This window comes from Lactuca serriola, chromosome 4, assembly GCF_051521515.1.
Source record: "Lactuca serriola cultivar US96UC23 chromosome 4, Lser_US96UC23_V15, whole genome shotgun sequence".
In the NCBI taxonomy this organism is placed as follows: Eukaryota; Viridiplantae; Streptophyta; class Magnoliopsida; order Asterales; family Asteraceae; genus Lactuca; species Lactuca serriola.
In genome coordinates this window covers 193,729,458-193,801,546 of record NC_136411.1, presented here as the reverse complement: position 1 = coordinate 193,801,546, position 72,089 = coordinate 193,729,458, and the positions used below count along the sequence as shown (strand labels likewise).

At 37.9% G+C, this 72,089-nt stretch overlaps 1 long non-coding RNA gene across 1 annotated transcript; it reads right to left on the bottom strand.

Annotated features, from left to right (window-relative positions):
• Window positions 1-24,373: 24,373 nt before the first annotated feature.
• On the bottom strand, window positions 24,374-27,135 carry LOC145100489 (uncharacterized). Its single transcript, XR_013705078.1, has 3 exons — window positions 26,994-27,135; window positions 25,664-25,732; window positions 24,374-24,567 (listed from the first exon to the last, which is right to left on the bottom strand). It is a non-coding gene; the product is annotated as an uncharacterized LOC145100489 (long non-coding RNA).
• Between the last annotated feature and the right edge of the window lie 44,954 nt (window positions 27,136-72,089).

Here is a 72,089-nt window from a genome sequence, read left to right as displayed (position 1 = left end):
GTGGATGTATTCCGTAAAGTTGGCAACTTCATGGATATTTGAGGTCTCTTTTGGGTTTATTGATGCAAATCCAAAGTTTTAGTTGGGTTTTAGTTCATGCATGGAATTTTGAACGAATTTCCATCATTCTTGTGACCTAGCTTGGGGCAGACATACATTGGACATGCATGTCTACAAAGCAATGATTTTAATGACTTGTTGGGTGTAACAAATCCTTTTGGAAATTATGGATGTGGGAACACCCTCAAAAGTACAATACAAAATTTTTTGTTTTTAAAACAACCAAAACCATCAAAAGTATAACATTGTGGAAAATAGTTATCATAGTACAATCCAAAAGTCATTAACACTAATCACTTGTGGATATGATGTGTTCATGTTGGACCCTTCCCTTACGAACCAAAAGAACCTGAAAAACATTTAAACATAAATTGTAAGCACAAAGCTTAGTGAGTTTCCAAGAATACCACATACCATACAAGCAATGGGTCCCACCCAATGACTAAAACGAACCTCACCCTAACTCGCATGAGGGGCCCAACCCAATAAGCATAACGAGACTCACACTAACTTGTATAATGGGCCCCATCCAATAAGTTTAACAAGCTTCACCCTAACTTGCATAACGGGCCCCGCCCAACAAGTATAACGGGTCTCACTCTGACTCTCATAACGGTCCCTGCCTAACATACAAACATAAAAGTATCACAAAGACAACTAGCATCCTACAAACAAAATCCAGAGGGGCGACTTTGGTACCTTCGACCCACGAGTACAATGAAGAGACTCACCTCGAAACACAACTCTAAATCAATAGGTTCAAAAAATCCCAAAACTAAGCTAACCGCCACCTAGATATATGCAAGGAAGACCCTTAGTCTACCTTTCTAAAACTAGACATTTAACCAAAGTCAACAAATTAAAAGTCAACTCTCAAGGTCAACGGTCAAAGCTCAAAGTCAACAGTCAATCATTTAACCTTAGCGACTCGCCACGTCGTGGCCATCCTTGGCCATGTCGTGGCATCGGATCAGGACAAACTAATTGATCCAACCCTAGTCACCACAACATGGCGACCTGATGCTAAATCGTGGGCATTGGGTTCAAAACAGTTTATTGGGCTAAGTTGTTTCCTTTAGCTCCAAGGCTCAAATCTGGTCTGAAATATGGTCTAGAATTATAAAGTTTCCAACTTTATCCATTAAGACCACCCAAAAGGACAAAATCTCAAACCCTAGGTTACATAAGGCTTAAAATGGAAAAGACTCAACCATTAAGAACTTAATCCGGATAGGTCCTTATCCAACTTCTTCAGAATGCTTCTAGGACCCCTAATGGTCCATAAAAGTCCAAACTTTGTGGACATGCATGTTCTTCTTCAAACTAGGTCAGAAAGGGGATAAATATTATTGGATTAGGTGTCTAAGCCCATAACTATTTTGGTATGTACTTGACCCGATTATGAGCATGGTCCTTTTGAGTTTCCTTCACCTTAGCAACTGATAGGATACATTATGGAGAAAGAGGATTAATTGTGATTTATTAATATATTATGTGAATAATATATTAAAAGAGAAATCATATGGTTTAATTAATATTGATCAAGAAGTAATTGAGAATTAGTTTTATGGTCAAAAGAGATTAATTAAATCAAGGGGACTGATATTGTAACTATAAGGTACTTACAAAGTTGGGCTTAGGATCCATAAGGAAGCAATGGACGAATTCTATATGGTAGTCCATATAGAAATCGTCCAAAGAGACTTCTAGAAGGATCCTTTAGGCTACTTAAGGACTAATTGCTCATCTATATAAGAAACCCTTGGGCATGCCAAAATCGACCACTAGAAACCCTAGAAGGATTCCATAGATGAATTTGAGCCTGTCCTCTCTCTCTCTCTCTCTCTCTCTTGTTCTTCCTTGTTGCTAGTGGTGTTTGTGACTCCATTAGAGGTGCAACATTTGAGGCACTAAGCTTTCAAAGGCCAAGAAGTTCTTGTTATTACTACATAACAAGTTGAGGTAATCGTTCTGACTTGTTTATTATGTATATTTCGAAATAAGCATGCTAGATTAGGGTTTATTGCTTTGGTATTCAATGTTGTATGTTAAAATTAGAAAAACCTAGATCAAAGCAATTAGGGTTGCATGTACACCATAGGAATGATGTTATGCTCATAACCCATCAGTGGTATCAGAGCCTACGTCGTTTTTCTAGGTTATTAGATGCAAAAGTGAACTGTCAAAGGATCAAAAAGTCGAATTTTTGTTGTCTACGAAGCCGACTCGGCGAGTCCATCAGTGGACTCGACGAGTTGCAGGAACTCAATGTCACACCCCCAAACTTGAATGGCGGAAACATTCGGGGGCGGAGAATGTCATGTACAGTATCATAACAAATGAATAGTAAAGAAAGTACACACAACCATCATATACATAATTGAAAAGTTTACATGATTGTAGTATTACATGTTTGCAAAAGTCAATTACAATATGATGTCCAAAAGATTAAACTAACGCCTGAGCGTGAGTCTTCAAAAGAGTTGCTAACCTGATTTAGCGATTTCATGAGAATACAAGTTATTTCAAAGAAAAAGTGTCAACATATAAGTTGGTGAGTTCATAAGTAGTGTTTTGATAAAATGTATGCCATTCGAAAGTTCACGTTCGTTTTCCAGAAAATCCGATATTATCTTATGAGTGTATGAAATGAGCATGAGTGTTTGTTGTATAAATTGTATGTATTTGAACCAGGAAAATCCTATATTTTCCTAAAAGTGAAATGCAGTCTCAAATGACTAAGACCGTAACCTGTAAGCAACTACGACATGCTCAAAATAATGATGTTGTAAATTGTTATTGTACATAATGAATGTATTTGAACCAGGAAAATCCTATATTTTCCTAAAAGTGAAACGCAGTCTCAAATGACCAAGACCGTGAATGTAATTAAATATGCCATACTTAAACTGGGAATGTATAGTTTTATTATTAAGTAAAACTAGTTGTGGAAGTGTTTATCCTGAATTTTGAAAATGCTGATAATACCCTATAATGTAGTTATTACCCCCGAGCATGATTGATTTATGTATTACTGTAACGCCCATGTTTCTGGGCTTGCCATTTTTAGCAATGTAATAGTCTAGGTTAACCTTTGTAACCCAATTTGAAATAATAAAAATGTATTATTTGTGAATTTGTGAATTATGTGATTTATGTGTTTATTTGTTTAATTATGTGATATAATTAAATTAAGAATCAAATAAGCGTCAAAATTAAAGTGTGAGATAAGCCCGATATCTTTGCATAAAGTTGTAGTGGTTGAAACAAGGATTCCGGAGATATAAGGAATGCCAAAATCCGAGTTATAACGAAGAAGTTATGACCTGTCGAAGTTTCGCGACAGAACCGGCACGACGCTGAGTGACGTAAAATATGAATTTAAGATACAGCAATATTTAGCCTTAGCGATCTAAATGAAAGTCGTAGATTTCGTTAAACCGAGAGCGTGCATAAAAGGAACGCCCAAATCTGACTTCGTATAAGGAAGTTATGATTTTTCTAAGTTTCGACTTAGCAGTTTGCAGCCCGAATACTCGATTTGAGATCGAGCGGTTTTTAGCCGAAACAATCTAAATGAGAATCGAAGATTTCGTTGTTAGTAGTGAAACAATGAAAAGATAGGCGAGAACGGACGTCGGACGAAGAAGTTATGATTTTATAACGAAGTTTTTCTGTCCCGGCCTCCTAAAAATAATTAACAAAAATAAATTCAAAATTAGCCGACGGAGTCTAAATGAATGTTGTAGAGTATCGTCTGATCTTCGCGTGGATATAAAGAACGTCGAAAATGGAGCTCGTATGCAAAAGTTACGCAACTTAGAAGTTCGACGAGTCAATTTCGCCCAGCGTAATTTGAGTACGCCCCGCGTACTCAGGCGGATGCAAGTTGCCTGACCAATACTTGAGTGCCACAGATCGACGCATGCAGTGACGTCAAAGTATGCCCCGCGTAACCAAGTTACGCCCCGCGTACTGAGTACGCCCTGAGTAATTTGAGGTTACGCCCCGCTTAATCCCAGACCCTCAACCTATAAATAGAACTCGAAATCAGCCATTTTCTCTTGTTCAAACTCTTCCCTCTCTCTAAGTTTTGCCTCGATTTGCATGCCAATCATATCCCGAAGCCCCGGTATTATTCCCGAGCCCCGAAGCAAGATCCGAAGCCCTGAGGATCCCGAAGAGCGTTATTCCCGAGCCGAAGCCCTGGCCGCGAGGAGCCCGGTTTTTGTGAAGATCTTCCAGATCTACAGAGAGACACTACTTCTGCAAGCCGTAGTGCTGCCCGATCGTCTTCTGATCAGGTGAGTGTATAGTCCCTTTTCAATACGCGATATTATACAAGTAATCGTTAAACGTATTTAAGAATACGGGATGTGAGTGTGAAGTTATTTTCATTCCAACGCAATATTATGAAGTATTTAATATAAAATACGTGCTACGTGTATATATTTTGTGGTTATATGTGTGAATGTATATTCACTCTCTTCTATCTCATAGATCTGATATATTCTCTATGAAATACGTGTTATGTGTGTATGCCTCATCTGTTATGTGGAATATGTATTGATTAAAGCATGCTATACAGGTTTTTAAACAGTGTATAAAAATGTATATTTTTATATACTAATATGTTGGGTAGAACATGGGTAGATAATTGGTGTGTAATAAACGGATGAGAGGCCTCGGTGTTATTGGTGTTATTCTAGTCATTCAGCAGAGTATGGATGACGACCACAGACTATTCTAGACTGTCCTGTGGAACACTAGCAGGCTCATTACCTATAGGTGTTGTGAACGACGTGTTCACCGGTGTACTCTATCCCCCACATGGTTGCCTTTAGGGCACTTATTGTTGAGGAAGCCCCTCTGCAGTAATGTCCGTCCCAATGAAAATCCTGAATTAGGTTCCTTATAATAAAAGTTATTTTAGGGACGTAAAGTGAGGATAACGGGAATGGGTAATCGGGTTTATTATGGATTGTTGAAATTAAATATAATTATTGTGGGTTGAAAACCCTATATGCTCACCAGGCTCCCAAGCCTGACCCACTCAGTTTATTTGTATTACAGGAAGTGGCGCAAGAGCTTAAGATGGGCGAATCCTCAAGTTGTTTTGTTTACAAGTCTGTATATGTATATATTTGTTGAACGACTTGTAATGTTATTGTTTATGCTTTATGATCTGTATCGGAACATGACATCCCGACTTTTGATTATGAAATGAAATCATATTTCTTTATGAAATGTTTTGATAAATATCTATTTTATCATGTTTTGTTTTTGGGAACAAATTCCGCATCTCTTTTAAAATCAAAAGGATTACTCTGAAAATGTTTAAAAAGCATAAATGAAATCGGTCTTTTCTGGCCGAGATTTTGGGGATGTCACAGTTGGTATCAGAGCATTACTTTAAGCGAAGTAGGAATTTGTAGGATTTCTAGACTTAAACTTAGTATGCTAAGTGGAGATTGTGAGATGTGTGTCTGATAAATTTTAGACACGAGCACTAGTTTATTTTAGGAAAGTTGCCTAAAATGCTTTTATGTGTTAAATGTTATATGTTGCCATATATGATATTGTTTGTTCGGATCTACGGTTTGTTGCCAACCGGATCTGAAGGTTTATGTGTTTAGGATTCTAAGCGTATCTATACGATATTAGAACTAGCATGTAATCGTTTGGAGTAATAAGGTGAAATTATTCGGTGTGTAGATCAAAAATGGTGAGAACAAGAAGCGGATTTGGAAATGCTGATGAAAACAGGAATCAACCGCCTGTAAATCAACAAGTACCTGTTGTAGCTGATGCACCTGAGCCGATAACAATGGCTGTTGTACAAATGATGATTCAAACGATGTTGGATCGTCAGATGGAAGAAACAAGACGCCTACTTAGGAAGAATCGTGAAGAACTGTCAATTCAAGCGGAAGAGCCTGAGGAGAATGGGGGGCAGTCCGAAGGAGAAAACTTTAGTGGGATCATTGGTCAAGACGAACAACCAGTGGTTAGACGCAATAACCAGTATGGAGGAAATGATGGTCGTGGGTGCAAGTATATGGATTTCATGGCATCCAAACCACCATGTCTATCCGGAAGCCCGACGCCGGTACAAGTTATGGACTGGGTCTCCGAAATGGAGACTATGTTTGAAAGTTACGAATGCAGCAACAGGCAGAAGACCGCTCTTGCGATCCCTCTGCTAAAATCTGGCGTGTTGAGTTGGTGGAAGCTGTTAGCTGACTCTATGCCCAAGAGAGAAGCAAACAAAATGTCTTGGGGAGACTTTGTGGAACAACTAAAACTGCAATACTGCTCCGAGCAGGACCTTCTGGAAATCAGTAATGAGTTTCAGAATTTGAAGAAAGGGAAATTGAGCGTTACTGAATACGCTGCAAGTTTCATAGAAAAGATGAAATTTATCCCATATTTGGTGCCTACAGAACTCTCTAAGGTCAACAAGTTTTCCCTTGGACTACCAGCGGACTATGGTCCAATGGTTAAGCAAGCAACCACATTGAAAGCCGCCATCTGGGCTGCTAGAAATGTTGAGACCCAGATCAGGGAAAAAGGTCTGGAAAGGTCAGAGGTTGGTGAAAAGAGGAAAATCGATCGATTTTCAGGGTCCAGCAAGAAAAGTAAATTCTCGAAGTCTAGTTCAAAGGGAACTGGAGGGAAGGTAGAGGCGAAATGGTGCGACAAGTGCAAGAAGAAGCATCATGGGAAGTGTGGCGGGGAAACCACATGCTACAAATGTGGAAAGCCCATGCCAACGACTGCACCTTCACCAAGAATGTTTGTTATGGTTGTGGTGAGGAGGGGCACATCTCAAGTGATTGTCCGAAAAAGAAGGAAGCAGCAAGACCCAACATTCCGCCAAAGCGAAAGGCGAGAGCATTCTAGATGACACTGGAAGCTGCTAAAGATGAAGCTGATGTCGCTTCAGGTACCTTTCTCGTTAACAAATTGCCTGCCCAAATTTTATTTGATTCTGGAGCCAACTACTCCTTTATATCGCATGAATTTGGTAGAAAACTAGCTTTGCCTGTTGATAGACTAGATAATGCCTTATTAGTCGAAGTTGCTAGTGGCAAGTTTGTACCTGTTAGCCATTGTACGAAAAACATCTTAATTGATCTGAATGGGAATAAGCTCCACGAGGAATTATTGCCTATTGAACTTAACGGTTTCGACATCGTTTTGGGAATGGATTGGCTTAGCGCCAATGATGCCGAAATTTTATGTAAGAAGAAAATAGTGAAAGTGAACCCGCCTGGAAAGGAATCGTTTATGGTGTACGGAGATAAACGCAGAGTAAGTTTTGGAATCATTTCTCTAATGAAAGCCAGAAAATGTTTAACCAAGGGGTGTACATCATACTTAGCATTCGTGATCGATGCTAAGAAGGAAAAGAAGGTGATGCAAAATATTCCTGTTGTGTGTGATTATCCGGAAGTATTTCCCGAAGATCTTCCTGGATTACCGCCCGATCGACAAGTAGAATTTCGTATCGACTTGTTGCCCGGAACAACGCCGATTGCAAAAGCACCTTATCGATTAGCACCGACGGAGATGAAGGAGCTAATGATGCAACTTCAGGAGTTATTGGACAAAGGTTTCATAAGACCTAGTTCATCACCCTGGGGAGCTCCGGTGTTATTCGTAAAGAAGAAAGATGGAAGCATGAGGATGTGCATTGATTACCGAGAGCTGAATAAGGCAACAATAAAGAATAGATAGCCGTTGCCGAGGATTGATGACCTATTCGATCAGCTACAAGGTTCAAGTTATTTTTCAAAGATCGACCTGAGGTCAGGATATCATCAGCTAAAGGTAAGAGAGCAGGATATAGAGAAGACTGCATTCAGAACGCGATATGGACACTATGAGTTCTTGGTTATGTCGTTTGGACTGACCAATGCCCGAGCAGCATTCATGGATTTAATGAACAGGGTTTGTAATCCGTTCCTTGATAAATCTGTGATAGTGTTCATTGATGACATTCTGATTTATTTGAAAAGCCAAGAGAAGCATGGCAGACACTTGCGAGAAGTGTTAGAAGTCTTGAAGAAGGAGAAGTTGTATGCAAAGTTCTCTAAGTGTGATTTTTGGATTCGAGAAGTCCAATTCTTGGGTCACGTGGTCAACCAAGAAGGGATAATGGTTGATCCAGCGAAGATCGAAGCTGTGATGAAGTGGGAACAACCGAAAAGTCCCACGGAGATCCGAAGCTTTTTAGGATTAGCCGGATATTACCGAAGGTTTATCCAAGGCTTTTTTTCGATCGCTAGTCCATTAACAGCTTTGACCCACAAAGGAGCTACTTATGCTTGGAGTGATAAGCATAAAGAAGCATTTGAGAAGCTAAAGAAGAAACTATGCGAGGCACCGATACTTTCTCTACCCGATAGGGTTGAAGACTTCGCTGTTTATAGCGATGCATCTGGGGTTGGATTGGGTTGTGTTTTGACCCAAAGGGATAAGGTGATCGCGTATGCATCTCGACAGCTGAGCATGAAAAGAACTACCCGACTCATGATTTGGAGTTGGAAGCGGTAGTTTTCGCACTGAAAATATGGAGGCATTACCTCTATGGCACGAAGTGCAAACTTTTCACTGATCATAAGAGTCTCCAATATCTTTTTGGTTAGAAAGAATTAAATATGAGGCAACGACGCTGGCTGGAATTACTTAAGGACTACGACTGTGAGATACTTTACCACCCCGGTAAGGCCAATGTTGTTGCTGATGCTCTCAGTCGGAAAGTCAATCTTGAAAGGAGAAGGCCAAGAGTGTTGAGAATTGAAGTTGTCTCGAATATTTTGGAAAGTATCAAGAAAGCTCAAAGCTAAGCTTCTGAGAAGAATGACCGAAAGGAGGAACGTTTGGGCAAAACGTTGGTGTTCGGTGTAAACAGTCACGGATTGAAGGTGTTCCAAGATCGGATTTGGATACCTAAGACAGGAGGAGTCAGAGATCTTCTGATGGAAGAAGCTCACAAAACCATGTACTCGATTCATCCCGGTAGCACAAAAATGTATAGGGACCTGAAACCCTATTATTGGTGGCCGACGATGAAGCTCGACATCGCAAAGTATGTGGCCGAGTGTGTGACTTGTGCATAGAGTCAAGGCACAACATCAGAAACCATACGGGAGTTTAGAACCTTTACCTGTGCCTATGGGTAAGTGGGAAGACATTGCTATGAATTTTGTCACTAAACTACCCAGAACAAAAAGTGGTCACGACATGATTTGGGTGGTCGTTGATCGATTCACTAAGAGTGCGCATTTCATAGCAGCCAACGAGAAATGGTCTATGGAAAAGCTTGCGAATTCTTATGTGAAGGAAATTGTGAGGCTTCACGGTGTTCCGCTAACGATTGTGTCGGATCGTGATAGTCGTTTCACCTCACGATTTTGGAAAAGTCTACAAGAGGAATTGGGTACCAAGTTGTGTTTAAGTACAGCTTACCATCCGCAGACTGATGGTCAGAGCGAACGGACGATACAAACACTTGAAGATATGTTGAGAGCATGTACCTGGGAATTCCTAGGTAATTGGGATGAACATTTACCTTTGGTAGAATTTTCCTATAATAATAGTTTTCACTCGAGCATAAAGATGGCACCTTATCAAGCATTGTATGGACAGAAGTGTCGTACGCCGTCTTGTTGGCTTGAGGCTGGGGAAAAGCAGTTTATGGGGCCGGAGATAGTCCATCAAACTGCTGAAAAGTTGAAAATAATTAGGGAAAGAATGTTAGCAGCTCAGGACCGTCAAAAGAGCTATGCTGACAAAAAGCGAAGACCGATGACTTTTGAAGTTGGAGATTCGGTTTTGCTTAAAGTCTCGCCGTGGAATGGACTTATAAGATTTGGTAAAAGGGGAAAGTTAAGTCCAAGGTTTATTGGACCGTTTAAAGTTCTTCAGAGAATTGGGAACCAAGCTTACAAGCTCGAACTACCAGAAGAACTGAATGGAATTCATAACACTTTTCATATGTGTTACTTGAGGAAGTTCACGGGAGAAGTTCCTGACATAATTCCACTTTCGGAGTTGAGGATCGATGAGAACAAAAGGTTGATTGAGGAACCGGAGGCAATCATTGACCGAAAGACTAATAAATTGCGACGTAAGATGGTTTAGTAAGTGCTTGTCCGATGGAAACACACGAATGAGTCAAATCTCACCTGGGAGACGGAGAGTGACATGATGAGTCGCTATCCGCATTTGTTTGCTGATGTGTGATTCCGGGGACAGAATCATTCTAAGGTGGGGAGAATTGTAACGCCCGTGTTTCTGGGCTTGCCATTTTTAGCAATGTAATAGTCTAGGTTAACCTTTGTAACCCAATTTGAAATAATAAAAATGTATTATTTGTGAATTTGTGAATTATGTGAGTTATGTGTTTATTTGCTTAATTATGTGATATAATTAAATTAAGAATAAAATAAGCGTCAAAATTAAAGTATGAGATAAGCTCGATATCTTTGCATAAAGTTGTAGTGGTTGAAACAAGGATTCCGGAGATATAAGGAATGCCAAAATCCGAGTTATAATGAAGAAGTTATGACCTGTCGAAGTTTTGCGACAGAACCGACACGACGCTGAGTGACGTAAAATATGAATTTAAGATAGAGCGATATTTAGCCTTAGCGATCTAGACGAAAGTCGTAGATTTCGTTAAACCGAGAGCATGCATAAAAGGAACGCCCAAATCTGACTTCGTATGAGGAAGTTATGATTTTTCTAAGTTTCGACTTAGCAGTATGCAGCCCGAATACTCGATTTGAGATCGAGCGGTTTTTATCCGAAACAATCTAAATGAGAATCGAAGATCTCGTTGTTAGTAGCGAAACGATGAAAAGATAGGCGAGAACGGACGTCGGACGAAGAAGTTATGATTTTATAACGATGTTTTTCTGTCCCGGCCTCCTAAAAATAATTAATAAAAATAAATTCAAAATTAGCCGACGAAGTCTAAATGAAAGTTGTAGAGTATGGTCTAACCTTCGCTTAGATATAAAGAACGTCGAAAACGGAGCTCGTATGCAAAAGTTACGCAATTTAGAAGTTCGACGAGTCAATTATGCCCAACGTAATTTGAGTACGCCCCGCGTACTCAGGCGGATGCAAGTTGCCTGACCAATACTCGAGTGCCATAGATCGACGCATGCAGTGACGTCAAAGTACGCCCTGCGTAACCAAGTTACGCCCCGCGTAACCAAGTTACGCCCCGCGTAACCAAGTTACGCCCCGCGTACTGAGTACGCCCTGCGTAATTTGAGATTACGCCCCGTGTAATCCTAGACCCTCAACCTATAAATAGAACTCGAAATCAGCCATTTTCTCTTGTTCAAACTCTTCCCTCTCTCTAAGTTTTGCCTCGATTTGCGTGCTAATCATATCCCGAAGCCCCGTTATTATTCCCGAGCCACGAATCAAGATCCGAAGCCCCGAGGATCCCGAAGAGCGTTATTCCCGAGCCGAAGCCCTGCCCGCGAGGAGCCCGGTTTTTGTGATGATATTCCAGATCTACGGAGAGACACTACTTCTGCAAGCCGTAGTGCTGCCCGATCGTCTTCCGATCAGGTGAGTGTATAGTCCTATTTCAATACGCAATATTATACAAGTAATCGTTAAACGTATTTAAGAATACGGAATGTGAGTGTGTAGTTATTTTTATTCCAATGCAATATTATGAAGTATTTAATATAAAATACGTGCTACGTGTATATATTTTGTGGTTATATGTGTGAATGTATATTCACTCTCTTCTATCTCATAGATCTGATATATTCTCTATGAAATACGTGTTATGTGTGTATGCCTCATCTGTTATGTGGAATATGTATTGATTAAAGCATGCTATACAGGTTTTTTTTAAATAGTGTATAAAAATGTATATTTTTATCTACTAATATGTTGGGTAGAACATGGGTAGATAATTGGTGTGTAATAAACAAATGAGAGGCCTCGGTGTTATTGGTGTTATTCTAGTCATTCAACAGAGTATGGATGACGACCACAGACTATTCTAGACTGTCCTTTGGAACACTAGCAGGCTCATTACCTGTAGGTGTTGTGAACGACGTGTTCACCGGTGTACTCTATCCCCCACATGGTTGCCTTTAGGGCACTTATTGTTGAGGAAGCCCCTTTGCAGTAATGTCCGTCCCGATGTAAATCCTGAATTAGGTTCCTTATAATAAAAGTTATTTTAGGGACGTAAAGTGAGGATAACGGGAATGGGTAATCGGGTTTATTATGGATTGTTGAAATTAAATATAATTATTGTGGGTTGAAAACCCTATATGCTCACCAGCTTCCAAGCCTGACCCACTCAGTTTATTTGTATTACAGGAAGTGGCGGAAGAGCTTAAGATGGGCGAATCATCAAGTTGTTTTGTTTACAAGTCTGTATATGTATATATTTGTTGAACGACTTGTAATGTTATTGTTTATGCTTTATGATCTGTATCGGAACATGACATCCCGACTTTTGATTATGAAATGAAATCATATTTCTTTATGAAATGTTTTGATAAATATCTATTTTATCATGTTTTGTTTTTGGGAACGAATTCTGCATCTCTTTTAAAATCAAAAGGATTTACTTTGAAAATGTTTAAAAAGCATAAATGAAATCGGTCTTTTCTGGCCGAGATTTTGGGGATGTCACAATTACTATGTGCATGAGTCATTGTTTCCGCTTGTTGTGAGTTCCTCATAACCATACTAGACGCAGTACCTAATGTTGACATTTGTCACTCTGGGGACTGTAGCTAACAGTCAGGGTGCGGACTCATCAGCCTCGTATAGATCTATACACACTTGTCACGCGCTCCCTCCAAGAGACTCTGGTTATAGGTGGGGACTTTCGTTTGGTACAAACAAAGCCATATGACATCACATGATAGCTAACAACAAGTTCACGAGTAATATGATGAAAAATCGTTTGTATGAAATGATTTCCTTTTCTACCATGTTACAAAGGCGTGATGATGAGTTGAGTTTTCTTGTAAAAGCGTCATGTTATAGTTGAAATAGTTACCCTTGATATGATGTAGTATTCAAATGTATAAATAAAACATATTTCTATTTATAAAACCTATTGTATCCAAAGAGGGTAAAGTTGTGTTGTGAGACGTTTTGCATGATAACAACTTCATATGATAGTTAAAATAATAGTACGAAACGTATAGCAAAAAGGTTGGTGTTTCACACAATTTTAACCATGTGTTTACTTGTATTTTACCCGTTAAAATTGTATAAAAGCATGCACAAAACATTTTAAAACGTAGTTATAGGGGTATGAACTCACTTGGTTGAAGAGGCGGGTTGAAAGAGATAAGGCAATAATCGAGCAGAACTTCGAAAGGAGAAAAAGGATTTTCTCGGGATTCTCGGGAATCTCGGGAGCGTAAAACTTCCTTCCGAACTTGGATATGAAAAACGGGATGTCGGGATGGCTTCGGGGGGTTAAACGCAGAGCTTCGGCACGAGAAAGAGAAGAAATGAGCAAATATGCCCGGAACCCTCGCACCCTTTATATAGGGTCTGAATCCTCAGATTATGCTGGGCGTAATCCGGATCAGACCGGTGACTCCCCCTCCTTCGGATAATATCAGATATTTATAATTTAATTTAATATTTTAATTATTTAATAAACTTCAAAAATTCATATCTTCCTCACACGAACTCCGTTTTCGACGTTCTTTATATCCACGCGTAGGTGAGACTACGCTCTACAATTTTCATTTAGACTCCGTCGGCTAATTTTTAATTTATTTTTATTATTTATTTTTAGTAGACCGGGACATGAAACCTCCGTTAAAAATCCATAACTTTTTTATCCGATGTCCATTTTTGTCAGACTATTTACTGTTGTAATACAATTGATGAGATATTCGATTCTCGTTTAGGTCATGTTGGCAAAAAGTCGCTCGATCTCTATTTCGACTTTTTAGCTATCTACTGCTACGTCCGAAACTTCGAAAAATCATAACTTCCTCATATGAAGTCAGCTTTGGGCGTTCTTTTTATGTATGTTCACGGTTTTGGGATATCTACTACTTTCATTTAGATACCTAAGGCTAAAAAGTATTTTATTGGAATTTCGTATTTTACGCTTAACAGTGTCTTACCGGTATTGTCGCGGATCTTCGATTGGTCATAACTTCTTCGTTATAACTCGGATTTTAGTGTTCTTTATATTTTTGTAAACCTTGTTATGATATCTACCACATGGTATAACCCAATTATAGTTTTATAAAAGCTAAATTTTGACCCTAATTTTGCTGGTGTTACATTATCCCCTCGTTAGAGAGAATTTCGTCCCGAAATTCGCATTTCGACTAGGACTTCAATTGTTAAGGGAAGATGTGTGTACTTCTGTTCCATTTGATCTTCTTGTTCTCTAGTGAATCCAGATTCTATTGTGGGTGTTTCATTGGACCTTCATTATCCCGTCTATTGTTTTGACCGGTATAGGTCGTGTGGATTTGGGTTTCTGTGTTCATCTAAATGTTAGAATTCTTCACTAGTAATACAAGTCAGCTTTGTGTTGAACTTCATAGCTGAATTTATACCTGGTCCATCTATCATCGCTTTGCGTATACCATTTGCATACACACTTTGTAGGGATAGGTTAACCGTAATCATTCCTAGCCTCCGAGTTTTAACTTGACTCGTCGTGCTTGTGCTATTGCTAAATAGTCTTTCGGTAATACTTCGGGAAGGTTGCGAAGGATATAGTACGCCTCACATGAGTGCTATGGGTTTTTGAAACTAGGAACAGTTTGGGAGTTGTGTCAGGTTTGTCGTTATAAATCGGCTAACCCTCTTAGTGTACCTACACTAGTGCCAATTTCACCAATCAAGGATATCTTTATATAGTGTGTAGACTAGAGTTAAACCCATGACCTTTCATTTCATATGATCCATGGGTTAAACACTCCATGGACTATCCATGAAAGCTTAGCCCTACCTAAATGAACTTGGCCCATCACACACATATATCTAAGAGTCCTTATTTAATTAGTTCATTTTGATCATTGAATTAATTCTAAATTAATTCTTGATAAATACTAATTAAATAATATGATTCCATATTAATATATTAGAACTTACAATATGTTAATATAATCATAAATATACTATTCTCAAAAGACTATCCATATAAATTGTGTCGTTGAAGTGCAACCCAAATGGACCATGCTGGGTCGGGTCAAGTACATACCAAATATAGTTATGGACTTAGACATTAATCCAACAAAATGTACTCGGAAGAAAAGTGGGGTCTGCAATAGCCTCCTCTTGGCCCATTGCGAATATCAGAATAGGAGATAAGGATTGTCTAGAGCTAAGGCACATAAGGTTGAACATCAAAGTTAAACTATCGTATGCATAAAATACTCCTATAGTATTCTAAATGTTATGTTTGATTCTAAAGTTTATAAGTTTGGTCAGTTTTAGACTTGTTGTCCACTGTAGCTATCCCCTGGCATACGCAGTTCGGCTCTTGGACAAATATAGTTGATCCGACTATATTTATCCCAGTCCCGATTACATATTTCAAGGCACACCTGTATGGCACAACTCGTCTATAATACTTCTATATAGTTTTCATTATGATACTGACCCTGTTATATAATGTATGCATGTATACTTTATAAAAATTTGATTTTAAAAGTATAACTCTCACTCAGAGTGTTTTTGCCCAGTTGTGTTTATAGTTTTATATCAAAAATGGTTTTGATATACTTAGTTCACTATAAACAATGCTCTGATACCAATCTGTCACACCCCCAAACCTAAACGGCGGCAACATTCGGGGGCGAAGGACGTCATGTACAGTATCATAACAAATGAATAGTAAAGAAAGTACACACAACCATCATATACATGATTGAGACGTTTACATGATTGTAGTATTACATGTTTGCAAAAGTCAATTACAATATGATGTCCAAAAGATTAAACTAACGCCTGAGCGTGAGTCTTCAAAAGCAGTTGCTAACCTGATTTAACGATTTCCTGAGAATACAAGTTATTTCAAAGAAAAAGTGTCAACATTTAAGTTGGTGAGTTCATAAGTAGTGTTTTGATAAAATGTATGCCATTCGAAAGTTCACTTTCGTTTTCCAGAAAATCCGATATTTTCTTATGAGTGTACGAAATGAGTATGAGTGTTTGTTGTATAAATTGTATGTATTTGAACCAGGAAAATCTTATATTTTCCTAAAAGTGAAATGCAGTCTCAAATGACCAAGACCGTAACCTGTAAGCAACTACGACATGCTCAAAAGAATGATGTTGTAAATCGTTATTGTAACCATACTAGACGCAGTACCTAATGTTGACATTTGTCACCCCGGGGACTGTAGCTTACAGTTAGGGTGCGGAGTCGTCAGCCTCGTATAAATCTATATACACTTGTCACGCTCACCCTCCAAGAGACTCTGGTTATAGGTGGGGACTTTCGTTTGGTACAAACAAAGCCATATGACATCACATGATAGCTAACAACAAGTTCACGAGTAATATGATGAAAAATCGTTTGTATGAAATGATTTCGTTTTCTACCGTGTTACAAAGGCATGATGATGAGTTGAGTTTTCTTGTAAAAGTGTCATGTTATAGTTGAAATGGTTACCCTTGATATGATGTAGTATGCAAATGTATAAATAAAACATATTTCTATTTATAAAACCTATTGTATCCAAAGAGGGTAAAGTTGTGTTGTGAGGTGTTTTGCATGATAACAACTTCATATGATAGTTAAAATAACAATGCAAAAAGTATAGCAAAAAGGTTGGTGTTTCACACGATTTTAATCATGTGTTTACTTGTATTTCACCCCTTAAAAGTGTATAAAAGCATTCACAAAACATTTTAAAACGTAGTTATAGGGGTATGAACTCAGTTGGTTAAAGAGGCGGGTTGAAGGAGATAAGGCACTAATCGAGCAGAACTTCGACAGGAGAAAGCGGATTTTCTCGGGATTCTCGGGAATCTTGGGAGCGCAAAACTTCCTTCCGAACTTGGATATGAAAACCGGGATGTCTGGATGGCTTCGGGGGGTTAAACGCAGAGCTTCGACACGAGAAAGAGAAGAAATGAGCAAATATGCCCGGAACCCTCGCACCCTTTATATAGGGTCTGAATCCTCAGATTACGCTGTGCGTACTGAGGCATTACGTTGGGCGTAATCCGGATCAGACCAGTGACTCCTCCTCCTTCGGATAATATCGGGTATTTATAATTGAATTTAATATTTTAATTATTTAATAAAGTTCAAAAATTCATATCTTCCTCATACGAACTCCGTTTTCGACGTTTTTCATATCTGCGCATAGGTGGGACTACCCTCTACAACTTTCGTTTAGACTCCGTCAGCTAATTTTGACTTTATTTTTATTATTTAATTTTAGTAGGCCGGGTCAGGAAAACTCCGTTAAAAATCCATAACTTTTTGATCTGATGTCCGTTTTTGTCATACTTTTTACCATTGTAATACTATTGATGATATCTTCGATTCTCGTTTAGGTCATGTTGGCAAAAAGTCGCTTGATCTCTATTTCGACTTTTTAGCTGTCTACTGCTACGTCCGAAACTTCGAAAAATCGTAACTTCCTCATATGAAGTCAGATTTGGGCGTTCTTTTTATGTATGTTCATGGTTTTGGGATATATACTACTTTCATTTAGATAGCTAAGGCTAAAAGTATTTTATTGGAATTTCGTATTTTACGCTTAACAGTGTCTTACCGGTATTGTCGCAGATTTTCGATTGGTCATAACTTCTTCGTTATAACTCGGATGTTAGTGTTCTTTATATTTTTGAAAACCTTGTTACGATATCTACCACATGGTATAACCCAATTATAGTTTTCTAAAAGCTAAATTTTGGACCCTAATTTTGCTGGTGTTACACTCGACGAGTTCCACAGTGGACTCAGCGAGTCCAGGGTGCTGTTGCCGGGATTTTCGATTTATTGAGTAGTTTTTGATGAGGATAATTACCAAAACTCGTTTTTTTATCGCCTAAAATCGATTTTTCATGAATGGTATGGTTATCCTTATCTAAATTAATGGATTTGGTTAAATATGGATAATATAGGATTATTATGATTCAAATATTTGACCTAGTATGGTTGAAAAGTTTCAGTTTACACCTTTTAGGTTTTATAGTTTAAAATTGAACTTAAAAGTTTTACTTTTTGAAATTTAAATAGTTAAACCCTAATATTTTGAAAGGTTTCAAAATTTGTCCTCAAGTTTTGGAATTTAAAATTTAATTAAAAATCATTAGTTTTGAAATATTAAATTCTAGAACCCTAGTATTTTGAATAGTAAAAATTTCATCCTTATGGTTTTATTAAATTAATTAAGTGTTTAATTAAAAGAGAGAATTAATAAATCCATAAAAATATGGTTTAAATTTGATTAAATTAAAAGTCTAATTTATAGTTTAAACCACCTAGTATTTTAAAAATATAAAATACACCCTTATACTATATAAAATTAAAAGTCTAATATATTATGTATGTAAAAGTAACCGTCAGTCTTACCGTTAGTAGGCCTTATTCACGAAGCTGGTCTATAAGGTGTGTTTAAGGAAGTGGCCTGTAAAATGACCGCCATTGGGTATCCACTCTTACCCACCGCAACCTTAACTAGTGGACGGTCGTTAGTTGAACGGGTAGGATAGGACACAACCTTCTATTATAAGTATAATGAAATACGAAGTAACTAAACACTTTTATAAATTCCCAAATCTTAGTTACTTTAGGAAAAATGTGGATTTGGTGTTAATCCATGAAATTGCACATTACACCGTGTTAGTCGTTAGTGGAGCGTGTGTGGTTAACCGGCACACTAATATGGGGCCAATGAAGGATGGCAATAGGTAGCTCATAGATTATCATAGATCAATGTAGTTTGTGTGGTTAACCGGCAAATTGATTAGGTGATAGACATCTTCGAGAGTACCAAGCTAATTTGCATGGTTATCCAGACCTTGTTTGTGATCCTCGATATCCCAGTCATAAACTTGAAGGGCATAATCGAGATGAAACATTCCATTGAAAAGTTCAATGAATCTCAAAAGATCTACGAGTTTCAATTCATCTAAAACCTAATTTTCAATGTTCGTTTTTCATGGTAGAAATTGGTAAATCGTCATTTACCTACCTTAAAATATTTTGCAGTTGGATTACGACATCCCTCTTCCGGGTTGTAGAATATTGTGTTGGGTCCTAGCCTTAATATTTCATTTGGGTGTTATATTAAGGATTGAATCAACTAACTTGAATCTCTCCCGTTTTGTAGATGTCAAAATCTAACAATTATGGTCTTCCTGAATCCTTTGGAAAAGTTTTCCACATGAAGATGATGTTTCACGATTGGATTATGGAAATGGAAATCATGCTTCACTTCCTCCACCTCCTCCAATAATTCTCCTTGACCCACGTGTTCAACGACTTGAAAAGTTCAAGGTCACTCAAGCCCAATTGGCTAGCAAACACGAAGATGTAAAGTCTGTATGTACTCACGTCTTGGACATGAAGTTGCATATTAACAAGTTGGGAATGTTGGGTGTCAATGTCTCAAGGAAGTTGGATGTTGACTTGGTTCTTCAATCACTTCCCGGATCATATAGTGAGTTCATAAAAGATTACTATATGATGGACCACGACGTGACCCTCATTGATCTTACCTATTTGCTAATTGTCGCTGAATCAACAATGATTTGGCGCACTAGTAAAGCAAATTTGACCAGTAAGTCAACTTCCCAAACTTCCATGGATATCGACGATAGCAACATTGGAAGTCCAGAAAAGTCTTCTTTCCTCAATTGAAAGGGATTGGCGAAGGTCAAACCGTTTGACCGGATGGTAAAGAGAAAGGCTGAATCTAAGATTGTCCCGTGTGCTATTCCGAAAGAGCTCGTTTTTTTCTACTGCAAATAGAAGGGCCATTGGATGCGAAGCTGTCGTATCTACCTGAAGGATCGCGAAGATGGGAAAGTCAAGATGTATGACTCTGCTTTAGGTAAAATCCACTATATAACTCTATTAAGTTCCTATTTGTAGATTGTTAATACATGATGTGATAAGATTGCATTTTGATGTTTTTTAGGATCGAAGAAAAGAAAAGATGCTTAAAAGAAGAGTGAGCTGAGTCTGATTACGAAGAAATGGATTTCGATCGCATGGTTTAAAGATCGGATTTTTGAGCTGTTGTTTAAGAGTTACGGTAGATTGCTTAGAAATATTTAGTAACATATTTTTCATTTGTAATTCCGTTGTAAGGATAAGTTTTTCCGTACTTTTATAAATAAAATAAATTTTGTTTTGTCTTATTTATATATCCTTACAATAGCATTTGTGAACATTGATGTTTGTAACTTTCTATTGATAGCAATATTGAAAAGTATGTGATTCTTAGTTATGTTATTTATGGTAGTGTCAGAAATTTACCAAATAAGGAATGACTCTCATCACCTAAATTTCAATTAGACAGAAACTTGGAATCATGGAACTGGTATTGTATGATGAATGAGAACCTTCGTATTTGGGAAATTAAGACTAATTCCTTGTTCACTTAAGTATGTGAGTCAAGTGAAGGACTAGGACTTCTAGTACACATTGTTGTGCACTAGGTCAAGTCCACCGCAAAGAATGATAAGAATATTCATAATGAGTTGTTAAAAGTTTAGTAAATATGGTTATGCTTACAAGATTAAGTGTAATTCTAAATCGTTGAAAAAGTTTCAATGTATAGCAGAACGAATAAGAAGAATCAATTAGGCAGAAGGATAAAAGTTTCTCCAATTTGAAAAGAAGGAAGACTACTTAAGTATCGCACTTTATGATTAACTTTGTGATTATGAAACCATGTCACAATTGATCCTCTTAGGACACCTTAGTGCACTAGTATGGCTAAGAAGAGGAATCGAAAATTATTGGAATGGTTAAATCAAAAGGTGAATCATACTTTGTTCCAAAATCAAATCTTAGAGTTGAACTCCAAGATTGTGACTTGAGTGACACATCTTAAAGAAGGTTTATAACACACTCATCAAATGTGGACTAGAAAAGTTTCTTACTCCTGCACATTTGAAATTGGTAAGTTGTGATGTCTTGGATGAGACAAAGACAAACTAAGACCAATTGTGTGAAGTGTTTGTCTTGATAAGAACCCGCACTGACTCTTGAATATTTGGTTGTCAAGTAAATGTTTCTTGACAAGACACTCTTATATGTCAAGAGGTCAGTGAGAGTCTTAAAGATCTTGAAAAAGATTTCAAGAACTTATCAAGAGTGAACCTATTGTTTATCACTAGCACACGACTTGAGGTTTGTAACCTATCATGCTGACACATTCTTGTTTCTATTCCCATTCCATTTAAAGTTGACTATGCATGTTAGTCATATAAGTTCTCAGTTGAATGCATAAAGGCAAAGCACCTTAATCAATGAAAGTTCATTGATTTGTATGGGTGATCTGCTCAACAACTTGGAAGACATGGTATGCCCTTGTGCTGCCAGGTGGCAAAAATGAAGATTGAACAAGTTCATTCCATATGAGTTTTGATTTGTCACAAACATTGTCTTATGATTATGGTTATGGCAAATTCACATGGATAGGAACGCATAAACCATAAAATCTAAGTGATAATGTTTCTCTCCGCTTCATGAAAATGATTGTGAGGAAACTCTTTCACTAGGAAGATTTAAGGAGACAGTGATTGTGTAAAATACATTCTCAAATTGAATTTTGATTATGGCATCCCTCTTCATAGTTCGAATTATGATATTTGGCAATTAGTTTAACATTTAAGAATTATTGTTGTAAGTTTTGAAATATTAGACACACATATGAGCTTTCTAATAAAAGGTGTATGAGATTAGATAAAGTCTTATCGAAGCCTTTTGTATCAGAAATATGAACTTTGGTAAGAAAGTCAATAAGTATTAATTTCTAGAAGTCCAGTTGTTTTCTGAGTACATGTCAAAGCTAGTGGGAGCATAAGTGTTATAATTATCATGTTAGTGGGAGCATGATTATTATTTTATGTATTGCAAGTTAGCATTATTAATTATATAAAACAAAAGTTTCAATTCGAAAAGTTGCTGAGGTTGAAAAGTTGTTTTGCTATAATTAAGGGAGAGAAATTTATACTTCATTTCAAATCTAAAAGCTTAGATCGAGAAATTTTAATCAAATTTAGTCAAAGGACATATATAAATGTTATGTTGAAAAGATTAAACATAAAGGGAATTCTACATATGGCAATATTATAGCAAGAGACTGGTAAAATATCATGTCCTTATTTAAGACGTTATAATTGTATCCCATATGCTTCAGGTATAAGATCGATTACATACGTTGTAATATTCGGCCGTTCTGTCTATTCCAAATGCCTAGAGCGTTAAGAGGGAAAAAGGACAAAAATCAAATATGACTAAAGTAAGTTAAAAAATTGTCAAGTATAATCTAAAGTTCGCTGAGGATTGGTCACTTGTGGGCAGTTGGAAGTATAGTAATGGATGGACCATATCGAAATTATTATGAATAGATAAGATTCTATTTAGAATGAGTTGCCATATGGAAAATATGGAAATGTTTCCATAATGGGAGTTGGATATTAAGAATCTATGTAGATTAGAAACTTTTATGTAAGAAGGATGTTCAAAGGAATGTACTTTGAATGTGAGACTTCATAGAGTACTTTGTAATATCATTGGCAAAGTCTTTGTGACTTTATTGCTATGACATTACATAAGGATCATTGCGTAAAATGTTAGAATCTAACACATTCTAATAGTGGCAAGAATTTCATATTCTTACACTTATGATAAGGATTGGGAGTTGTGAAATGAGCATCATTGGAAATGTATTCAATTGATCTATTTCACAATGTAAGGACCATAGGTAAACATAGTGTGCATACTTGGAGCATGGGATAACTATTGTTTTTCAATTCAAGCATTAAGTTGATTATCCAAAACATTATACAATGATTAATGTGTAATCGATATGGTGATTAAATAAAAAGTGTTTTATCTATACTCAAAAGTTTTGAGACCATATTGGAATCGATTATTATTGTGTTTCACTTCGTATGTTTTGACTTCCAGAATAACTAGGTTATTAAAATGTCCACAATCAATCATACTTTAGAATATAGCTCTCGAAAAGTCCTGATCCTTCCCTAAAAACCACTAAACATAAAGTGGTTTTGTCGTATCCTTTGAGAACATTATAAGAGAAAGACGGAAAAACAATGCTCACACACGCATTTCACGCTTCAAAAACCAAGAAAGACTCAAACAAACTCGCTCTCACTTAATCCGCATATCCGGAACTCTTTGATTTGAACTACTCCGAATCCGGCGATGAACTCACATTTCTCCCCTGGGGGCTCTTGCTTCTGTCTTCCTCTTTCTGGCATCTAGTGGAAATTCTCTTGATTGATCTGTTTCTTCTACTCTATGCCTACTAAAAGATTAACCATGCCCTACCACCAAGAACATATTCTCGCCATCTATTCAGAGGAAGAACTCATTCTTCAACAAAAGAAATCGCTGCTCCAAGTGTTCATGAGTGCTCCTGAAATAAGATTTGAGTATTGGATTAAACCCACGCTCATTTGAATCACTTCATGGATTTTATCACGAGTGGTTAGTGAGACGATAATATCTTATATTTTGAAACGGATACATGTAAGTTGTAGTTTGCAAGTCGGTCTCACATTGACATATGTGAACGCACCAGTAACTCCGTGTGATAAAACATATTGTTGTGTGATTTGATGAGTAAGTATAAGCGAGCATTAGAGTCGAAGTTTATTCGTTCCTTTTACCCTAAGAGAGATAAAAACGATATCTTTGTGTCCCTCGATGATTTAGTGATGACACCCTAAGCGCTTGGCGAAGCCTGCACAAAGTTGATGTGTTCAATTGTACTCTACTGTCAGTCGTCATAAATCGGAAATTGGGAAACAACACATGAACAGAGAGTATGATTAAAATCCATGTTTCATTTCATATGATATCTAGAATGGAGGAATATATGATACCTTATCTAAAGGACTCATTGCTGATAAGATCAGAGTTCGACGACGGCTTTTGAAAGCTACGATTGCTAATTAGGTTCTAAAGTCGTACTTCCAATATAGTTATTAGACTTATACAAGTGGGGGACTATTGGATTAGGTGTCTAAGTGTAACGTCATGATTTTTCACCCAAATTTGTTTCATTTATTTCTAAAATCTTTGAACGGAAAATGCAGCGGAAGATTGTAAACATCGTTCATTTCAAAAACATTTCAAATCACAACGTTACGTTCAATTCAAAACCAAAATATCAAAAGTATTTAATTATAGCGGAAACATAAGTTTCAAAATTAAATAACGTCTCCAAGTGGCATCTTTATCTAAGGATAAACTACCCAAAAGTGTCCTCATTTCACCAAGCCAAGCTACTAAGCTACCTGTACCAATAGTAAAGGCACAAAGCAAAGAAACAAGTGTCATCAAATGCTTCGTGAGCCAATAGGAGTTTGTACACAACCAAAGGGAAAACATACCATCCCCTAATGGGTCAATCATTCAAATTACGATCATATAAACAAAATTCACATAACAATCAATAATCAATTATCTTTCGCATACAATTCAATCATTCAATTTGGTATCGTCTATTCCCATATCATTCATTAGTGTAACATCAATCGTATTTCATGCATAATCATATGGTAATCGTACATCATCATACCAAAGGAATCTATCATAATCGTATAGGTGTAGGTAGTCTCATAGTGATACCTAACCCCAAGGGAAAAACCCGTTTACTACCTTGTGTGCCTGGCCAGCCAAATGCTTTAGGTGATTCGCGACTCCCACCCGTCACACCGACCCCAAGACTCCACTTTCAGTACTCCGACTATGCAATGTACAAGTACATCGCGGTGTCGTTCGGGATCGGTACAAACAATGTCAATTCAACGATATAACTCCTGATTCGCACATGATGTTTGTTCCGGCCTCGTTCGAATGGCCAACATCACTCCAGTCCGCAAACACCGAAGTGTACACGTACCATGTGTCGCACGGGCATCTAGAAAGACTGAGCAACTCGAAAATGGCTTAAGCTCTTTTCCTAGGAGGTATTTTTCAACAAACCAGGCTCGAAGGTATCCGGATTAAGGTTTCATGCTAAGTGCTAGGTTCTACCCTTTTCCCTCTACGTATAACCCCACATAATCGATCGTAAATCAAGTACAAGCATGCAATATTCGTATTATCATAATCAAGATTCATAACATATGTACCTAGAAGGTACTCAACAAGATCAAGCATTTCATTTAGCATATCGTAGTTGCAATTAATTGTATCAAGTACCAGTTAGTCAGATCAACCAAATTTATTAAGCATACAAATGTCACAGAAGGCAAAACAATGACATATCTCATATTGCATTTACTGGCGTAATCAACAATTAATAATATCCTAATTTGACTAACCGAGCCGTTTCCGGAAAGTAGTTTTCGATTATGTACAAGGTTTATGAAAAGTCTATCGACTCACCTTTGCCTTTGGTTCGGCAGTGAAATCACTTCAAAACGTGAATTCGTAGCTCTTCTACTCAACAAATACCTAAACAAAAAGTATATATTTACTTAGTTTAGGCTATGATAAACATGATTAACACTTGTATATTTAGCTTATCTCATATTACTTTATTAGACTAGTCTATTGTTGTTTATAAATTACGATTGCCTTGATTTGCTTTATTACTTAATTAAATTGTATGTTAGTATCCTTCAATGTTAACTAACCATAATGAAGCTTATATTACAAAGTCGTTGACACTAATCTGGAATCAACTTGTGCTTTTAATTAACTATTCCATGTCATGCACCGTAATATATAATTTGTGATCAGATAGAAACTCTTTTATAAATTATACACGTTCATTTACAAAATTCCTTATTAAGACATATACCATTATTTCATTATTTGAATCACAAGTTCATAAACATAGCTTTTAATATTTGCTGAAAATTAGATTATTTTTAACACTTTAGAATTAGCATGTAACTATTGTAGTATTATTTTATCTTTACTAATAAAGCACGTGATATTGCCAAAATTATAAGCCACGACATTTATGTGATGATTACTTAAACTTCAACTAGACTTAACAAATTCAAAATTTCATGTAATTACGATAACCGGTCATGTTCTAATAATAATATACACACATAATCTAATTAAAGACCTTATCCGGTGAAGTTTTGGTAGTTGTAACTTGTTTATAAGTTAATTAATCAACTTATATCTATATTGTCATAAGAAGGCTACGACTACACTATTTTCTTTTATGGCCGGACACAAAGGGATATGATTGTCTGTAGTTTCGAGACTAGTAGATTAATAAAATCAGAAGGATTACCCACTTCAGATGGCTAAGGGTACTTGATTTGGCAGCAAACCAACTTGGTTAGATAGACAAAAGAAAAGAAGTGAAACAGATGTATGTTTATTGGCTGCCCCTCATCGTGAAATCAGAAGAAAATTATAGAAGAAAAGAGAGAAGTATAAGCTTTGACATAAGCTTTCTTCAATAGCAGCTGCTCATGGAGAACATCCCAAACACACCAGTACACACATGGGCTATTATCCCATCTGGATTTGTTCCATGAGCAGTATCTCGTTTAAGGATTAAGAGCATTGGGTTGACAGAAAGTTCCAAGAACAAGGAAGGAAAGGAAGGGCTATAACTTGGCAGCAAAGCAACATGGTGTCAAATATATGCTTAACAAACTAACGTTTACTATGCAACTGCTACATCGGATTAATACATTCACAGTCATTAGCAATTGTATGATCTTTCAAGTTTATGAAGGAAACTTACCAGGTGCAAAGAAGGCCCTGTTTCTTCCTGCTTTGATTTCCAGAACACGCAACGCTGTTTCTTTCTCTAGTCGACGCAAATATGGCAGCCCATAAGGAGTGAGTGTGATTGGTGTATTTAGGGTGTAAGGGAAGTATGCGAATCGATATCGTAACGGAAACGAAAAGAAAAGATAGGATGCGGCAGTTTCCTTGATCACGTAGGGTTATTTATTAAAACTAATTTAGAATCGTGAGTTATGAGCGTAGAGAATTCAATTTACAAATTGAATTCTAATTTCAATTATATCCCCTGATCTTTGAGACTTATTACAATATTAACCCTATAATTTTCCTTTTGTTTTACTTTACAACCGTATCATTTAATAATTTAATTTATCAATAAATGATCTTTTAATACTTTAAGTATCAATTAAATCCTAAATAATCATTTAAAATATTAATTAAATCTTTTAAATCATAAATAATATATTTTTGTTCATGTTATTATATATTAAGCATATAGTCCTACACGAAATATACGCACAACTTAATCTTATATATAACGGAAGACTAACTTCGTTAACAATGAGATTTTTTTGGGTCGTTACACTAAGCCCATAAGTATTTTCGTATGTACTTGACCTGATTATGAGCATGGCCCTTTTGGGTTGTCTTCACCTTAGCAACTGATAGGATGAATTATGGAGAAAAAGGATTAATTGTGATTTATTAATATATTATGTGAATAATATATTAAAAGAGACATCATATGGTTTAATTAATATTGATCAAGAAATAATTTAGAATTAGTTTTGTGGTCAAAAGAGATTAATTAAATCAAGGGGACTGATATTGTAATTATAAGATAGTTACATAGTTGGGCTTAGGATCCATAAGGAAGAAATGGACGAATTCTATATGGCCGTCCATATAGAAATCATCCAAGGGGCCTTTTGGAAGGATCCTTTGGGCTGCTTAAGGACTAAGCAATTAGATTAGGGTTTTGACTGAAACCCTAATTGCTCAGCTTTATCAGGAACCCTTGGGCATGCCAAAATTGACCTCTAGAAACCCTAGAAGGATTCCGTAGCCGATTTTGAGCATCTCCTCTCTTTCTTTCTCTCTCTCTCTCTCTCTCGTTCTTCCTTGTTGCTAATGGTGTTTGTGACTCCATTAGAGGTGCAACATTTAAGGCACTAAGCTTTCAAAGGTAAAGGAGTTCTTGTTATTACTACATAACAAGTTGAGGTAATCATTCTAACTTGTTTATTATGTTCATTTCGAAATATGCATGCTAGATTAGGGTTTATTGCTTTGGTATTCAATGTTGTATGTTCAAATTAGAATTTCCTAGATCAAAGAAATTAGGGTTGCATGTACACCATAAGAATGATGTTATGCTCATAACCCATCAAATAATACCTATAATCCATGCATGGCTCGTCTTAGCACAAAATCCAAATCTATATGATATGATATTCAACGGACATGGAGAAACCATAAATTTGAAACCTTTGTCTCTTCTAGCCGCACAAGCCCCTTTAAAAAGGACCAAAACATGCTCTAAAACCTACATATGTGATGTAGAACACAAAAAGGTTGAAGTATGAGGACTTACAAAGAGTCCAAAAGATGCAGAAAAATGTAGGAAAGGATTACTTGCTGAATCAAGGTGTTAGCTCTTCTTATTCTCCCTTCAAAACCATTACAAGATTGCTAAAATGAGCACAAGAGCACCAATGAGGAATAGGGTTAGGGTTTCTGGGGTTTGAAAGTGATGGAGGCAGAGGATGAGCAACCCTAGCCTCCCACTTTCGTTTAAATACCTAAAAAGTTAGGGTTTTGCATCTGCTAGCTGCCACATCGTTGTGACTTTAATGAAGCACGCGAAAGAATCCAACATTTCCATGTCGTGGTGCCTCCACCACGCCATGGAAACCCAAAGATTGCAGAATTGAAAAGTATAAAAAAGGGTACCTCAAGATCTGGGTGTTACTACTCTCCCCCAATTGAATTAGACTTTGTCATTGAATTCTGCTGCTACAAATAAATCAGGATAGTACTCTCTCATCTCCTCCTCGGGCTCCCAGGTCTACTCTAAGCCTTTTCGGTGCTACCACTACGCCTTCACTAAACCCACTTCCTTGTTTTGCAGAGTCTTCGTCTTCTTATCGAGGATCGCAACCAGTCTCTCTATGTAGTTTAGGAGCTCATCCACCTAACTGTTCTCCAATGAAACCACTATGGAATCGTCGGCGTTGCACTTTCGTAGTTGAGATACATGAAAATTGTTGTGAATCTGTCTGAGATCCTCGGGCAGCTCCAAACGATAGGTAACCATGCCCACCCAAGAAATAACCCTGAAGGGAGCAAAATACCTAGGGTCCAGCTTGCCACACTTTCCGAACAGAATGACACCTTTCCAAGGTGACACCTTTCCAAGGCGACACCTTTCCAATGTGACACCTTCATGAGCAGCATATCCCCGACCTGAAACTCTAAATCTGATCGGCGCATATCAACATAACTCTTCTCTCGGCTTTACGCGGACTCCAATCTTCCACATACCTGTTGGATCAACTCGGTAGTACGAAGCACCACCTTCGTGCTACCTATGACTCGTTGACCGACCTCACCCCAACAAATGAGGGTCCATAATTTTCTCCTGTAGAGCATCTCAGAAGGAGGTCGATTAATTCTGGTGTGGTAGCTATTGTAGTAACAAAACTTAGACAATGGGAGATACGTATCCCAGCTATCGTCAAAATCCAGTACACATGCCCAAAGCATATCCTCTAAAGTCTGAATAGACTACTCACTCTATCCATCAGTCTGCAAATGAAATGTCGTGCTGAAGTGCAGAAGAGTACCCAACTTGTCATGAAATTCTTCCAGAACCTAGAATTGAAACCGACATCTCAATCCGAAATAATTGAGACTAGGACTTCATGGTGTGCCACAAACTCCCTAATATAAACATCGCAGAAAAGGGTATTTTGATTTCTAAATTCCATATGTACATTAGTGGATTTACTGAAATAACTGAGACTAGAATATTAAATAAGATTTTATTTGGTTCTAGTATTAGTGGATTTACGGGTGCAAGTAGTTAAAAAAGGGATCGTGTCGTGGTTTTTTAGGGTTATTCGATTTAGGAGAGTCTTCTCCCAGTGCTCGTGAGTTGAAGGCACCAATGCCGGGTCACTAAATTATGTATGTAGGATGCTAGTTGTCTTTGTGACTCTTGCATGTTAGTATAAGCCTACGTGGTAGAATAGTTGTATCTGTGTTGACCAGCTGGGTCTAGCTATTATTATTGTGTTATGATGATTATATAGGACTAAGACTGCTGATAGTCTCCAGGGTTGCAAATAACCCACCAAACATGCTGTTAGCCCACTGGGACTCTGATAGTATCCAGGGTTGCTGATAACCCATCAGGCGTGCTGTTAGCCCACTAGGACTGTTGATAGTCCCCAGGGTTGCTGATAACCCATAGCTTTTTATTTGTGTTGTGGTTTGTGCTTACAATTTGCGGTTTACATGTTTCAGTGTTCCTTATATTTAAGGAGGGGCTCGGCTCGATTACATCGCATCAATGGGGGACTTGTGTACTTGATAACTTTTAATGATACTTTGATAAATGTTTTAAGATTCTTATAGTTGTGAACTAAATGTGTTGAGAGAAAAACGTTGAACAAATGTTAGTACAAGATAATGTTGTGGAATAATTAGTTAATCTCAAGAGATGTTGTTAGCTCAACAATAATAAGTTATAAGTGTTAGATTGCGGAATATAAAGGAAATATAAATTACAGCAAGTTATATCAAGTAGACACCAAGTTGATTCATAACAAGGATTTCATGCAAACACAAGTTAGTAAATGTGATCAAGTTAAGGTGAAGAGGAATTCGGGATATCAGTTAAGATAGAATAGAGATGAATGGTCTTTGTAGTTTAGTAATAGTTCTGGAAGTGATAAGAGTGGTAAAGATACATGAAGAGGGGGTCTCTATTTATAGAGTCCCGAAAAGTTACATTGGAAATAAACAAATACTATTCTATTGACTTCAATGACCATGCAAGTTTCACTGGACAAAACAAAGAAAACATCGTAAGTCAGTAAAGTAACATGAGAGTTTTCATTCATCATTCAACTTTGCGGTAGTTTTTGCGGTTGTAGTTCACAAAAGATCTTCTCCAACTTCGGTAGTTAACTTCTTCTATGGCATCACCAACAATCCAGATTGTGGCTCCTTAGCTAAAGAGGGTCACTTTTTGTATCCATAATTTCACCCAAAAGTGACCTCTTAGCTTTCTTGCTTCAGTTGTTTAACTTGAGGAACCGGATGAGAATCCACTAGAACATTCTAACTTCGAAAAACCACTGGATTCTCCTTGATATTTTAAATTTGACTTCATACGTAGTGTGCTTCGATTTTTTTCACTGAGGCCAAAGTGATGTCTAGTTGTTTCTTGGTGAGTCGATGGATTGCAGTCACCGAAATGAAGTATTTGGGACCATCTTGAGCTTTTTTGTATATGACCCCTAGCTCATGAAAATTTGTTGCACTGAGTGACATGCCTTGGATTCCGTCAATGAAACTTGGCACAAGTTAGAATTCTGGAAAATCAAACTTCTTAGGAAGAATTGGATGAATTTCTGCATCAATCCTTCCAAAGTCGAAAATAAATCTCTTGAGGACATCACAAGCTCTTTCATAAGAAACATTCATCTTCGGATGCTTTTCAGATTTAAACTGAAATACCCGAGCTATTAAGAATATTTCTTTAGGGTTCATATTCACAAAGTCTGCTTGGGTTCAAATGTATTCATCTCCTCTTTTGGTCAAGGTGAATTGATAGAAGTCAACCTTCATGAATTTTCTCACTTTGTAGTTTTTGACCCCGTCTGGTCTATCTTTAGACCTTATTTTCTCGAACTCTGAACCATGCTTAGCATGAAAGAGGTCCAGGCGTTCAAAATCCATGGGGATTCTCTTGTCATCCAGAAGGATTGGATCAAAAGATTGGAAGACTGTAAAAACTTGGAGTTTGGGGAGATAGGAATGTCCAGTAAGCATCTGAAGGAGGTTCACCGTAAGTAAGGATTGGACGATAGTCATCATCCAATAGTTTGCTGGTGGGGTTTACCCAAGAGTTGAATAATGAATCATTCATCATTATATCGAACCCATCAGCTCTCCAAATCTGTTCTTCAAACTTTGCTACCCTCGAGTCACGTTTTCTTTGAGCTGTGGCCAGAGAGTCATCGAAGTGTTCAGAAGACATTTTAGGTGCTAATTTTTTCAAATGAGGAAGAGTGTGTTGTGGAGAGTCTTGAGAGATTGAATTTTGAGGAGACTTTTTTGGAGACTTTGGTGAAGACCGCGTAGTTGGTTGTTTGTTCAATTTTTCGATAAGAGGATGTTGAATTCGTAGAGGAGTTTGATGTTGATGAACTAAAGGAGTCTTGGATTGTAAAGGGTCTTGTTCTTGTTCTCTTTCACTTCCCCTTTCTGAGGAAACAAGCTCTCGTTGCTCCTCAAACAACTGCTTTAACCCATCGATTTTCTAAAATGTCTCATTGAACTGGGTCTTCATTTGTTCACAAATTTTTTGATTGTTAGGGATCTCCTTATTGAAGAGTAGTTGATAAATCTCATTTGTAAGGCAGAGAATTTCATCAACACTCGAGTTTGTAGTGAGTCATTGTCGTAACCCATTGATGGTATTTTGTTGATCCGCAAGCCCTGATTCGTTTGCAGTGTGGGTCTCTTCAACATGTTGCTTAGAGTGGCTTGCTTGTTTTTCAAGATTTTGGTTGAAGTCATTCTTCAGTTCAGTTACATATTTGATGAGATTTTCAACTGTTGACATGAACTCCTTGTGATTAGCAGTTATGCGGTTATCAGGATCCCTAATTCCTATTTCAATTCTTAGAAGAATTCTTTAAGCATTCATATGTTCTCTTGTCTCTAAAACTTCAATACGATCAATAAGGGACTGAGGTGTTAGAGTTTTAGTGTTCTACGGTGCTTGGGTAGTTACTGCAACAAGAATTTGATCAACCTTGGCTTGCAGGTTGAGAAATTCTTTCCTAGAGACTAAATCCAATAGATTCATCATCATCAAGTACCATTATGAAGTCATCTAAAGGAAGGGGTTGTTGAACATCATTATAGTTATCATCATCAAGCCCGAACATATGAGTTGAGCTTATTTCAATTGCGGTTTCATCTTCATTTGAATCGTGAGCTTCTTCATTATGAGGATGTTTTGAAGGACCTACACCATCCTCCAATTTTGCGAACTTGTTGAAACGCGTGTTCAATTAAATCCATCCTTTGTTGAATTGCTAAGATATCATGGAATGTTTTGGTGTTGTTGATCATCGAAGCCCAGTATTTTTCCACAAGTTGAATGGTTTCCTACTTCTGTTGTTGTTGTTGCACTTGTTGAGTTTTTCGTGCTTTCACTTCCCTCTTCAATGCTTCAAATTTTCTCATTCCAGACTTCGTAGTTGGACAATAGCAGGTCCAAGATTCATCTTATGTGTAGCCATCAAATCCCTGACTCGTCAAGGTGTCCCTCGGGTTCATGGTTCCTAGCACATTGGTGCAACCCATGCCTAGACCGCTTGTAAGTAATGATGACGAAATAGAATTTCGAGAGATTCCTCGGTCTCCTTGATCTAGAATCAAGTGTGGCCTTGACTATGTTCTAGAAAGGGCTGAGAAAGAGGTGCCCTGATGTGCAACTTGTGTATCAAGTGTTTGTGTGACAAGAAACAAAATGGAGTTCAACTCCTCAGGATCAAATACGTGCAACCGTGGTGCCCTAGAGACCTTAGGGCAACTCGAAACAATTGGATCAACTTGGGTTCCAACTGTGGGCATCTCTACATTATGTAATTAAACATATACACTTGTTGTACCTGAGTGATGCGATTGGGTTTTAGAGGGTGAGTCTGCGGTGACTCGAACGACTACAGGAGTCTGTTGATAGACTCCGGTATGTGCCATGGTATGTATTTGTGTTTGACTGTAGTTCAACTTCAGTTTCTTTCTCCTAAACATGTCTTGGCATTTTGATACCTCGTTTTTCTTTTCTTCAAGGTCATTGATAGGAATGTCATGAACTGAAGCTGTAGGGATAGGCTCTGCGGTTTGTACTTTTCTTTTCTTTGAAGGAGTAACTCATTTTTTCACAATGTTCTTGGGATTTTTCTTTTTGACAACAAGAAATTTGACTCTTTTATGTTTCGGTTGAGGATCTTGGTCTACGGTAGTCTAGGGTTCCTGTGTTCTGGTGGGCTGAACGGGGAAGAGTGATATGGGGAAACAAATTTCATAGCCACGATATGGTTAGCCACCTCTACCGTAGTGAGTCCAATAGACTCTAAGATGTACATGGGCAGTCTATGAATAGGACTGAAAATATCTTGATATTTGGAAGTAGTATACATTTTGAGATCTCAGGATGAGAACAGATTGGTGTCGTTGCCCATGCTCAGCTTGGCATCTTTGTGTAGATCAACTAGGCACATCGACTAGAACCTTGCAAAAGTAAGATTTGCCATATTTTCCTTTGGAGTGTCCTTGGATATGTATTGCAAGAAATCATCCGAGATTACTTGACCATAATTAACTGCATTTCCAGTGAAAAGGCTCCACACAATTTCTAGTAGCTTGATTCCCATATTGTCTATCCATGCAGTCCTCCCTGAGAGACATCTGATCACGCACTAGCAAACGAATTTCTAGACAGTTAGTAGTTTGTTCTTCTTGAATTCGCCAACACCTTTCAATTTTCCTTGGTACCCCATTTGATAAACGGTAGAGAATACATCTGTTGTGCTGGGAGATTAAAATTTCGTTGAAGGCATCATTCTGAGATTAATTATAGACTGTAATTTATCCATGGTGAGAACCACAAAAGAATCATCAACCAGGTTCAGATGAACCTCTTGGAGATTGTTTCTAGGTCAAAAAGCTGAGAAGGCACATTTGAAGAGAACAACCATTGGAACTTCTTCAGTAAAAGAGTCGAATGTACCAAATAAGGGATGAGTGGGAAGGAACTTGATCATTAGCTTATTGCCTTCATTGTAGGATGGATGATCTTCAAAGATCCCTCTAATTGAAGGAGAGAGGTCCTTGATTCTTGATTCCGACATTGTAAGATGAGAAACGGCTAGAGATTTTGATTGCTTCTTGGAAATTCTAGATTTCAACACTTTGAAGAGAAGAAAGTTTGAAGAACTTGCAGAAGGCTTTTGGCAAGAAGGTGAAGGAAATTAAAGTTCGTCAAAGAGAGTTTCGATTGCGTAAAAGCTATCTTGCAAAGAAATCAGGGGTTTTTATACCTCCAGATTTCAAAAACAGATGTAATTACTTTAATTATAGCTGTTGAAGTTAAAAACCCTTGGGTTTTCACCTTTATCATCTAAAATTAAAATAAATCAAAATTAAAACAATTTCATGAAAAGAGGAGCATTTATGGTGTTATAGGACCATGATGGCACGCCGACTGATCGTGGGGTGAGGGGGTTTATCTATTGTAAAAATTAGGGAAGTAGAACGGATTAGACCCCAAATGAATGTGTGACATGACTGGTTGAGAAATAGATTTCTTCAAAAGATTGTGTTTATGGAAAATCACTTTATTTGTTTATTATCCGAAAATGGGTCTGACTAAGGAAAGTCATTTGAAAAGGACTGAAATGTCATGTGTGACAAAATTAATGGTTTTTTTTTTAAATTCCATTAAATAGCGCACAATTTAAGGCGTTTATGAAGTGATGACTAGAGGCACACTCAGTACAACTACAATGGCAGTAGTTGAAACCAAACTTTATAATGAAGGTAAGAAATAGAATAAATAAATGACTTGAAGAATATATTGATCATATGTGATTTCAGTATACAAAGTATATCGAAAAATAAATATGAAGAATATATTAATCTATTGAGAGGAACCACAGTAAAGGAAGTGCGTAAAGAGTTTTGTTTGTTTTTTTTTTTTGAAAAGAAAAGAAGCAGTTCGTTCACCCCTAGAGACCTGAAGCGGTCTGCGGTACTTATCATTTCAAAAAGAATTGCAGGTCTCAGTTCATCATTCCTAGCATTTCAAAAAATGCATTTAACTTTGTAGCATCGAGTGCTTAAGTAAAAATATCATCTATTCCTTTGTGAGTGGGCACAAAAATGAGTTCGATGTTACCTTTGAGGATGTGGTCTTTGATGAAGTGGTACCATAGTTCAATGTTCTTTGACTTCGAGTAATGAAAAGGATTTTGAGAAATCACTATTGCAATCTCCGAATCACAGTAGATGGGCACCCGTAGCATCCTATAACCATAGTCCACACGTTGAGTCTTCATCCAAAGGACTTGGGAACAACGACTGGCTGCGGCCACATGTTCCACCTCTACGGTATACAAAGAAACATACTTTTGTTTCCTTGAAGACCAGCTAACTAATCTTCCTCCTAAGAAATGACATCCACCCGAAGTGCTCTTACAATCTAGATTGCATCCGGCATGATCTACATCTGTGAATGCTTGAAGACTGAAGTCATTACCCGCAGGGTACCAGAGCCCCGTTGCTTTACTTCTCTTTATATATTTGAGGATTTGCTTGACTGTGGTCAAGTTAGATACGTTACGGTCAGCTTGGTACCGAGCACACAAACCCTTTGCAAATACAATATTCGGGCGGCTGGCAGTGAGGTACATCAACGATCCAATCATTCCTCGATAAGTTTTGTGATCAACTGACTCTTTGGTAGGGTCAACTGAGATCTTATATGTCACACCCCAAAACCGAGAATGGCGGAAACGTTCTGGGGCGGAGGACGTCATGTAATGTATCACAACAAATGTAAAGTAGTAAACAAGCAACAACATCGTCCATTGTATTAATAGTAATAGTTTAATACATGTGAGTTCTTTCATAGTAATAAGACATTACAACATGTAATCAAAATAAAAGACGAGTCTTGACTGCTCCGTCTTCGCAAAACCTGGTCGTCGTACCTGTCTACTGGTGACTTGAGAATACAAGTTATTTTGAAAGTGTTGGTCAGCATTTAAGCTGTTGAGTTCATAAGTATTTAATGTCATTGTTCGTATAAGTTTAATGATAACATTTGAAATCGTTCAATGTAATTGTTTGTATATGTTTTTAAAACTCCAAGAAAATACCATATTTTCTTTTAGTATAAAAAGTAGTCTTCTACCAAGACCCGAGTGTTTTGAAAGTAGTCTTCTACCAAGACCTGAATGTTTTGAAAGTAGTCTTCTACCAAGACCTGAATGTTTTAGAAAGTAGTCTTCTACCAAGACCTGAATGTTTTAGAAGTACACATCACTGTAAATGTGACGGTTTTTCCCTTGTTTAACTATTGTTATAAAAGTTATAGTCTACCTCGTCGTTTATGTGTATGAGTCACAACATAAAGGTAATAAGGAAAATAGTTTGTCTATATCGAACATGTTTTTAATACTCCCTGTGAGTCTTTTGTTTAAGTAAAACTGGTTAAAAGAGTGTTTATCCCGAATTGTGAACATGCTAATAATATCCCATGGTATGGTTATTACCCCCTCAGCATGATTGAGTTAAATGTATACTATTATGTACAAGGGTTGTTGTTTCTGCTGTTGGTAAGTTTCTCATAACCATACTAGACGTGGTACTAATGTCGACATTTGTCACCCCAGACCTACCGGTCTAACCGGAGCTTACAGTTTAGGTGCGGGTCCGTCAAACCCGTATAGATCTATACACAAATTCGCGCTCTCCCTCCAGGAGACTCTGGTTACAGATGGGGACTTTCGTTTTGGTTCTAACAAAGCCATTGTCTCACATGTTCGCTAACAACAAGTTCACGAGTAATATAATGAAATACCTTTTGTATGAAAAGATTATCCTTGTTATGAAGAATGCATACTTGTAAATAAAACGTTGGTATAGACTCATGAATGAACTGAATCTTGCGTGATTCCTTGTAATAGGAATAATGTTTCTTATCCCCTAAACTATTCCTATAATAGTTTACTGGAATGTAATTGATGAGTGTCCAAGTAGGTTTATACACCCTTGCTACCCAAGAGTGTCAGAACTGAACTAACTGATGGAACTTTTTTGTCTATATAGGTATACATGATCTATATAACTAATATTTAGACGACATTCCGACGAATAACTGATACCCTAAGGCCACATCCCAATGAGAACAGAAAAGAAATAAGGCATGCTAGTCGTTCCAAATCTTTTAAACCTTTCTTATTTAACTATACATATATAGACAAGCATTTAAAATTATAAAAGTATAAAAGAGGTTTTGTAAAACCTTTGAAAAGTTTAATAAATAAGAATTTATGACTTGATGTGAGTTTATAAAACAATTCGAAAACAGTTGACAAGACAATTTAAGTGTAAGAAAACCTTTGTTTGAAGCACAACTATAACAGATTCAAAAAGGAAATATATGGTTTTTAAGAAAGTTTCTAAAAGTGTTTTATCATGTAAAAACATATAAGAAAGCTATTTGAAGTACTCTGTATGGTGAAACGGCTAAAAGTGTAGTAAGTCCAATTGTATGTTAGTTATAAATCACATGTGATTGATTTCATAACCAAAAAGTATAACAACAGATTTATGTTTTTCACACGATGATAATCGTGTGTTTACTTGTATTCCCCCCCTTAAAAGTGTATAAAAAGCATTTATAACGCATTGGAAAGTGTAGTTTATACGGGTATGAACTCACTTGATTGAAGTGGTTGATTTAAAGTAGTCGAGAGAAGAATCGAGCAGAACTTCAACAGGAAGAGTTGAAAACGCGGGAAAAGCTTGGGATTCTCGGGAATCTCAGGAATACCAAACCTTCCTTCGGGACTTGAAGGTAAAAACTAGGGCTTTGGGAGGGTATCGGGGGCTTAAACGCATAGTTTCGGCGCGAGAAAGAAGAGAACTGAGCAATGGAACTCGGAGCCCTTGAAATCTATTTATAGGGTCATTTTGGGGTCCCACGTCATGGCCATAAGGTTGCCACATCGTGGGGTCGATCCTTATCCTCTTCCATGGACGAGACATCTTCTGCGAAGCCTGAAAACCCCATCAGTCACTGTGCCACGTCGTGGCCATCTGTACCACGTTGTGGCCAGCCTGACAGCCTCGAATTTCGGACCCCGAACTTGTAAACTCCATAGCTTTCGCGTACGAGCTCCGTTTTCGACGTTCTTTATATGCACGTGTAGCTGAAAATATGATCTACAACTCTCGTTTAGACTTGATTGGAAAATTTGGAATTTATTTTTAATTATTTATTTTTAACGGGCCGGGACACGAAAAGTCCGTTAAAATTCCATAACTTCTTCATCCGATGTCCGTTTTCGTCAGACTTTTCGTCGTTGTGCTACTATTGTTGAGACCTTCGATTCTCATTTAGGTTGTTTTGGTCAAAAGCCGCTCAGGCTCTATTTCGAGTTTTTAGCTGTCTACTGCTATATCCGGATCTTGGAAAAATCATAACTTCCTCATATGAAGTCAGATTTGGACGTTCTTTTTATTTACGCTCACGATTTAATGTTATCTACAACTTTTATTTAGATACTTAAGGCTAAAACCTATTGTATTGAAACTTCGCATTTTTCATTTAATTGGTGTTGCCGGTTTTGTCGGAAATCTTAGAATGATCATAACTTCTTCGTTATAACTCGGATTTTTGTGTTCTTTATATGTATGAAAACCTTGTTACGATTCCTACTACTTGATTTAAACCAAATAAGATTTTAGGAAAGTTATATTTTGACCTAAATTTAACTGGTTTTACATTACATTGTCTCTAAATATCGGTTTGTCACATCATCCCCCTGTTAGAGAGAATTTCGTCCCGAAATTAGAGTTTAAGCAGAATTGATAAACATGCTACGAATAGAAGTTTTATTTGCTTTTCGTGTTCTTGAGTGAACTCAGGTCCTCGCTTGGCATTCCAGCGAACCTTTCGCTATCGAGATACAATTGTGCTTCTTTCGTTTGACTTCACTGGTATGATAACTCCTCTTTGTCGAATGTGTGTTTAGTGTTTTTGTGGTCTCTGAGAGTATTACACCTTGTACCCTACAAGTAGTGTCTCCAAATCTTCAGAGCAATTACCATTGCTCCTGACTCAAGATCATGTGTTGTATAGTTAACTTCTTGCGTCTTAAGCTATCTTAAGGTATAGGCAGTGGCCTTTCTTCTTGTATAAGAACGCAACCAAGCCCTTGGTTGGATGTATCGCCTTTCACCACAAAATCTTCTATCCCCTTTGAGAGGGATAATATCGGTGCGGTACACCAGGCTTACTTTAGCGTTTGGAACGCTCTTTCTTGTTTACAGACAAGTCTGGTGTTCCTCCAAGTGAGAAACTTGGCCTAAAGAATACTCTTCTGAGGAGTTCGTTAAGCTATCTGGGAAGTTCCAATATATTAGTCGGAGTTAGACGATAAGGCGATTTGGCTACTGGGGTAGCCCTTGTAACTAAGTCGATTCTGAACTCGAATTGACTTTGTGGTGGTAATCCCGGTAGTTCTTCTGGAAAGGTGTTGGGAATGTTACGTACTTTTGGGATGTTCTGAATGTCCTTCACTTCTTGGCTCGTATCGACGATGTGTGCGAGGAATGTTTGATATTCCTTTCGTAAGCACTTTTGAGCTTAAATACACAAAATGATGTGAAGGTTCGTACTTGATTTGTCTTTGTAAATAACAGGAGGTTGTTTGATAGGGAGGTTAAGATGAACTACTTTATCAAAGCACCTGATGTCAGCTCGATGTAGACTTAACCAACTCCTACTGATTATGATGTCAAAACCTTAGGGGTGGATTAGATGTCGTGAAGATCTAAAAGAAAGTATAAATACTTATGAATTAGGGAAAAGGATAGGTATTTATAAGTTTATTCTTATGGAAGCACGATCACTCTCAGTCTTAGGCAGTCTCCGTCCTGAAGTTCATAGTAGAAGCCCTACCAGGTTCATCAATCATAGTCTCGGGTATACGAGTTGTATATAATTAAGATTGAAACTGTGGGTCTTTGGACTGAACTTGACGTACTGCACGAGTGGTACTTCGGGGAGGTTTGCTGAGGTTTCTTTGGAAAGGGTAAGAAACACGAGGTACTCTACGCATGAGTACTTCGGAGTTCTGAAGTGATAGTTTCGTTAGAAAGATTATTTCGGAGAAAGAGATTTACGCACGAACTGGTATTGTGAGGATCAAATAGACTCTGAACGTATGATGTAATCGGAATCACTTGGAAATAAAGGCACTAGATTTGATCATAAAGGCGTTACAGACAAAACACAATAGTGCAACTTTTTAACAGAGTTACAATACTTTAGAGTAACTACAAGAATAACTGTTGCGAACAAAGTATACTACAAAAGGCGAGTATACGCAGCACGAGGGTCCCTTAGCTTACGTGATCTCACAAAAGATAAGACTCGAGTTGCACTTGTTTTTAACATGTTTTAAAAACATACATAATACTGACGATTGGAAGTGAACCTATACTATAGTAGGGTCCTTCGTTGCCTCTTTCCATTTTGAGGTCACACTCCTCCCATCCCACCGTCATTCTTCTCTGTTGGGCGGCCCCTCTTGAAGTGTCCCATTACGCCACATAGATGGCATATACGAGAAATTTCAACGTTGGTGGTTGAAGTAATGTGTTGGATCCGAGTCTTGCAGTAACAGGCGGTGTGTCCCTTTTTATTGCAGTTTAAGCACTTCATTTCCCGACAAGGTCCATGATGGTGATAGTTGCATATGTTGCACTTTGGGAGAATGCCAGCATACTGTCTGGCCGGGTTAGGGATAACTAGGATACTAGAAGGGGTGGTAGTAGGAGGTACAGACGTCGTGGCTGCGAAGGCTGCAACAGTTTGTTGTCTTTTGCTCGCCCCTTGGGGTGATTTGCCTTTAGCTTTAGCCCAGAACTTTCTTTTGTTATTTTTGGGCTTGGGATTCGGGGTGTCGTGGTTGTTTATTACTCGTTGAGGTACTTGATTGTTACTTGGATTGGAATTATTGTTAACAATCCCGCTAACATTCGCGTTGTTAGCGTTAAGGTGGCTCAGAACAGCTGACACGGTAGCCAAGACTGCAGCTTGAAAGGTAGCTGCATCAATCTGAAGAGTTGGTGTTTGGTTGATGGTTTGATCGTTTTTCTTCGGCGACATGATTCTGTTACACGGAAAGAAAAATGAATTTGTGAGCGAGTATGGTTCAACCTAGACGTAGTTCGATCGTTCATGTAAAGAATAGAAGTATGTTCTCGAAGGTTTGACCTACATCCCTATGATGCAGTCCCAGTACGGAATAGGAGTATGTTCATGAAGGTGTGACCTACATCCCTATGATGCAATCCTAGTATGGAGTAGAAGTAAATTAATAGAATGGTCTCAAAATGCTTATTGTCCAAACCAAGGTATTATTGGTTGGTGGATAACATGATCCAACCTATGAAAGAGACATGGAAATGGTTCCGCAGTTAAATTACCATAGTCAAATAACTTGACTAGATGGGGTTTCAGATAGACTCCAATGAAAGCTTGATGAAAGAATTTGAACAAAGATCGACACGGAAGTTAGCGGACTGTCGATACATTGATGTTTGTGATTTAATAGGTTTGCGGAAATTGACCTTGTTGTAGGTCTTACATCATATTCGGAGTAGAAAAGTCTTCGACAGCGTAAAGACTTAAATAAAAGTACTTACAATACAAGGTAATTACATAGAACGTACTACATAGAACATAGACAGGAACACGGTTCTTTAAAACTAAGAAGGAAGTAAGGTATCTCCTACTGGCGACGGCCACCCCTATGGTGAACCCTTAGTTTGGTTAGTTGACATTCCATATCAAGCAGGTATCTCTCGTACACCCTCTGGCGTACTTGGAGCTCTATGACTTCGACTCGGGTTTCAGCTAGTGCTTGCAACAGGGTCTCATGATTTCTCTCAGATCTCTCACTTGTGATCAAGGCGATTGGTGCAAATGGTATGCATTCTTGCATTGGTATTAACCTCTTCGATACGTTGGAGAGCCGTCCTGCCCTAAATTTCGTTTCGGGCAACTCTACAGATCAAGATTGGTAGAACTCTGTCTGCTGAGCTCCCTTCGCTTGAGTGGTAGAAGCTTCGGTCTCCTTTAAATGGCATAGGTTGATCTTTCTCTTCGCTCCATGTTTCCAAGCATTCTACCCAAGGAGGCGTCGGGATATGAAAAGAGGGACGAGGGTTAGGATTTGGAACAAGAGCCATCGGGGGTAGGTTCTCCACTTCAGGTTCGGAGGCAGAACCATCAGCAAAGCCTTCAGCTTGGTGACCATCCATAGGGATTTGGTGATCAAGCACTGGCTCCTCTCCGAGCTATCCAGCATTGTCGTGGTTAGGGTAGTACGGGTTGCCGTGGGGATGGAAACCAACCATGATATCTACGCGAGAAAAGGGATATTAAGAACTAACTAAGATAATTATAAGATGATCTTTATTAGTTGCTTCAATACTTGTTTAGTGCATACCAGTTATATGTATTTAGGATAGGATAGACCTTCGAATACGTGACCTTAACTCCAAATTCACAAGGAATAGGGGTAAAGCAAAAAAATTCACCGATTCTAAGTCTATAACATCCTAGTTACTGTTGGAATAGTGTCTAAGGCTGTAACTATATCCGGTTGTGCATGGTCCTTTTGGGTTGCCTTCACCATAGCAACTTGATAGGATGATTTAATAAGAGAGAGTAAATATTATTAATATATTATGGGAATAATAAAATGAATAATATATTGTTATTTGATTAATATAAGTCATAGAATTAATTAGAATTAATTTGGTGACTTAAAGAGATTAATTAAATAAAGGGGTATAAACTGTCAATTGTTTGATAGTTAAACTTTAGACTATAAATCCTTATAGATATATAGTGGACGGATTCTAAGAGCTTAGGGATAGCCAAAATCGTCCATATGCTTATCTAGGAATGGATTTGGATAACCTTAAGAGAAGATTATCCAATTAGGGTTTAGGTTGTAACCCTTAAGGAGTCTACAAGTATAAAAGGACCCTATGGCATGGGAATTCGAAATCTAACCTAAAGTAAGGAACCTCTGGTCGAAATTCCTCCCCTCTCCTCTCTCCTAAATCATCCTCCTTGCTATTGGTGTTTGTATGCCATCAGAGGAGTGACATTTGTGACTCTAGAAGCTCCAAGACCTCTAGATCAACAAGGAACTCAAAGGTATGGTTCTAGATCTATTTCAATGTTATTGTTTAACCTAATTAGTAATTAGAAGTCTTGGATTCAAAGCATGTTTATTAGAAAGCCTAGATCCGAGCATTAGGGTTTTGCATGCGCACATAGGAAAGTTCTTATGGCTAAAACCCATCAGTGGTATCAGAGCCTAGCTTGGTTTTCTGTAAATTGTTGCTTGATTAACTTAAACAAACCTGCAAAATTCGATTTTTAGGTTTCTGAGTCATGGACTCGGCGAGTCCCTTTGTGCACTCGGCGAGTCCAGGCGTCAGGAATGGCCAGATTCGAGATTTCTTTGTGTTTATCTTATCCAAACTTACCATAAACTAATTAGATCAATATTAATTCATTTTTCTGATAAATATAATTGTTATCTTGATCTAATCAAAGGTAATTATCAACTAATTAAATATTTAATTTCCTTATATGATAATTAATTAATTATTTTGATTATTTTGGTAATTATCTTAAAAGAAATCTTGAATAAATCAAATATAGATAATTAGGACATTAATTGTTAATTGGAATTATTTGTTATTTGATCCTCCATGTTTTAAATGTTTAAAACTTGCCCTCAAGTTTTGAAATTTATATTTATGATTAAAAGTTTTAATTTAGACAACTTAAATTTCAAAACCCTAGATTTTAAAAGGTTTAAAATACACCCCTATACTAATATGATATTACTAGTATAATATATATATGTATAACTAAATGCTAGTCTTACCGTTAGTAGGCCTCATTCACGAAGCAAATCTATAAGGTGGGTATAACGTTGCGGCCTATAAAATGGCGCTTAATGGGTGTACACTCACACCCACCGCTTGCTTGATTGGTGGAGGGTCGTTAGCCGAACGGGTAGGATAGGGCAACCTCATCCTCTCATTAAAAGTATAATAAGAAATATAAAGTAACTACACATATTTTAAAATTCCCAATCTTAGTTACTTTAGGAAAAGTGAATTGATGCAATCCCATGAAATTACACTTTGCACCTTGCTAAGAAGTTAGTGGAGCGTGTGTGGTTTACCGGCACACTAATTGGTTCTAAGCGAAGGTGGCAAAGGGTGATTCATCGTATATCATAGTTCGATGGAGCGTGTGTGGTTTACCGGCACATCGAATAGGTGATCGTTACAATGAAGGCACTATGTAAATTTGCATGGTTATTCACACCCGCTTTGTGATCCTCGGTATCCCAGTCACAAACAAGAGGGGCATATCGAGATTTAAACATGCCATTGAATAGTTTCAATGAATCTCATCCGAACCTAGGAATTCTCAAAAACACTTAGGACTAATAGTTTAAGTTTTGTGATGGAGAATTAGTGAATCGTCATTCACTTACCTTCAATGTATTTGCATGTTAGATTACGGCATCCCTTTTCTAACATGTAAATGTCATTGTTGGATCCTAGCCCTAATTTTTCTCATTGGGTGATAATTAGGGATTTATATTCTAATCTATCTTTGTCCTTTTCTAATTATAGATGTCAAACGCAAACAACGCTGCTGCTAGTTCTTTCAACACCGAAATCGCTACTCCAGCCGAAATCACCGCCTTTGAAACTCATGAGCAAGATGCAACAAAGGTACATTGCATCATGATCGCCACCATGAACTCCGAATTCCAAAAGTCCTACAAGGACATGTACCCGTATGAGATGCACCAAGACTTATTGGAGAGGTACCACCAAAACGCGAGACAAGAGCGGTATGAGATTTTCACTAACATGATTTCCGCGAAGATGGGTCATGGAGAATCTCTTACCGTGCACTTGAAAAAGATGCAAAGGTATGTCGACCGCCTTCGCAAGTTAAATGTTGACTTCGGGGAAGACTTGGCGATCGACATGGTGCTTCACTCTTTGCCTCCGATGTACAACCAATTTAGGATGACCTACCACATGAACAAAGAGGAGGTCACCCTAAGCAAACTCCAAGGTCTCTTGAGAGTCGCTGAGAGCAACTTCAAGGACAAGTCTGTTGCACCCACTCCCAATCCGCCCGCTGCTCCTGTCTTGGCTATTGGTCAAGGAAAGGGAAAGAAGAGGAAAGCTTCATCGAAGAACTATCGCAAGGCGAAAGCCCGAGATGGTGCCTCTTCTAGTGGGACCAAAGTTGATCCCGCTAAGCCCTATCCTAACCCGAAGGAGGCAGAGTGCCACCACTGCCACAAGATAGGACATTGGAAGAGAAGCTGCCCAGAGTACCTGCAAGCAATCAAAGAAGGAAAGATCAAGCCATCTTTCGCAGGTATATACACAGTTAAATCTAACGATTCTAATCATGCTATTTCTTGGGTCCTTGATACCGGTTGTGGTTACCACATTTGTTCTAATGTGCAGGGACTAAGAAGAAGTAGGGATGTGGAGCAAGGAAGGATAAATCTAATCATGGGGAACAGAAGATCGTCGCCTGTGACCAAGATTGGAGTGTATTCTTTAGTGCTTAGGAATAGTTTGGTTTTAGATTTGAACAATTGTTGCTATTCGCCAGAAATGGCTAGAAACATCATTTCATTTCATGGTATGTATAGACAAGGATTTAGATTTTCTTTTAATAATGAGAATGGTTCTATTTTAGCTTATCTAAATGGTGTCTTTTACTTTGAAGCTATACCATGTAATGGAATATATGAAACCGTTATGATTGTTGATAACTTAGGAAATGATGTTTTGAATATTGATTCTTCCACTAGTATGGATAAAGCATCCTTGTGGCATTGTCGTCTTGGACATGTCAACAAGAAACGCATAGCCCAACTCCAAAAGGATGGAGTATTGGAGTCATTCGACTTTAGGGAAGATGACACATGCGAATCTTGGAAAGATGACTAAGTCACCCTTCACGAGTACATGTGAAAGGGGCAAGGGTCTATTGGACCTAATACATACCGATGTATGTGGACCATTTAGATCAACCACGAAGGATGGGAACCGCTTCTACGTGACTTTTACCGATGACTATAGTAGATATGGGTATATCTACTTAATCAAGCAAAAGTCAGAAACCTTTGAAAAGTTCAAAGAGTTCAAGAATGAAGTGGAGAATCAATTGGGCAGGAAAATCAAGATGCTTCGATCCGATCGAGGAGGAGAGTACCTAAGTCTTGAATTCCACGATTATCTCAAGGAGTGTGGAATAGTTTCGCAATTGACGCCTCCTAGTACACCGCAGTTGAATGGTGTGGCAGAAAGGCGTAATCGAACCTTATTGGATATGGTTCGCTCTATGATGAGTCGTGCTTCACTACCTATTTCTTTCTGGGGGTATGCCTTAGAGACTACCGCCCATATCCTTAACCGAGTCCCTACCAAGAAGGTTGCCAAAACACCTCACGAGATGTGGACATGGAAAGCTCCCTCGTTGGCACATATCAAGGTTTGGGGTTGCGAGGCTTTCGTAAGACGAGATACTCACGACAAGCTTGAACCGAGAAGTGAGCGATGTATTTTCATCGGCTACCCGCAGACATCCTTTGGATATCTCTTCTATAGACCGAAGGACAATGTGGTCTTCGTTGCGAGGAGAGGAGTTTTCCAAGAGCGAGAACTCATAAGCCAAAGAGACAGTGGGAGGCAAATCGAACTTGAAGAGATTCAAGAGTCGATAGATGAAGGAACCTCTACCACTGGCACTCAACCCGAGGAGGAAACTCCGGTTGAACCGATTGACGAATCCTTTCCTCTTAGACGTTCCGATAGAGTTAGAGTTCTACCCCAGTTTTATGGTCTTCATATTACTACCGAAGGGGACACATATATTAGTGATGGTACACTAATAAATCTTGATGAACCTAATAGCTATAAGGAAGCCATGGCAGGCCCGGAGTCTACAAAATGGAAAGAGGCAATGGATAGCGAGATCCAATCCATGTATGATAACCAAGTTTGGAATTTGGTTGATTATGTGCCCGGACGTAAGACCGTTGGGTGCAAATGGATCTTCAAAAAGAAGACCGACGTGGATGGAAACGTGCACACATATAAAGCGCGATTGGTTGCGAAGGGCTTTACTCAAACTCCTGGAGTTGACTATGATGAGACCTTCTCACCAGTTGCGAAGATTAAATCTATTAGAGTGATGCTAGCTATTGCCGCATTTCATGATTATGAGATTTGGCAAATGGATGTCAAGACCGCTTTCCTTAATGGGAAGTTGGCTGAGGATGTTTACATGGCTCAGCCCGAGGGGTTTGTGGATCCGAAGCATCCGAATAGAGTGTGTAAGCTTGAGAAGTCCATTTATGGACTTAAGCAAGCGTCTCGCAGATGGAATCTTTGCTTCGATGAAAAAGTCAAAGAGTTTGGATTTGTACGAAGCGAAGACGAGTCTTGTGTATATGTCAAAGCCAGTGGGAGTATAGTAAGCTTTCTCGTTCTATATGTCGATGACATATTGCTCATAGGAAACGACATCCCGACTCTGCAGGAAGTTAAGTCCTGGCTCGGGAAGTGCTTCGCTATGAAGGACCTCGGAAAAGCTTCTTACATTTTGGGAATAAGGATAGTGAGAGAAAGAAGTAAGAGACTAATTGGACTTAGTCAGAACACTTACTTGGAGAAGGTACTGAAACGTTTTAATATGGAAAACTCAAAGAAGGGAGAATTACCAATACAAAGTAATGCCAAGTTGAGTAAGACTCAAAGTCCGAGTACCAAAGCTGAGATAGCAGAAATGAGTCGAGTACCATACGCTTCCGCAGTTGGCTCAATCATGTACGCTATGACTTGTACTCGCCCTGATGTAGCCTTCACTTTGAGCATGGTTAGCAGATATAAAGGGAATCCTGGCAAAGCACATTGGATTGCGGTGAAGAATATCCTTAAGTACCTTTGGAGGACAAAGGAATGGTTCTTAGTCCTCGGAGGGAGTGATGACTTGAAGGTGAGAGGGTATAGTGACGCCAGTTTTCAGACCGACAGGGACAACTACCGTTCGCAGTCGGGCTGGGTCTTTACCCTAAATGGAGGAGCAGTGACATGGAAGAGTTCCAAGCAAGAAACCGTAGCTGATTCAACGTGCGAATCAGAGTACATTGCAGCGAGCGAAGCGTCGAATGAGGCAATATGCCTAAAGAACTTCATCAGTGATCTTGGAGTCGTACCTGCCATAAAGGAGCCAATGGAGATTTTCTGTGATAACGAAGGTGCGGTTGCCTTAACCAAGGAACCGAGGGATCATGGTAGATCAAGACATATCGACAGAAAATATCACTTCATCAGACATTGTGTAGAAGAAGGACAACTCGTAGTGAAGAGGATATCATCAGAAGATAACCCAGCAGATCCACTTACGAAGGGACTGAGTAGGGTTAAGCACTTGCAGCATGCTAGGAGCATTGGGCTGAAGAATGATATTAGCATAGATTAGATAGTATTAGAAACGTATAATAGATAAATGTAATTAACATTTGATGATTAAATAAAGGAGTTTTATTTATAAGTAATGTTACTGTCTTATGTTAATCGTTTAACTATTGTTTCTCTTTGCATGTTTTGACTTCCAGAATAATTGAAATTATTAAGAATAATAGAATTGTTCAAATTGTCCACAATCGTTCATATGTTGGAAGTAGATATGAATGAAGATTGTCATGAATTGGTGTGTAGAATGTCTAAATGGTGTTAGACATAGCAAAGGGTTGCTGCAACATTCATGAGTGCTTATGAACTAGTTTTGAGCATTGGAACAAACCCGCGCTTGCTGGAATCACCTTATGGAATAAGATATAAAAGGGTGATCGCAAGACGATAATATCATATAGTCTTAAAACCTAGATATATGGTTTGTTATTTGTTAATTGGTTGTACATTGATAATGCGAAAACACATCAGTAAATCGGTGTTATAAAACGCATTGTTGTGTATAGTTGGTTAATGAATAAGTAAATGCATATAAGTCGAAGTTTATCTGTATCTTTTATCTAAGAAGGTAAAAGCGATATCTCGGCCGCTCGATGATTTGATTTGACTTATGTGCCGGGCCCGGTCAGAACTAAATTGATGTGTTCGATTAAGTTCTATGTCAAATAAATCAGAGATCGAGAAACCTAAATGCTTGACTAACCATTCCATAGGATTGTCAGCATGATATCTAACAGAGGACTGTACGATCCCTTATCTAAAGGACAAGATTGATTAGATCAGAGTTTGACAGCCTCTTTGAGAGCTACGATTGCAAACCGAATTGTACTTGTATAGTTACTAGACTTATCCAAGTGGGAGACTGTTGGAATAGTGTCTAAGGCTGTAACTATATCCGGTTGTGCATGGTCCTTTTGGGTTGCCTTCACCATAGCAACTTGATAGGATGATTTAATAAGAGAGAGTAAATATTATTAATATATTATGGGAATAATATAATGAATAATATATTGTTATTTGATTAATATAAGTCATAGAATTAATTAGAATTAATTTGGTGACTTAAAGAGATTAATTAAATAAAGGGGTATAAACTGTCAATTGTTTGATAGTTAAACTTTAGACTATAAATCCTTATAGATATATAGTGGACGGATTCTAAGAGCTTAGGGATAGCCAAAATCGTCCATATGCTTATCTAGGAATGGATTTGGATAGCCTTAAGAGAAGATTATCCAATTAGGGTTTAGGTTGTAACCCTTAAGGAGTCTACAAGTATAAAAGGACCCTATGGCATGGGAATTCGAAATCTAACCTAAAGTAAGGAACCTCTGGTCGAAATTCCTCCCCTCTCCTCTCTCCTAAATCATCCTCCTTGCTATTGGTGTTTGTAAGCCATCAGAGGAGTGACATTTGTGACTCTAGAAGCTCCAAGACCTCAAGATCAACAAGGAACTCAAAGGTATGGTTCTAGATCTATTTCAATGTTATTGTTTAACCTAATTAGTAATTAGAAGTCTTGGATTCAAAGCATGTTTATTAGAAAGCCTAGATCCGAGCATTAGGGTTTTGCATGCGCACGTAGGAAAGTTCTTATGGCTAAAACCCATCAGTTACATATAACATTAGTGTATCCACTTAGCAACTATCAACCTAGTAATGAAGATCCCTTTTAGTTCTCAAGTAAGTAATTATGGTAACCCAAAACACCCCTATGGTATTTTAGACTTAGGTTCTGTTATAATATTCTCATTGTGGTAATGTTGGTAAGTTTTTAGACTTGTTGCCATATCACAACCATTCTTGGGCATATGCTAATCACTCCTCGGACCAGCATAGTTGATCAGGCAATGCCACTCCCAAGACTGACTATACATCCCCAAGCTTACTTGTGATATTCAACAATCGTAATACTTTTGTTCTTGTCTTTGTGACACCGATTTTAGTATGAATGTAGGCACATATACTTACATAAATATTTTATGATTTAGAAGTATAAACTCTAAGTCAGAGTATTTTAATCGCATTGTATTTATAGTTAGTATATCTTTCATGGGTTGATATACTCAATTCACTATACACAATGCTCTGATACCAATCTGTCACACCCCAAAACCGAGAATGGCGGAAACGTTCTGGGGCAGAGGACGTCATGTAATGTATCACAACAAATGTAAAGTAGTAAACAAGCAACAACATCGTCCATTGTATTAATAGTAATAGTTTAATACATGTGTGTTCTTTCATAGTAATAAGACATTACAACAAGTAATCAAAATAAAAGACGAGTCTTGACTGCTCCGTCTTCGCAAAACATGGTCGTCGTACCTGTCTACTGGTGACCTGAGAATACAAGTTATTTTGAAAGTGTTGGTCAGCATTTAAGCTGGTGAGTTCATAAGTATTTAATGTCATTGTTCGTATAAGTTTGATGATAACATTTGAAATCGTTCAATGTAATTGTTTGTATATGTTTTTAAAACTCCTAGAAAATCTTATATTTTCTTTTAGTATAAAAAGTAGTCTTCTACCAAGACCCGAGTGTTTTGAAAGTAGTCTTCTACCAAGACTTGAATGTTTTAGAAAGTAGTCTTCTACCAAGACCTGAATGTTTTAAAAGTACGCATCACTGTAAATGTGACGGTTTTTCCCTTGTTTAACTATTATTATAAAAGTTATAGTCTACCTTGTCGTTTATGTGTATGAGTCACAACATAAAGGTAATAAGGAAAATAGTTTATCTATATCGAACATGTTTTTAATACTCCCTGTGAGTCTTTTGTTTAAGTAAAACTGGTTAAAAGAGTGTTTATCCCAAATTGTGAACATGCTAATAATATCCCATGGTATAGTTATTACCCCCTCAGCATGACTAAGTTAAATGTATAGTACTACGTACAAGGGTTGTTGTTTCTGCTGTTGGTAAGTTTCTCATAACCATACTAGACGTGGTACTAATGTCGACATTTGTCACCCCAGACCTACCGGTCTAACTGGAGCTTACAGTTTAGGTGCGGGTTCGTCAAACCCGTATAGATCTATACACAAATTCGCGCTCTCCCTCCAGGAGACTCTGGTTACAGATGGGGACTTTCGTTTTGGTTCTAACAAAGCCATTGTCTCACATGTTTGCTAACAACAAGTTCACGAGTAATATAATGAAATACCTTTTGTATGAAAAGATTATCCTTGTTATGAAGAATGCATACTTGTAAATAAAACGTTGGTATAGACTCATGAATGAACTGAATCTTGCGTGATTCCTTGTAATAGGAATAATGTTTCTTATCCCCTAAACTATTCCTATAATAGTTTACTGGAATGTAATTGATGAGTGTCCAAGTAGGTTTATACACCCTTGCTACCCAAGAGTGTCAGAACTGAACTAACTGATGGAACTTTTTTGTCTATATAGGTATACATGATCTATATAACTAACATTTAGACGACATTCCGACAAATAACTGATACCCTAAGGCCACATCCCAACGAGAACAGAAAAAGAAATAAGGCATGCTAGCCGTTCCAAATCTTTTAAACCTTTCTTATTTAACTATACATATATAGGCATCCATTTAAGAATATAAAAGTATAAAAGAGGTTTTGTAAAACCTTTGAAAAGTTTAATAAATATGAATTTATGACTTGATGTCAGTTTATAAAACAATTCGAAAACAGTTGACAAGACAGTTTATGTGTAAGAAAACCTTTGTTTGAAGCACAACTATAACAGATTCAAAAAGGAAATATATAATTTTTAAGAAAGTTTCTAAAGGTGTTTTAACATGTAAAAATGTTTGAGAAAGCTATTTGAAGTAATCTGTATGGTGAAACGGCTAAAAGTGTAGTAAGTCCAATTGTATGTTAGTTATAAATCACATGTGATTGATTTTTATAACCAAAAAGTATAACAACAGATTTATGTTTTTCACACAATGATAATCGTGTGTTTACTTGTATTCCCCCCTTAAAAGTGTATAAAAAGCATTTATAATGCATTTGAAAGTGTAGTTTATACGGGTATGAACTCACTTGATTAAAGTGGTTGATTTGAAGTAGTCGAGAGAAGAATCGAGCAGAACTTCGACAGGAAGAGTTGAAAACGCGGGAAAAGCTTGGGATTCTCGGGAATCTCGGGAACACCAAACCTTCCTTCGGGACTTGAAGGTAAAAAATTGGGGCTTTGGGAGGGTATCGGGCGCTTAAACGCATAGTTTCGGCGCGAGAAAGAAGAGAACTGAGCAATGGAACTCGGAGCCCTTGAAATCTATTTATAGGGTCATTTTTGGGGTCCCACGTCGTGGCCATAAGGTTGCCACATCGTGGGGTCGATCCTTATCCTCTTCCATGGACGAGACGTCTTCTGCGAAGCCTGAAAACCCCATCAGTCACTATGCCACGTCGTGGCCATCTGTACCACGTTGTGGCCAGCCTGACAGCCTTGAATTTCGGACCCCGAACTTGTAAACTCCATAACATTCGCGTATGAGCTCCGTTTTCGACGTTCTTTATATGCACACGTAGCTGAAAATATGATCTACAACTCTCTTTTAGACTTCATTGGCAAATTTGGAATTTATTTTTAATTATTTGTTTTTAACGGGCTGGGACACGAAAAGTCTGTTAAAATTCCATAAATTCTTCATCCGATGTCCGTTTTCGTCAGACTTTTCGCCGTTGCGCTACTATTGTTGAGACCTTCGATTCTCATTTAGTTTGTTTCGGTCAAAAGCCTCTCAAGCTCTATTTCGAGTTTTCAGCTGTCTACTGCTATATCTGGATCTTGGAAAAATCATAACTTCCTCATACGAAGTCAGATTTGGACGTTCTTTTTATGTATGCTCACGTTTTAATGTTATCTACAACTTTCATTTAGATACTTAAGGCTAAAAACTATTGTATTGAAACTTCGCATTTTTCATTTAATCGGTGTTGCCGGTTTTGTCGGAAATCTTAGAATGGTCATAACTTCTTCGTTATAACTCGGATTTTTGTGTTCTTTATATGTATGAAAACCTTGTTACGATTCCTACTACTTGATTTAACCCAAATAAGATTTTAGGAAAGTTATGTTTTGACCTAAATTTGACTGGTTTTACATTACATTGTCTCTAAATATCGGGTTGTCACATTATATCCAAAGGCCACTGGGACCTTAGCTGAGGAGCAATTCTCCATCGAAAATTTCTTTAACAAGTGAATGGTATATTTTTCTTGATGAATGAATATCCCTTGAGGGACCTGTTTAACCTGAAGTCCTAGAAAGAAATTGATCTCTCTATTAATGCTCATCTGAAACTTGCTAGTCATGACCCTTACAAAATCATCCACCATACCCTGATCTGTTGATCCCAAAATAATATCATCCACATATATTTGAACAAGAATCAAGTGGATTGTCATTTGCTCGTCTAAATAATGTGGGACCAGTCACACATCTTATGTATCTTTAGGTGACAAGAAACTTAGAAAGAGTCTCATACAATGCTCGAGGTTCCTGCTTAAGACCGTTTACTACTTTCTCCAACTTGTAGCAGTGATTTGGAAATTCTAAATTTTCAAAGCCTAGAGGTTGCTGTAGGTAAACTTCCTCTTTCAGTTCTCTATTCAGAAAGGCAATTTTTACATCTATTTGATGAACTTTGATGTTTATGTTAGTAGCATATGCCAAGAAGATGCGTATGGATTCCATTCTTGCTACAAGGGCATATGTTTCATCGTAGTCAACATCCTCATGTTGACTATACGCCTTGGTGACTAATCTGGCTTTGCTTCTCACCACCACATCAGAATCATCTAACTTGTTCTTATACACCCATCTTGTATCGAAGATTGTGTGACCTATTGGTTTCGGTACCAATTTCCAAACATTATTTCGTTCAAACTCATCCATCTCCTCTTGCATTGCAATGATCCAATCAGGTTCCATAAGCGCTTCTTTTGTTGTTTTGGGCTCGACCGAAGGCATGAATGCTGCATATTGACAATGGCTATTTAAATTAGTCGAGTAACAAGTTTGAATACCTAAGGATAGGTTGCCGATGATTTGACTCGGTGGGTGGTCTCTTGTCCAAACATGTAGTCGTGATTGTTGACGTTCTGCAGCTACGGTTAAGGGAATATTGTCTACATCTAAAGACTCTATGGTAGAAGAGGATAGTTCCCCCTCGATTTGAGAATAGCCGGCAGAAGAATCTTGGTTTTCTGAAATGGGTTCTGCGATAGGTAAAGGATATTCTCCGAGATTGATGAAGGCAGTTCCCCCTGAACTGTGGATGGTTCCCCCTGGACAAGTGGCGTTGTTTCCCTCTGAATTTATGAGTGATGAAAAATCCATGGATCACTTCTTGTATCAATGTTTTCAATTTCTCCTTCAAAGTCTTCAGCAACGGTTTATTGATTTGCCGGTCTGCGGTTGGGCACTAGAGCATTGTCTTCAAGTATTGGAACCTCTGCGGTTGTTACTTGCAAAGGAACTGTTCTTTCCCCCTTAACCGAAGAGGTGGAACTATTGAATGAAGTTCCTTCAGAGAAAATAGGTCTAGATACTACTGCATGTTGTTGTTGTGCTACTGGAGACATCGACATTTCTGAAAGGTGCGCAATTTATGTGGCATCGAAACGATCATCATAGTTAACTTCAACTGTTTTCAACGGACTCAGGGAAATGGGGATATCACTTTCCATAATGTACTTTGTTTTGGTGGACGGAGCAGTGTTGCGGACGTAATAGTCATTTAACATAAAATTAAAGCTTTCGATTATCAGTCTGGTATGCCGTTTGAGAACCTTGTATGCAACCTTGTTGGTGGACTAACCTAGGAATATGACTTCATCAGACTTCAGTGCAAATTTTATAAGATGATCCTTATTGTTGATCACAAAGCATCTGCAGCCAAAAATATGAAAAAAAAAGGACGTTGTGCTTGCGGTTGTTGAGACATTCATAGGGAGTCTTGTTGAGGCATTTGCAAATGATGCTTCAATTTTGAACAAAGCACGTAGTTGTCACTGCTTCCGCCCAGAAGTAGAGAGGAATGTTGCCAAAATTCAACATCGATCTAGCTGCTTTGACCGATGTTCGATTTTTTCGCTCTACTACTCCGTTTTTTTGTGGTGTGTAGGGTGCCGAGAATTTGTGATTGGTGCCCTTTGAAACCCAAAAGCTATTTAAGATTACATTTGTTAATTTCGTTCCATTATCACTTCTTATCCATCTAACTAGTAGCTTGATTTGGATCTCTATTTCCTTGATGAAGTTGATCATGATCTATGATGTGTCTAATTTGAGTCTTAAAATTGAAGACCCAAGTGAACCAAGTAAAGTCATCAACTATAACCAAAATATATTCTTGTGATGAAGACTGGCTACGGTAGATGGACCGTAGAGATCAATGTGAAGTAGCTCTAAAATGATTGAAAAATCAACTATCATAGGATTGCTACTATTTCTTTGTTTTCCACATTCACATGTTGGACATAACGTATCATTGTTGTACATTAGGATTGGCAGTCCACGGACTAACTTTTCAGTTACCAAGTTGTTGATGTATCTGAAGTTGAGGTGAGCTAGTTTGCGGTGCCATAACCAACTTACTTCAAACACTACTTTGGATAGAAACAACAACTGTGGTCAATCAAAGAAACGTCCAATGGGTACATTACTCCTTCCGCTTTGGACTTGATCAAACAGGTGTTTCTATCATTCGTCATGATGTAGCAATATTCGTTATCAAATGCAACACGATGACCAACTTTTCATAATTGATCCACACTGATCAAGTTATGCTTCAATCCCTATACATAAGCAACTCTTTGAATTGAAAAGCTTCCTGTAGTCAATACTGCTTAACCCCTAATGATTGCATTTGCATTGTGTCCAAAAGTGACATGTCCACCACTGCTGATTGGCTTGAAATCTTGTAGGTATTCTAACCTTCCCGTCATGTGCAAGGAGTATGAACTATCGATTAACCATTTTTCCTCTTGTTCCTCCTTGCATATTGCTTACAAATCATAGGGTTAGTTTGGGCATCCAAAAAAGTTTGGATCCCTGAGTAACGTGTGGCACTTTCTTAACAAATGCCTGCTCATGAGACTTGTGGACAGGTTTCGTTTCTGATTTTAGTCCAAGTGTAGGATGTTTTACTATTTTTGGAATGTCATGCGTTGCGGTTGGACGTGACTCTTCGATTGGGAAGAAACCAAATTCAAGGTAATTTTCGTTTAACCAGAAACCACATTTGGTCAATGGTTTGAAGGATGTGACTTTTTGCTTGCTACCGGTTTTTGTGGTGCGTCTTATGGGAGTGACCTTGGGACTTGAAACAGGCTTGTCACTTGGTCTAGTCTTAGGTTTTGACTTTCTAACTGACTGAGGTGGTTTTGAAAGCTTTGGAGTTGGAAAAATACCCATAAAATTCGGATTTGTTAAGGTATTTTGTGAAAGTGATGGGAATTGTTTTTGACATTTTTGCAAAATCATTTTGAAAAGATTTTGTCATGGTAGTTTCCTTTTTGTTCGATTTCTCGACTACAGTGTGTTTTTGAAAGTTTTTTTTGCAGTGACGGATTTTTCAAAATTCTTTTTGGAGATTTTGAGTTTATTTTTGAAAGTATCATTCTTGAAATCAGTTTCTTGTTTTTCACGTCGGGATCTTATCTCATTTTGTAAAGCTTGTTTTGCTTGAACTTTTTGCGAGATCGCATCAAAAACATTTAGTCATCGGAACTAGAGAGTTCATGATTTTGTGCATTGGCCAGATTCAAAAATATTAATTGGCAATTCATGCAAAATGGGCTAAACTCAGGTTGTGCATTGAACGGGGGTCTGCGGTAGAGAAGATTGGACCACCGCAGAGTAAGTCAAAGGTGACATTTGATTGGGACATGTTTTGGAGGACAAGGATGGACCTTTTTCAACTAATTTGGGTCCTTCCAAAATGATTTCTTCATCCACATTTGAACTTGATTGAGAGCTAGGACTAATTGTGCCAATAAAGGGTATGAACTAGTTTGAATTACCCAAGGATTCCGGAAGAATTTTCTCGATGACTAAACTGTGGCTAAGATCACGAAGTCTACCAATGTAACATTGAATATTTTTGGGATACGTCTTGTCATTGACTATATAATAAAAATTTCTTTCTGGTGGGACATAGGAACGTTCAACATTGAACCAGGAAGAAGTGGTCTCATCAGTTGAGTACCCATTAGACCATCCCCGGTTATAAGTGTTGTCTATATACCTATTGTTAACTAGATTCTCAATAGATTCACTTTCGTTAAATAGTTTTGCAATTAAAATATTTAAATGTACAATCTCTTGTCGAGCAAGATCTCGTTGATTTAAAGCAATATCTAACTGAGTTTCACTTAACATCCTAGCATCTTCCTCTAACAACAAGTCTTTCTCTAGCATAATGACCTTAATATTTTTCTCTTTTAGTCTTCCTCTCACATGGTACATCTTTTGGGAAGCTATGTTCTTTTCATCTAAGGTTTTGTTGTAGTCTAAAAGGATAACATCACAAGTGTCATTAAGTCTTTCTAAGTACGGTTCACAATCATGCAAGCTGTAATTATTAGACGGAATCATAATTTTTACATCTTTTTCCATGTAGCAATAGTTCTTCTTTAGGTTTGTCGATCCATTATCTTCAGTAGTTGCCACCATGCAAATTTTCTCATTCTTCTTGTCGTTGTCTATTTCTTCATCTTCAGCACCCGAAGACCAAACTTGATGATCCCTTTTGACTTGAGAAACATAAGCTCTTACTTTTTATTTTTACTCCATTTCTGGAGCCATTTTGAGATAAAATGCCTTGTCTTTCACTACATTTGATTTGCAATCTTTGGCAAAGTGGTTCTCCTTGTGACAGTTATGAAAAATAACGACTTCATCTTTGTCTTCTATAGTGGTACCGGAGTTTGAAGGTTTGTTGTTCTAAGACGTGTCCTTTGAAGAAGTGTTATGCGGTTGTGAAGGATGATGAGGGTTTTTTAGATATCGTGGATGGTTATTCTGCCGGTTGAAGTTTATATTGAAAGGTAGTTTGGTGAATTATTGGTTTTGCAAAAGGATGGTGGTGGGAGTCTATTGAATTGTTGACTGGCTAAGGTAATGGCATTTTGAAACTCTTCTTCATCATCTAGTTATGCATCAGATTCATATGAATGCGGTGGGTTGCATATCAGTGTTGGTATGATGATTCTGCGGTATATGGGTATTGAGGAGTTTTGAACTGTAAAGTTAGAGCGATCAATGCAAGTGGTCCTCCCAAGTCTGCACAACCTTTTAACACTGTTGATTCTTGTGCTTGTAGTTCACCATAGAGTTTGAACAGCAAAAGAGTGTGTATTTTTCTATGGCTTTGGACTATTATCTTATCCATAGTCCAATGTATTCCCAAACCATTCAGGAATTGTAGGTTTGTCTCGTGATTACTTTGAACTGTACCAACATTTGACAGATTTGTGATGATGAGATTGAACCTTTTGAATGAATATTCAAGACTTTCACCAGGAAGGGCTTTAAAGTTGTTGAACTCATTGAGAGCAGTGGCGAGTTTCTTGTTTTGAGCTTGTTCAGACCCTCGGTAAATATTTTTGAGTACATCCCAGATCTCCTTTGTAGATTTGTAGTTGATAATGATGTCAAAGTTATTTGGAGCAACACCACATGAGATTTCAAAGAAGGGTATGGCATCTTTCTCCATTTTTTCAAGATCATCATTTGTTTGTCGATTCATGGCTATTGGACCTACGTCTACTCGGGGCTGAGCACCATCGGCTTGAACTGGAGTGAGAACAGGGATATGGGGTCCTTCTTCCACAGATCTCCATACATCTCTTCCGAGCCTCTTTAGATATGTTTCCATTCTTTGAGACCAATGGTGGTATTCACTTGGAACAAGTATTGAAGCTCTGTTCGAGCCTCCAACACTATCGGAAACATTCAATGATAAAGCTTGTGCCATATTTTTTTGTTTTTTTTAAGAATGAGCTTCAGTGGTATAGAAGGCTTTCTCAAATCAGAGGTTTGTTTAGAAAGCAATCAATATGGATCTGATACCAATTGTTGAGAGAAAAACTTTAAACAAACGTTAGTACAAGATAATGTTGCGGAATAATAAGTTAATCTCAAGAGATCTTGTTAGCTCATTAATAATAAGTTAGAAGTGTTAGATTGCGGAAATTGTCACACCCCCGGACCAGAACGGTGGTAACATCCGGTGGCAGGTGACGTCATTTTACAATATCATAACAACTGAATATAAATGAAACATAGTAACTCCAAACATCATATATTAAGATAACAAACTTATATTGTTTTTACATCATGCATTTGTTCTCAAATTACACAAAATAGACATTAGTAAGTAAATTCCAAACTATAGCAAAATAATCCAGAATCTGCGATCCTTAAACTTGCTTACTGATTTCCTAAGAATACAAGTCGTTTGAAAAGCGTCAACATAAAATATGTTGGTGAGTTCATAAGCATTTTTATATAGGTTCTGTGACAGTTTAGAAACCTAGAAAATCCAATATTTCCTTGTCAAAATGGTTGTAAGTCTTGTTTCCAATCAAGTATAGTTGCATGTGTGTTTTAGTTTATCATTTAAGAAATCGTATAAAATCGTTTTCTCCAGAAATCCTATATTTTCTGATGTACAAGGTAGTAGTCTTAAAATCCTATGACTTGTGTGCTAAATTTCATTTAAAGTATCCAAACAGTAGTTGTCTATAATCAAAAGGTGTAACTTGAATAAATCTCTAAATAATATTGTTATATTCTAAGTTAGTTGTTATAACCATACTAATATGACGAAGTGTATGTCTTAACGTTCTTCAGGCATTGGTTTTGTTGAAGACATTTGTCACCCTAGACTGGTCGGTCTAGCTGTAGCGAACATCAAAGGTGCGGGGTGTCAACTCCATATAGATCTATATACAAATTCCTGCTCTCCCTCTAGCAGACTCTGGTTATAACTCTTACACGAATTTCAAACGTACACTATTATATAGGTACAGTGAAGATGCGTCTGGCTAGAATACTAACCGATTTTTACGCAAATAGTTAAATTCCGTTATTTATTTATTAAATAACAATAGTTGTACTCGTTGACTAGGTGTTTTGTCTCGTTTCGTTTATTGAAAATAATCCCCTTTTGAATCATATATATATATATCAATAATGACTCTATATTATCGATACTTTATCCTACAAATAAGGATTGAGGGCAGCCGGCTTTGGTTGTTCATTTCCATACTTTATCCTACTTCTACTCTGTTTTAAGCCTCCCGAGACGACCCCGATGCCTTGATAGCACTTCTAATACACGACGCAAGTCACGAAGATCCAGAGAAACTTGCTTCTTTCAGTCGAAGTACTGCCCGAGTTGAGTCTCGTCTTCTTCAACTCACCACTTCTATCAAGTGAGTTCATACCCCTACAACCTCACTTTAAATGTTTTTTAAATGCTTTTGAAGCACTTTTAACGGGGGGGGGGGGGGGAATACAAGTAAACACACGGTTAAAATCGTGTGAAACACCAATCTTATGCTATACTTTTCGTACTGTTATTTTAACTATCATATGAAGTTGTTATCATGCAAAACACCTCACAACACTCTTGGGATCCAATATGTTTTATAAATAGATATATGTTTTATATATACGTTTGCATACTACATCATATCAAGGGTAACCATTTCAACTATAAAATGATGCTTTTACAAGAAAACTCAACTCATCATCACGTCTTTGTAACATGGTAGAAAAGGCAATCATTTCGTACAAACGATTTTTCATCATATTACTCGTGAACTTGTTGCTAGGAATCATGTGATGTCATATGGCTTTGTTTTTACCAAACGAAAGTCCCCACCTATAACCAGAGTCTCTTAGAGGGAGAGCGTGAAAAGTGTGTATAGATCTATAGGGGTTGACGACTCCGCACCCTGACTGTTAGCTACAGTCCTCGGGGTGACAAATGTCAACATTAGGTACTGCGTCTAGTATGGTTATGAGGAACTCACAACACGCGGAAACAATGACTCATGGACGTAGTAACACATAACTCAATCATGCTCGGGGGGGGGGGGGGGGGGTAATAACTATATTATAGGGTACTATCAGCATGTTCGGAATTCAGGATAAACACTTCCACAACTAGTTTTACTTAATAATAAAGCTATACATCTTCATTTCTAAGCATGGCATATTTGCTTACAAGTTATAGTCTTGGTCATTTAAGATTGCATCTCATTTAGAGTTCAAACATTCACTTTATACAACAATAATTCACAACCCACTTTATTAAGAAAATATCGGATTTTCTGGAAAACATACCTTTTATCAAATCACTACTTGTGAACTCACCAACTTAAATGTTGACACTTTTATTGAAATCACTTGTATTCTAAGGAAATCGCTTAACTAAGTTAGCAACTGCTTTTGAAGACATACGCTCAGGTGTTAGTTTAATCCTTTGGATATCATATTGTAATTGACTTTTGCAAACATGTAATACTACAATCATGTAAAATTTTTAATTATGTATATGATGGTCGTGTGTACTTTATTTACTATTCATTTGTTATGATACTGTACATGACGTCCTCCGCCCCCAAATGTTTCCGCCGTTCAGATTTGGGGGTGTGACAGATTGGTATCAGAGCATTATTTATAGTGAGCTAAATATATCAAAACCATTTTTGATATACAACTATAAACACAATTGGGAAAAACACTTTGAGCGAGAATTATACTTTTAAAATGAAATTTTTATAAAGTATACATGCATATATTATATATCAGGGTCAGTATCATAATGGAAACAATATAGAAGTATTATAAATGAGTTGTGCACTACAGGTATGCGTTGGGACATGTAATCAGGACTGGGACAAATATAGCCTGATCAACTATATTTATCCAAGAGCCGGCCAACATATGCTGGTGGATAGCTACAATGGACAAAAAGTCTAAAACTTACCAAACTTATAAACTTTAGAATTAAACATAACATTTAGAATACTATAGGAGTATTTTATGCATACGATAATTTAACTTTGATGTTCAACCTTATGTGCCTTAGTTCTAGACAATCCTTATCTCCCTATTCTCGTATAGACGTAATGGCCGTATTCCATCTACCAGGGGATCCCTACTACCCGAACCAAGACAGTGGGGGTTGGGTAGAGGATGATCCAGATGAAGAAATGCAAGAAGACTCAAACCCAGATCCTGAGGACAATAACCTACCCTTAGTGACTCCGATCCAAGATCCAAATCCTCGATCGGAATTTCATGGCTCGAAACCTCTATGGGCAACCAACGTGAATAGGTGGAGTCGCGAACAAGGTCAACCCCTTACATAAAATGGAGACCGAAGCTTCTACAATTTGAGCAAGGGAGACTCAGCAGACAGAGTCCTTCCTATAATGGTTCGCTGAATTTCTCGAAATGATGAGCAAGGAAGGGCAACTATCCAACAGACCGAGGACAATGATGCGAACCCTGGAGTCAATACTGCTCGCATCCGACAATTAGGATTAGCTCAGGGTAGAGTCGTAAATCAAAATGAAGCTAGGCAGAGAGAGCTAACTGCAACTCAAACTGAAGTCATAGAGAACTGTGCTAACTCTAGAGTCAACACAATTCGTCTTCGTCATCTAACCGAGGACCAGGACTTTGAAAGGTCTCGTACTGACGCCTTACAAGTGGAGGTGGATGCCTGTCGATCTGAGACCAAGGATCTTTGTCAGAACCAGGTGGCACTGCAAAGACGCATATGGGAAGCAGAACAGCAGCTGGCTGAAGCCAGGGAAGAATCTGATGGGTTTTGAGCATCCTAACAACCTTAAGGTGACATAGAACCATAGATGCTTTGGAACAATGTTTTCTCTATTATACATGCAAAATGATTTCCAAAGCCTTCATATATCTAGCATGCAATCCTAGGTACATAAATAACAAAACTCTAGATAGAATTACATACCTATGATGTTGCTTGGATTCCTTGAAGACTTTGTGAGCCTATCACCCCAAATGTTGTGCCTCAAATGCTTCACACAACACTACAAGACTTGGAATAACATAAGAGATTACACTTGTACTCAAAATCGGTTATTCCCTCTTAGAACTCACTAGTAGTCCGATTTTGCTAGCTATAGGGCTCCTTTTATAGTGTTGTCACAATCAGGGTTTACACATGAATGCCCTTAATTGTCATGACTCTTCATTTCTAATGATCCATGGGTTTGTAACTCCCATGAACTATCCATGGTGCTCCAAATGGTTATAACCCAACTCCATAAACCATGGATCATAATTCCACCATAAAAGATTAGATGATTGTCATAATCAACCCTATATACTTAATTAGTCTCATTTTGATCACCAAATTAATTCTAAATTAATACTTGATCAATACTAATTAAATAATACTATTATTAATATATTAGAACTTATAGTATATTAATAATCACAAGTGTCCTTTCTCTCATTTAGTTTATCCAAATATTGAAATGCGATGCAACCCAAATGGACCATGCCCGGTCGGGTCAAGTACATACCAAATAAAGTTATGGACTTAGACACTATATCCAACAGTCTCCCACTTACATAAGTCTAATAACTATATTTGTAGATATGACTTCAAGATCCGACTAGCAATCGTAGCTCTTTCAAAGTCTCTGGGAACTGAGATGATAATGATACGCCATTTAAGATAAGTGATCATATAATCCTCTGCTCTCAAGATATCAGTCGGACAAACACATGGAACATGGTCTTTCTCATTGTCCAACATTTGTTTCTTGATCTATGATTTGTTTCGACATAGAACTAAATTGAACACATCAATTAGGTTCTGACCGGGCACAGTACATAAGTCAAAACCAAATCATCGAGGGGCCCAGATATCGCTTCTATTTCTAGAAGGAACAGATAAACTTCGACTCATATGCTTGTACTGACTACTTGTTGAATTATGCACAAAAGCACGTTTTATAACATCGAGTTACCAATGCGTTTCCGTACAATCAATGGATAACCAACTCATAGTCAACAACTCATATCTCTAGGTTTGAAGATTTATATGATATTACCGTCTCACGATCACTCGAGATAAATTCCATGAAGTGATGCAATTGAGTGTCGGTTGAATCCAATACTAAGGAATTATGAGCACTCATGAACATTGCTATGTCTAATGCACCTTAGACAAATATTACAAGCCAGATTCATGACAGTCTTGATTCATATCTACTTCCGACATATGACCGACTGTGGAGAGTTTGAATAAAATTATTCTGGAAGTCAAAACATGCAAAATTGAAACCATAGTAAACAATTAACATAAGATAGTAACACTTTACTCATAAATAAATAACAACTTTTTATTAATCATCAAAAGGTCAATTACATTTTACAAGTTTCATAGAACTATCTAATTATTAAAACTAATATCATCCTTCAGCCCTATGCGCCTCGCATGCTGTAGATGCTTAACCCTACTCAGTCCCTTCGTGAGCGGATCTACTGGGTTCTCATCCGATGATACCCTCTTTGCCACGAGTAGTCCTTCTTCTATTTGATGTCTGATAAAATGGTATTTTCTGTCAATGTGCCTAGATCTCCCGTGATCTCTTGGTTCCTTAGCCAAAGCAACCGCACTTTCGCTGTCATAGAAAATTTCCATTGGCTACTTTATATCTGGTACAACTCCAAGGTCTCCGATGAAGTTCTTTAGCCATATTGCCTCCTTTGCTGCTTCACTCGCTACTATGTACTCTGATTCACAAGTAGAATCAGCTACTGTCTCCTGCTTGAAACTTTTCTAAGTAATTGCTCCTCCATTTAGGATAAAGACCCAGCCTGACTGAGAGCGAAAATTATCCCTATGAGTCTGAAAGCTAGCATCACTAGATCCTTCCACTCTCAAGTCATCACTGCCTCCGAGGGTAAGGACCCAGTCCTTAGTCCTCCGCAGATATTTGAGACTGTTCTTTACCACAGTCTAGTGAGCCTTGCAAGAGTTCCCTTGATATCTACTAACCATGCTCAAAGCAAAAGCCACATCAGGGCGAGTATAAGTCACAGCATACATGATAGAGCTCACAGCGGAAGCATATCGTATATGACTCATCTCTGTTATCTCAGCCTCTGTACTCGGACTTTGAGTCTTACTCATCTTGGCATTACTCTGGATAGGTAATTCCCCTTTCTTGGATTCTTGCATGCAGAACCTCTTCAACACCTTATCCGAGTAGGTACTTTGGCTAAGTCTAATCAATCTCTTACTCCTGTCTCTCATTATCCTTATCCCTAGGATATAGGCAGCTTCTCCAAGATCCTTCATAGCGAAACACTTCCCAATCCAGGACTTAACCTCTTGCAAGGTTGGGATGTCATTTCCTATGAGTAGTATGTTATCCACATACAACACCAGAAAGCTGAATATGCTCCCACTAGCCCTAAAATATACACATGACTCATCTTCGCTCCTCAGGGCGAGTACAAGTCATAGCATACATGATAGAGCCTACAGCGGAAGCATATGGTATATGACTCATCTCTGCTATCTCAGCCTCTGTACTCGTTCTCTGAGTCTTACTCAGCTTGGCATTACTCTGGATAGGTAATTCCCTTTTCTTGGATTCTTGCATGCAGAACGTCTTCAATACCTTATCCAAGTAGGTAGTTTGACTAAGTCCAATCAGTCTCTTATTCTTGTTTCTCATTATCCTTATCCCTAGGATATAGGCAGCTTCTCCAAGATCCTTCATAGCGAAACACTTCCCAAGCCAGGACTTAACCTCCTGCAAGGTTGGGATGTCATTTCCTATGAGTAGTATGTTATCCACATACAACACCAGAAAGCTGACTATGCTCCCACTAGCCCTAACATATACACATGACTCATCTTCGCTCCTCGAAAAACCAAACTCTTTGACTTTTTCATTGAAGCAAAGATTCCATCTACGAGATGCTTGTTTCAATCCATAAATGGATTTCTCAAGCTTACACACCCTATTAGGGTACTTTGCATCGACAAAACCCTCTGGCTGAGCCATGTAAACATCCTTAGCCAACTTTCCATTAAGGAAAATGGTTTTGACATCCATTTGCCATATTTCATAATCATAAAATGCAGCTATGGCCAACAAAGCTCTGACAGACTTAATCTTTGCTACTGGTGAAAAGGTCTCATCTAGTCAACTCCTAGAGTTTGAGTAAAGCCCTTTGTCACCTGTCTTTCTTTGTAGGTGTGTACCTTCCCATCCATGTCGGTCTTCTTTTTGAAAATCCATTTGCACCCAACTGTCTTACGACCTAGTACATTGTCAACCAAGTTCCATACTTGATTGTCATACATGGACTGAATTTCGCTGTCCATAGCCTCCTTCCATTTAGCAGACTAGGGGCCTGCCATGGCTTCCTTGTAATTATTAGGTTCATCCAAATCTATTAGTGTACTATCACCAATAAATGTATCACCTTCAGTGGTGATGTGATAACAATAATAAAATTCAAGTGTGTTCCTAACTCTAGTGGAATACCTCGGAGGTACGGACTTATCTATCGGCTCAACAGGAGCTTCCTCCTCAAGTTGGTCGATAGTATTTGAGGTTCCTTCACTACTTGACTCTTGAAGCTCTTCAAGGTCAATTTGCCTCCCACTGTCCCCTTGGCTTATAAATACTCTCTCACAAAAGACTCCTCTGCTTGCTACAAAGACCACATTATCACTGGATCTGTAGAAGAGGTAACCAAAGGATCTATGTGGGTAGCCGATGAAAATACACCTCTCACTTCGAGGTTCAAACTTATCATGAGTCTCACGCCTCACGAAAGCTTCACAACCTCAAATGTTGATGTGGTCTAAATTGGGAACTTTCCCAGTCCACATCTCATGAGGTTTTTTGGCAACCTTTGTAGTAGGGACTTGATTAAGGATATGGGCGGCAGTCTCTAAGGCATACCCCCAGAAAGAGATTGACAACGAAGGTCGACTCATCATGGAACGAACCATATCCAACAATGTTTGATTACGCCTCTCAGCCACACCATTCATCTGAGGTTTCCTAGGAGGTGTCAATTATGAGACGATCCCACATTCCTTGAGATAGTCAAGGAACTCTGTACTAAGATAATCGCCACCACGATCGGAACGAAGCATCTTTATGTTCCTGACCAACTGATTCTCGACTTCCTGTTTAAACTCTTTAAACTTTTCAAAGGTTTCTGACATATGCTTGATTAAGTAGATATATCCATATCTACTATAATCATCAGTAAAAGTCACATAGTACCGATTAGCATCCCTTGTGGTTGATTTGAAGGGTCCACAAACATTTGTGTGTATGAGGTCCAACAAACCCTCACCCCTCTCACAAGTACCAGTGAAGGGTGACTTTGTCATTTTTTCGAGTAAACAAGACTCGCAACTATCATTCGACCTTAGGTCAAATGATTCCAAAGCTCCGGCCTTCTAGAGTTGGCCTATGCGCTTCTTGTTAACATGTCCAAGACAACAATGCCACAAGGATGCTTTTTCTAAGCGTATCGAAGAATCAATATGAGATACATTATTTCCTAAGTTGTCTACAATCGACACAGTTTCATATACACCATCACAAGGTAATGCTTTAAAATAAAACACATCATTATAAAAAGCATCAATAGCACCAATTTTATTATCAAACGAAGAGGTGAAACCTTGTTTGTACAAAATATGAAGGGAAATATTATTTCTCGCCATCTCAGGCGAGTAATAACATTTATTCAAATCTAACATTAGCCCATTATTAAGCAATAAAGAATAAACTCCTATGTTGGTGACATGTGATGCTTTCCTAATGCCCATGACTAAGTTTATCTTCCCGTGCTCCGCTTGCTCACTTCTTCTTAGGCCTTACAAATCAGTACAAATGTGAATACCACAACCTGTATCAAGCACCCAAGAATTAGCATTAGAGGAGTTATTAGACAATATTGTATAAATACCTGCATGGGTGGGTTTAACTTTCCCATCCTTCACATCTTGCAGTTACTTTGGGCAGCTTCGCTTCCAGTGCCCCTTTTCGTGGCAATAGAAGCATTGTGCTTCCTTTGGGTTTGAGGAAGGAGTAATGGGACCTTTCTTTGTCCCACTTGAAGAGGAACCATTAAGGGGCTTACCCTTGGTACCCTCCGAAGGGTTTTTCCTCTTCTTACCCTTTCCCTGCCCACTTACAAGAACAGGGGCTGCTGTAGGAGTAGGAGTAGAAGTAACATCCAACTTACCTTTAAGGCCACTTTCAGCGGTCCTTAAAAGTCCTTGAAGTTTTCTATGTGTGACTTCCTCCTCGTTCATATGCTAAATCATACGAAACTAATCATAACTTGGAGGTAAGGAATGGAGAATGATATCAATCGCCAAGTCCTCAGGGAAGTCCACATTCAGCTTCAGCAACCGGTCCACGAACCTTTGCATTTTCTGCAAGTGACCGGTGATGGATTCACCATCCTTCATCCTGGCCGTTATCATGGAGGAGATGATTTCATATGTCTCTTGACGCGTGCTCTAATGGTATTTATCCATCATATCCAAGTGCATCTCAAAGGGGTAGAAATCTTCATAGGATTTCTAGAGTTCGGGAGTCATGGTAGCCAACATGATGCAAGATACTTTGGTAGCATCCCTCTCATGCGCAGTGTACTCCGCAACCTCCTCAGGAGTAGCAGTGGACTCATTGATGACCCTAAGCTCCTTATCAAGGACATATTCCTTGTTCTCATAGTGAGTAATCATCCTGATGTTTCTAATCCATTCATTGAAGTTAGACCCATCAAAAGTGACTTTCCCACACAAGTTCATGAGGGAGAAGGAGCCTGTAGGATTTGAGCCAGTAGTAGTGTTGGAAGACATCTGAAAGAAATAAGGACAAGTTTAATTAGATGAAGAATCCTTAATAAATCACCCAAATGAAATATTAAGGCTAGGACCCCACAAACTATTTCATAACTTGGAAGAGGGACGTCGTAATCCAAACTATGAAATATTTGAAGGTAGGTAAATGACGATTTACCAATTTCCACCATTATAAACAAAATAAATTATTAAGTTTGAATTTGATTTGAAACTCCTAGATCTTTTGAGATACATTGAACTTTCAATGGCATGTTTGAATCTCGATTGTGCCCTCTCAAGTTTGTGACTGGGATGCCGAGGATCACAAACAAGGTGTGACTAACCATGCAAATTGACTTGGTACCCTAAATTTTAACACCTAATCGATGTGCCGGTTAACCACACACGCTCCACCGATTTATGATAAAACTTAATTCACCCTTTTCCACTCTTACTAGTCCTTGTTAGTGTGTCGGTTAACCACACACGCTCCACTAACGAATTGGTAAGGTACAAAGTGTAATTTCATGGGTTAGCACCTATTTCACATTTTTCCTAAAGTAACTAATATTGGGAATTAATAAAGGTTTAGTTACTTTATAATTTCATTATACTTTTAACGAGGATTAAGGTCCTATCCTACCCGTTCGGCTAACGACCCTCCACCAGTCAAGGAAGCGGTGGGTGAGAGTGAACACCAATTAAGCTGCCATTTTATAGGCAGCAACCACATACCCCCCCCCCCCCCCTTATAGACCGGCTTCGTGAATGAGTCCTACTTGCGGTAAGACTAACTTATTCTTATACATATATATATATATATATATATATATATATATATATATATAATGATTAAACTTTTAATATTATAGAAGTATAAGGGTTGAATTTTAAACTTTTTAAAATTCCAAGGATCTATTTGGAATTAAAGTATTAATATGTGAGACTTTACAAATTCCAAGACTTGAGGGCAAGTTTTGAAACTATTCAAGACTCTTCAAATTCATAACTTATGAGCTAATGGCCAATAAAATGAAGACTCTTCATTTTTTGTAACCTATGAGTTCTTTAAATGTTTTAAATGAAAAAGACTTTTGGTAATCCATAACTTGAGGACAAATTATGAACTCCATTAAAACATACAATCATGGATTTCACTAATCATAATAATCAAACAAACATAATCATATTAACACTAATCTTGAAAGTATAACAACTATGTTGCAATTGGATTAGGATAATCATTACCATATCATAAAAACAGTTTAAATGATTCAAAATAGTTATAGGTAATGATTCTAACCCAATTCTGGCCCAAAAGCTCGAACATCATGCATTCTGCTCAACAAACTCGTCGAGTTCCTTGACGAACTCGTCGAGTTCATGACCAAAGTCATGAACTCGTCGAGTTTTCTACAGAAACTCATCGAGTTTTGTAGTCTGGACAGATTTCAGCTTTGCAAAATCACATAAACATCAATATAACAGAAAACAAGCCTAGGCTCTGATACCACCGATGGCTTTTGAGC